The sequence below is a fragment of the Falco rusticolus genome, chromosome 6, assembly GCF_015220075.1.
Source record: "Falco rusticolus isolate bFalRus1 chromosome 6, bFalRus1.pri, whole genome shotgun sequence".
Lineage (NCBI taxonomy): Eukaryota > Metazoa > Chordata > Aves > Falconiformes > Falconidae > Falco > Falco rusticolus.
Genome location: NC_051192.1, coordinates 11002970 through 11060594, shown reverse-complemented (window position 1 = coordinate 11060594; position 57625 = coordinate 11002970). Strand labels below are relative to the sequence as shown.

General features: G+C 42.0%; 2 protein-coding genes across 4 annotated transcripts; both read left to right on the top strand.

Annotated features, from left to right (window-relative positions):
• Positions 1–2552: 2552 nt before the first annotated feature.
• On the top strand, positions 2553–40268 carry NUP133 (nucleoporin 133). 2 transcript variants are annotated; one of them, XM_037391839.1, is made up of 26 exons: positions 2553–2792; positions 5530–5648; positions 6437–6540; positions 7855–7962; positions 9710–9841; positions 12120–12290; positions 12890–13045; positions 13138–13208; positions 13778–13925; positions 14792–14939; positions 15659–15816; positions 16964–17055; positions 19386–19549; positions 22442–22536; positions 22671–22895; positions 23845–23967; positions 24397–24496; positions 25473–25715; positions 26932–27065; positions 28666–28824; positions 30767–30902; positions 32729–32847; positions 34354–34434; positions 36346–36410; positions 38793–38881; positions 39911–40268. In XM_037391839.1, exons 1-26 carry the CDS (start codon positions 2608–2610, stop codon positions 40045–40047), a joined length of 3462 nt encoding a protein of 1153 aa, XP_037247736.1. In that variant the 5' UTR covers positions 2553–2607; the 3' UTR covers positions 40048–40268. The 2 variants fall into 2 exon arrangements, with proteins under 2 accessions (XP_037247736.1, XP_037247737.1); XM_037391840.1 differs by lacking the exon at positions 2553–2792 and adding an exon at positions 3764–3816.
• Positions 40269–44037: 3769 nt separating this feature from the next.
• Positions 44038–46630, top strand: ACTA1 (actin alpha 1, skeletal muscle). Of its 2 annotated transcripts, XM_037392890.1 has the most exons (7): positions 44038–44349; positions 44426–44566; positions 44716–45040; positions 45183–45344; positions 45569–45760; positions 45884–46065; positions 46215–46623. In XM_037392890.1, exons 2-7 carry the CDS (start codon positions 44438–44440, stop codon positions 46356–46358), a joined length of 1134 nt encoding a protein of 377 aa, XP_037248787.1. In that variant the 5' UTR covers positions 44038–44349; positions 44426–44437; the 3' UTR covers positions 46359–46623. The 2 variants fall into 2 exon arrangements, with proteins under 2 accessions (XP_037248787.1, XP_037248788.1); XM_037392891.1 differs by lacking the exon at positions 44038–44349 and having other exon boundaries at positions 44438–44566; positions 46215–46630.
• The last annotated feature ends 10995 nt before the right edge of the window (positions 46631–57625 follow it).

Sequence of the window (57625 nt, the reverse complement as noted above, 5' to 3'; positions counted from 1 at the left end):
GGGTCACCTCTCAATGTACACTTAATCCTTTTACCATATTCCCAATTAGTTTTCTGATTCTTGACAGCATGAATGTTTTCCTGAGAGGTCAGACACTGAAAATAAAGGGTCTTGAGTAATTTTATTACTTCAACTACTTACTAAACTATTTAATGTTTAAATAAGAGTACTGATCACAGCATCATCGCTGCAAGTGAATGGTATCTCTGAAAGAGTTCAAGTTCTTTCAGCTTGGGTTTCAAGTAGTTAATGCAACTTTTTGCTCTGATCTTCTGATACAGAGAGCCTCTTTTCTGTCAGTACTTTAACCTTTGAAAAAGGGAGTGGATTTCAGTTAGGGGGGTAACAGAGGAGAATATCCTGCCTTTGTGATCTCCACCAATTCTGTCTCCACATTTCCACTGCTTGACATTTTCAGCTCTCTTGAATGGGGAGGATTGTTTCCAGTTGCTTAAGGGGTCTTAAACTCATGATGCAGTGATCCAAGACATTAATACTCTGACCTGTGAGGAGACTGTATTCTGATGAGCAAGGCATTAGGTATCTTATGAAGAAGAAAATGGCCCTGAACTTCTATACACATCTTTGTTTAAACATCCACATAGTCCCATAAGGCATATTCAGTTAACCAATTCATGAGAAATTTGTTTGCTCTGCAGATGATGGGGTTTGCTGCTATCCTTTCAAACTAATTTTCTTCCTAAGTAGGTAGGCAGCTATCTGCAGCTAGTCTACCCAAGCAGTATTTTCTGCACTGTTTTTCAATCCATCAATCAATAAATAAAAAAAAACAAACACAAGAAGTAAAGAGATTAGCAATTCCATGTATTTTGAAGTTGTGGCTCTAGTATAAGTCCACTATTTCCATTCTCCTAGTTCAAGCCCCCACTAGGTCACTATTGTCAGAATTGCTTGCTGGACATTCAGCTTTTTATGTGAAAAACAAACACTACGTGAGTCCCAGCTCAAGAACTGGTGAAGTCTCTAACTGGTGTCAGCATAAGCTATTTCTGTATTGAAAATGAAATGTAAAGGTTGAGTTGTGTCCTCTCTTCTTAAGATGGATCTCTTAGCACAAGGCTGGGAGAGCAAAAGGAAGCGAAGTAATTCCCTGAGGAAGTGTAGCAAAGTGTATACAGTATTAATTTGGCAAAAACTGACTGTTTGCACTGCATCAGCTTAAATATTGTAGAATGAGATGTTAAGAGGACCTTTCAGTTTTTAAATTAATTTGAATGTCACTGTTCATGGATATTGGGAAACGGAGATGGCAGCTTGAATTTTACTCAGGTTTTCCCCATTTGCTTCTTTGTGTGTGTATTTTCCGGTTTGTTTTGTTTTTCTTGATGAAACAACACTAACATGATCCAGCATCGCTGCATGGAGTCTAATAGAGGTGACTATATAGAAGGGCATTACCTTAATGTAGCAGTATAGTGAAGTTCCACTAAATGTTCATATTTTGCTTTTCCCATAAAATGAAAGCAAAAGCAGATGGAGTGAAGTTAAAAGGCAAAGCACTGAAACAGACAGGTGCCTCGTACTTCAGTACTGCCAGATGAACCGTCTCAAGTTTCTCATCTGCGTTGCACATAGAAAGCTTAACAGCCATAGCTCTTTTTAATCAAAGAAGGTATTTTTGGAAAATGATGGGAAAATTTTGAATACTTTACTCTTAGTTAATTTTATCTTATTAGCTTCATTGATAATATACAATTTAACTTCTTCCACAAGTGGATGGTACCTTCTGAAAGCTTTTTAGTACAAACCAATAGAGTGTTTTCTTTCAGTAAGAAAATTTAGTTCCCCCGTAAGACTGAAGTCTGATTCTCTATCATTGAATAGCTGTAGTTCATGATTGTTATCTACCAGAGATGTGAAACATACCAAGATTTGCATGGAATATTTTTTTTGTGGGTTTTTTTTTTTTTAGTTTCTATTAGAAATGTGGAGACAAACAGAAGTTACAGCACTATGTTAAAGATCAGGCAACTATTAGTGGAAAACATGCCTTTCCAAAGATGCCAGACAGCGGTTTGCAGGCATCTTTCAACAGCAGGTTTTTCTGGCACATCCAGCCACCTTTCTCTGCTTGAGCTGGTTAGTCCTAGACCTGTACTGAATTCAGTGAAAAATGGTTCCCAAATCGAGCCCAAATCCAGCCTTGTGAATCCCTCCGGGAGCGTCCTGATGGACCGAGCATATTCCGCCTTGTTCAGCAAGAACGAGGGGCCGAGGCGGCCCAATGCAGCTGGCAGCCTCAGGTGCCGAGGGAGGGCAGCGGCCGCTGGGGCTCCGAGCCCACGGCAGCTCGGCCACCCTCCGACGGGCACGGCGGGCCCAAAGCCGCTCTGTTCTCCCCCTCCGGGGAAGCACAACCCACTTCTGAGGCGCAGCGAGAGCCGGGGGCCGCCAAGGTACCGGCGGGGACGCCTCCGCGTTAGCGCTGGGCCTGTGAGAAGCCGGGCGCCCCGGCAGGCCGCTTTCCCGCCGCCCGGCCGCACCTGAGCCCCCAGCCACCGCGGGGCCGCACCCCGCCCCGCCGTGACGTAGTCAGCCGGCGCCCGGCGGGAACGCAGGCTCGGGGCTGCGCCGCTCGCCCCAGCCATGTTCCCTTCGGCTCCCGCCTCCCCGCGGACCCCTGGCGGCTCTGCCCGCAGGAACCTCGGCAGCGCCGTCCCCAGCCCCCTCTCCCGCCCGGGCGGCAGGAAGAACTTGGCTATCGCGGCGGCAGCCAGCTCCCCGGTGCTGTTTTCCCCGGTGGCGTGGAGGAGCGGCTCCCTCTCGGCCCGGTGAGTGCCTCCGCTGGGGGCGGGGCGAGGCGAGGGGGCGCCACCCGCCTTTTCCCGCTGGGCTGCCGCCTCCGGCCGGCTCCCGGCTGCCTCGGTCTTCCCCTCTCGCCTCCTTTCCGTGTCTGGAATAAACCCCGCGCCTTCCGCTGCCCGCAGCGCCGCCGCCTCCCGGCCCGCTGAGGGGAAGGGGCGGCAGCTCCCGCCGCCGGGGCCTCCCGCTGCCGCCCCCCCGCCGCGGCGGAGCCGGCGCTACCTCTGGCCGCAGGAGCGTGGCGGGGGTGGGCTGCGGTTCTGTCACCGGCCTCCCGGTTCGGGGGGCTCGGGGCTGTGCTGTGAGGAGGGAGCCCGGGGGGGACGCAGGCGGGTTACGATGGCTGAGGGCCGAACAGACCTGCGCTCTGCTGGCTAAAGTAGCAGTAACTGTTGAGAGCGCTAATAGGAAGTTGGGCTGTTGATTAAAAAAATGAAAAGTATCATAATTAAAGAAAAAAAGCCAAGTAATCCAAGTGCTTGCCATCTGAATCCCTTCCTTGATCCTTACAAACAAACCCCAAACCCAAATGCAGACACAGAGGCTTTTCATTAGGTAAAATCATACGACCTTACAGTGTAAAAGAAGGGGAAATGGTGTCGTTTGGCCATGTGTAATAGTTGGCAATTAGATTATATTGGTCCTGTGCATCAGTAAGTGGATGGAGGCATACTTCTAAATGAGCCTAATGGCAGGGCTCAGCCGGAAAGCTCTTGCTTTCAACTGTCTATACAAGAAGGTTCAACAAAATATTTCATCTCTCTTTGCAAACCCTGCCTCATTGTTACATGCTCTAAAATGTTAGGTTTACATAAGCTAACATTGTAGGTTACAACATGGCTGTTTCACACGTGCCGTTTTACCATTTGATGTTCTGATGGAATTGTAAGATACTCAATATCCCTGATCATCCTTAAATCGCTTTTCAGTAACTTTTCTGCGGTATCCCTTCGAGATGTGTGCATGCCAGGTCATCCTAGTACTGAAGAAGCTGTATGTGGAGTTGTCATGATGTTTCCTGTTGTGCCTTTTATTCTGTATCTGGTCACTCAGATATTCTTTTTGCTGTTTGACTGTCTTAAATGGTACTGTACTGTCAAGACATTGTCACTCTGGTAGTTGGTTTATTTTACAGCTGTGCTGAAGCTTTTCAACACCTGTACAGATTGATAGAATGGAAACTTCCCTGCAGTGTATAAATTAGCCCTTCATTCATCTATTATTTTTGCTTATTGCTTTCATTTATACAGAGTCTGGTCTACAGTGAGACTTTCCCCCGTATCTCCTAGCTTGATTTCTTTAGGAATCTTTGATAAGGGATCTTTTTGAAAGACTTTAGGAAATCTTAAGTACTTAATATTGCCTAGATTGTATTCTCTGACATTTTTTCCCGAAAATTCTGATAGAACTGTTGGGCATGACTTTTCTGTATGAAGAGGAAAGAAAGAAAAAAAAAAAGTATGAGAGTTACTAGTCCATGTTTACTTGTTTTTTGCTCATTTAGTTGCCTACAGAAGTAGCAAGACTTCATTAGTGTGTGGTTTCTCAGGTGTTCTCAGATTCTTTGTAGGATATTTGATATACTCACGATAACAAATTCTGACTGAAAACGTTTATAGCTGAATAGTTCTAAGGTTCTTTAAAAGTAGCATTTTACATTAAAACTTTAAATATACAATACTGCACGTTCAGTATTATAAATATCTCTTATTAGCATTTGAATTTGAGGGCTCCTCAGGTGTATCCCTGGTATAGGAAAAATACGAAAATAGTAAGAACCTCTGTATTTAAAAACAAGATAAAATAGTCAAAGTTTAGGCATTCTCCTCCTCCCCCTGCCACCTTTCCCCCTTCTCCCTTCCATATGAATCAAAACTGAGATTTAACAAGAGCCCCAGATCAGTTTCAGGGATTTAGAATCTCTTTTCTCAGGAGGAGCTGTTTGTTGTTGAGATAAACAAGATTGCCTTGGTTCAGTTTTGGAGAACTTCTACTTCAGGTCTGTTTAATATGGCATTTTTCCAACCCAGTGTCAGGCTGTCTAATAGCAGTGTTACCATCACCTTCTGGCATTTCACACTGGGAAGTTCCCAAAAGCAGAGAAATTTACCCATTTAATCATGTTCAAAAGACAAGACAGACCTATGCTGTTCCAGAGAGAGAAGGCTGGGAAAGATGCAAGGCAGCTTTTATAAATTATATATTGTGAAACAAATCAAGACTGAAACGGGTAAGAGCTGCAGCCTCCACAGTAAAACAAGAGCAGTAGAAGTGCTAGCAGATACAAGCTGCCACAGGTGTTCAGTGTTGCACAGCATGTACAGCCCAGCAGTGTCGGAACTAGGGATGAAAATAGACCCTGCAGTCAGGGAATAACTTCTGGTGAGCTTCTCCTGGCATTGTGAAGAGCTTTATTCTATAGATAACCGGAATGTAGAGAAGCTGAATGGTGATTTTCTTGCTGGTGAAGGAATGCATATTCAAAATCAGTTCTTAAAAAAAATAGAGGAATTTGATGACAGCTAACAGCTTGCAAGCAGGCCACCAAATTACTGCTTTAGATGGTACTCCAAGAGGGAGCATGTGTATTTTGCATAAAGTGTTTCATCACATCTATTTCTAAACAGATACTGATGAAGTAAATGTCTGTTGAAACTGATGAGGAAACAATAAAAAACTGAACTATAACTTTTTGTCTTGTTTAAGTGCAACTCCTACCAGAGTTATCCAGCATCCGTCAGCAAGTGAGACTATTAACTATGATGTTAAGGGGTTTGGATCCTCTCTGCCTGTTAAGGTTATGGAAGCCCTGAAGAAGGCTGATGGTAAGAATTGATTTTATCTGTTATTTTTCTGATGATGATTGAAAGGTGAGAGAAGTGTTAACACATTGTTGATGCCATTTGAATACTGCCTTTTACAGTGGAAGCTGAAATATATGTACCTTGGTTTTAGTCCAGCTTGGTTAACTATGTAGCTATAATTGTAGTAACACCTGTGTGGGTATGGATGCATGTAAATATCCTTCAGGTGCTGGCCTAACCAATATATTGTAAAATCCAAGGTTATAAAGAAAGCCAATAATATTTTTTTAGTAACTTCCTTATTGGTCCTCCCTCACCTTTTTCATTTGTTTTGATTCTGTTGTGTCCTAGAGTGGATGCTCTCTTTTATTTTTTACTTTATTTTTAATCCCCGTTTGTGGTAATTTCTAAAAGTGCCAGCGATACAAACCTTTTCCTAAGTTCAAGAAATAGGTGTCCTAAGCAATTTTTCCCTGTGCATAACTTTTCTTTTTATAGTAGATATAAACGAAACAAAAAAATGTGTATCTTAAAAATAATCTTAAAAATTGCTGAGCAATTTATGAAGCTATTGTAATCTGCTGTAAATTGATGGAAATAGCTTCTAGGATTGTCTTGCTTTTCTCTCTCAAAAGTTGAGCGTTTATCAAATGAATTTGTAAACTAGTAATTTGGTATCTTGCTCAAATACATGGAAATTCTAACATGAAATTTAATTTAGTAGAAAATTATGAGAATGAAAGTTTATGTAAGATTATTCTGCAGTGTTTAAAAATCTGAATGCTTTAAAAAAATTACTTTTTATGTAGCTGATGACCAGCTAAGCGTTCAAGTGGATGACAGTGGATGGGCCTGGCTAGTCCATAAAGAGAGGCTGATTATTTGGAAGATTGGTCAGTCTCCAGTAGCTAAGGTAACTGAAAGCTCAAGATGCAGAAAGGTGGAGCTTGAGTGACTCTAGCCGCATCTATTTTTGTTACTGGTTGTTATCACATGCCCAGTGAGGTGTGGTAGTACCTTGGGGGTGGGTAGCTTTGAGATGGAGGTGTGCATTAGTATTACAATGAGATCATCTCATCTGAGGAAAGCAATTTTGCCACAATTGTTGGCTCGGCAGTGGACATCTCATTTTATCAGCTGTGTGGCACCATCAAGTTCCCATTACTGCAGGGAGTACAACACAGCCTGGCTTCAGTTTCTTGGCTCCATCCTCCATTACTTCTGTCAGCGTATGCTAAGATGGTAGGGGGCATCGTTTAAGGAGCCATGGTAAAGTAGATTTCGCGCATGTCAACAGCCATCCTGAAAATGATAACTGTATTTTACCCTAAAAAGCTTCCTCTAATACTGTGCTTCTATTAGGTCCCAGTTTTTTCTAATTCCCTGCCAAAGTAATTTTTCCACAGCATTTTAACAGGTGTGTTTGTTATGTTAGTTAGTCTTCATAAAGCTTATTTTGATAGTTAAAAACTAGTTGTTTTGTTACAGATTGGTTTAGATTATTCTGGGACTGATTTTCAACTTGTCAGAAAAAAAGGGTTAGTTTCAGCTATGCTGAATATATTTCATCTAGGTTTCTTATGTCAATATTTTATTTTTTTTTTTAGCTCTGGGCAGCATTTCTTTCAGCATCATTTCAGTGAATAGCAAGTATGGTTGGAGGAAACCTGTAGTTACAAAATCAGTATCTTCAGTGCAATATATGTTAATTATACAGATTCTGCACTTAACAGTGGAGTGTCAGGTATATGTGTTCTAGTACTCGCAGAGATTTTTCAAGAGATTGTCATTTTTCTGATTGTTTAACTTTGGTGGCACGTGGAGGAGGGAGGGAGGGAGGGAGCGTGTCCCCTCTCTTTAGTACATAGTGAGCTTTCTCAAACACTTAAAGATTAGTTTTATTTTGCTGCCTTGTTAGTATATTGAATTAAGGAATGGTCAGATAATTGCACCTCTGAAAGAAATAATTCAAGATTGCAATGTTGTGAGAAACACTCAGAAATAACAGTGATGTTTGAAAATTAACAAGTAGGTGTTTTTTAGCTGTTTGCTGGTTGTAACAACTTTGCTGAAAATGTCTTGTTGACATTCTTTTGGTTCTCTTACACAGTGTCTGGACTAGTTGAAAATTAATTTTTAGCAGAGTCAGAAAGTCTATAGACTTTGTCACAGAGGAGTATGTTCTTCCAGTCTTATATTTATTATGGCATCTCATTCTTTCTTACAGTTATCTCTGTGCAAGGAACTACAGCTGCCACCCAGTGACTTCCAGTGGAGTTCTAATTTAGCAGCTATATCTTGTCTCAGTTCTTCGGGTGAAGCATCTTCTCTGCAGGTGATAAACATTTAAATTTTAGTGTTTAAAATACTTTGAGTAACTGAATACATCCTATTTTATCAAGTACTTCTTTGAAAACTGCATTTGGTGGTGTACTATGTATTCAAAAGGTCAGGACTGATAGTTCGCAATAAGTATGTTTGAAATAAAAAAAATTCTGCTGTCTTTTCAGATTACACTGTTTACATGTTATAGAATCAGATTAAATAATAGTTTTCATATGAATTATTTGGCATGTTTTCATAACCAAACAAGCATACAGTAAATTAAGAAGTACTGTGTCAGCAAACACTAGGGCAATCAAATATTCAGTCTAAGCAAGTGCAATTTAAATGCATTCTGGCTGAAAAAGTTGCTCAGCAGTAATTTAATTTTGAGCGCACAGGGATGAGAAGCAAACACCAGCACCCTCCCTTGGCTGGTCTTTATGAGGAAGCTGGCACTGGGAGGACAGGTGATTTAATCTGTCTTGACTGATTACTTTCCTAAGTGCCTTCTTGTAACATACTGTGCTAGAGGATGAGGGTTGAAGATCAGTTAAGTTTTTTGAAAGTGTGTTAATGTGTCTGTTACTGTCATTCGTGAGAAAAAGGGTTCTTATTTTCAGCTTGGGTGTAGTTTTCAGTTAATGTATGTGGTGCTCTAACAAAACTGGATAAGAAATTGTCTTTGGAAGGAAGAAGCAGCACAGAATATGTAATAGGATCTTTTCTTTTGACTTGTTGTTACGCTTCCAGATGATGGAAAGCAATCTTAATATCTTGTGATTGGCTCATAAAACTTTAAATGCTTTATGACAATCATACACAAAGAAGTTTAAGAGGAAGTAATACACCTAAACCATGATTGTTAATTATTTAATTTCATCGTTCTTCAGCTTGTGAGTTACATATGTGTACTATGATTTTATAGAGTGATATAGAAATATTAGTCATAGAAAATATTTCACTAAAATGAAAATTATTAAATAGTGGGCAGGAATCCCAAAGGACAACAGATTCTGGGGGGGCATTTAAATTGTTACAATGTTCATTAGCCAACTGCTTTCCTTTGTGAAGGTCTGTCTAGTCAAAAATCAGAAAACTCTAAGGAGCTCAATAATAATTTTCAGATACAGTTCTATTATTCTGATACTTTTTTTCAACAACCAGTATATTGGGTATAATGCTTTCTGTCTGAATCTCTACTCGAACACAGTCTCTTGCTACATGCTTTGGATTTGGTATTTGGGTGGTTTCCCGAGTCAGAAGCCCTTAATGCCAGCACACTGTGGGCTTATGTCTCTGTGAAGAGAAGAACCACTGTGTGACTTGATACTTAATGACACTAGAGCAGTTTTTGTTTAATTATAGTCTACATTTTAAGTCTTCCATAGTAGCTTATAACTCGGGATCTGGAGTTCTCTACAGGCTTTTCTCTGTGTTTCCACTGTAAGTTTTGTTTCATTTCAATAGCAGACCCTGAATTATCGGAATCAAGATCCAGTAGAAAATACTATGGTTAGCAAAATAAGAGAGTATAATATTCCCTGCACATACTGTGTTATGCTACAGAATAATTTTGCAATTCAGTTCCAGATTTGTCAGTGTGCATCCATATTTATTTACTATTTATTTGTGCATTTGTCATGCACAATCTTGGTACGTAAAACAACACATTTCAGTTAAAGCTGCAGTCTAATTATTATGATGTTTCATGCTCTGTTAATTATTTTCTCATCTGTTAATTTTTTTCTCATTTCAAGTCTCTGGCAATAATGGTTGCTACCAGTGAAGGAACTGTGCGCTACTGGCCCAATCTTGCACATGAAGGTTCCTATGTGGAGACTTTTACAGACTTTGGAGGCTCTCTGTGCAGTTTCCTAACATCAGTAAAGGTACAGTACAGTATGATTTATATTAAAATACTGCTTTAATTCCTAATTTAAAAATAAAAAAGAATGCTCCACACTATCAGTCCTAAATCTCCAATAAATATTGCAAAGCAAACTGCCAAACATTCTTGGGGAGTAATTTCAGAGATTATTGATGACTGTGATGATCAACAAAATAGCCATAAATAGTAACATTAAAGTCGGGGAAGCATGTAGAATTCAACCACAAGGTTAACAGGACCGGTTTGGTACTTCAGGCATGTCAGTATTACTACTGTGATTACTTCCAGTAGTAGAAAACCTGCTATCACAGAGAACTACTTCATCTGAATCTGCAAACCACACACTCAATGTCTTGTGGTATAGCTCACTAGCGACTGAATTGGAGAAACTTCTGCGTGAGGGTAATGAACAAGTATATTATGAATTATTCTTAGAAATTCCATTTTCTGCTGTTGATGTGCCTATAGGGGGAAAACTCTCAAAATGGAATATATCCAAAAATCTAATGTGTTACGGTATGTGTTATCTTCAAAACCAGTTATTATAAATTAAATTACATCTTTTCTCATGACTTCTTCAACATCTACTGTTCATGTCCTGTATTATAAATACTATTTTAGGACATCAGCATGTCACGAACATTTGTAAAACTCATCAGAAGACAGCAATCTTAATGATGGATTTCTCAAGAGTGTTAAGAAACACTAATATGTATCTGCCCTCCTAGAACTGAATTGTGCGCAAGTTTCAGACATCGAGATGAGGGAAGCAAGGTCTTATCACACCTGTAGTTGAAACACTGGTGTCCATGTGAATTTAGAGATAGAGGAACTTTTTTTTTTTTGAGCAGCATCCTCTTATTAGTGTTCTAAAGCTGTGTTATTATGTATATGACAACTGTACTTAATGAGTCATCCTGTCACTGGGCAGATCTCACCTTTAACATAATTTTTGTATGGTATGATGATGAAAATTTATGCCAAGATTTTTTAAATTTTCTTTTTAATGTTGTTCTGTGAACACTGCTTGTACAGGTAAACAGTTCATTCGTTCAGCAACCTCCAGGCCCTTAACATTAATTTTCTGGAAAATTGTTGTACATCTACAGGCTTTGTTCGTTCCCTGTAACATACAAACTTTGGTCGGTTTTGAATTGAAGGCACCTTTTTCGTTTTATGCCTTGGTGGTAGGGGAATGAAGGCTGTTTCTAAGTTAGCAAGTAGTGAAAGGCAATAGTTGAGAATCTGTAAAGTAAAAAGATTACCACGATCTACACAGGTTATTTTGGAGTGAGGGTTGTTATTTTAAACTAGTTCAGCCTAGCTGCATGACATGAACATCTGCTACGGTCAGAGCCTATCTTTCAATTTAGTTTCTTTCAAAGGGTGTACAGCTGGTACACTGAGAGTGCTCTGCGATATGATCCAGCATGTAGTATGCGGGGACTCAAAAAAGGTCACTTAGACTCCTGATGCTAATTGAAGTGCTGATGTGGATGCAGCTGTTAGGACAGGCAAAAGATGCACTTTCAGTCTCTGCTTCCTAAAAGAGGTATATAAGCACCTACAACAGAGTGCACATTGTACATAATGCACAAGACTCTTCACATTTTCCTAGTGCAAATGTAATGTTGTTTTTCATCAGATTCCAAGCATTACATCATATGTTAGTTCTCTTGTTAAACTGAAACGGAGTTTCATGGATAAAAATGTCATGCAATGCCAAGAAAATGAGTCTGTCAGTGCTAAGTACCAGTCAGATTTTGACTTTTTTTTTGACGTAACTGGATGGAAGATTTATTATGCAGTTTGTTTAGATTAGTGTCCTGTAGGATAGGGTGCTACTTGAAGGAAAAATGAGTTAGTGTGTTTAATAGCACATCAAGTTTTAAATGCACACATGGAAGCTGAATGTTACTTAATTTTTAATTCAACATAAGAATGTTAAATGTAGTAGTGCCTGTAGAAATTGATACAATATATTTTCATATTTTTCAAAAATATGGTTTTAAATTAGAAAAAGTATACTGATAGCTGTATGCTGCACTGATTCAAGCATAGATAATAATGTGGAAAATTTGTTTATGAGCAATCCTTTTATGTGATAAATGCTTTCTTTTTTATTTTTGCTAGTGCTCAGGTACTATGGCTGCCTTGTGTCTTGTTCTGGTTTAACATTTACTTCTATGAAATGACATAAAGAATTTTATCTGACAATAGACTTGCTTCAGCGATGTGATTTTTATTTTTTTAACATAGCTGCTTTTTCTTTTTGTTAGGGAGGAAGCTTCATTTTATCATCTTCCAGAGGCCAGCTAGTTCGATTGATACCAGATAGTTCTGGCAAGATTCATCAGCATGCCCTGCCACAGGGTCAGGGCATGTTTTCTGGAATTGGTAGAAAGGTTTCTTCTCTTCTGGGTATATTGTCTCCTGGAAATGATGCTGTGGTAAGCTTGAAAAATATTCATATAGTAATCTGCTTTAGTTTCTTTCTGTTATTTCTAGCTTCAGTGTTTAAGGAAAAAGAAAAGACTGTGCTGATATATAATGACAAAAAAAGGCAAGACTCAACTCATTTATGTTACTTATATTTCTTTGAAATGTGAGAGAAAGAAACCAAATAAATCTGTATGCTTTGTAAAGGAGAATGCTGACTTGCTCTTTAGATCCAAATAAAAGGAAAATATGCAGTGATTCAAAGTCCTGCCTCATTCTAGTGATGGCCTCATTACTGCTTGAAGAAACTAACAGTAACCTCTACTTTTACTTTCCTAAATTAGGGTTGTCCAGGGTTGGGGATTGGCTTGAGCTTTGTCATTGAACTCCACAGAAACTGGAAGAAAGTATGAGAATCATTTATTGTAGATGTTATATCTATAAAGTGAGACTTCTCTTGGAAATTATTATAAAACTCTCTTCTTGTAATGTAACTTGTGTAGGTTGCCCAAGGGAATGATTTTTTTGTGGACTGAGTGTGTTGTAGATTGTTGTATTCAAATATTAAGGCTGTGCTTTAACCTTTCTACTTTTTTTTTTTTTAATGCAGATTTCTAGTGTTCTTTGGGATAAAGAAAGATCAAGCTTTTACATGCTAACAAGTTCAAATCTAAACAAATGGGAGGTTGATGATTCATCAGAACGTTATATTCTCAGCTGGGATATCAACAGGATCCTGAAAGAACATATTACAGATGCGATTTGGGTAAGAGCGAGCTCGCCTGGAAAGGCTTTGTGTGTTTGTTTGTTTAATGGCCTATTTGTATACAGTTATAAGTCAGTTGTATTCTGTTTCAGGGTTCTGAGAGTAACTATGAAGATATTAAAGGAGGAGTAAATATACAATACATGGATTTGCAGCAGAATTGGTAAGGAAGTACACTTGAATCTGGTAAGACTTAACGTCAATGAGGTAAATGTGTTCTGTTTTCTTGCAAATACTTTATGTAAGTAATAGTAATTTAATTTTACTTGAGTGCCACTGTTGATAAAATAAGCATGTTGTATTAGACAACTGGGTTATCCTATTCTTCATGCTATCATTATCTGTAGCATTACAAATTCTTTAAGAATAATTCCTTTCACTTTTTTAGTGTCATTTTATCAGGTTTGGTTATTTGTCTTTATATTACAAAGACAGCAAGTAAGCAATTGTAACTTGCTCCAGTAAATGCAGAGAATTCAGTATCTCTGTATTCAATTTATATAAAATCACAACTGTCTGGGTTCAGTTTTGTACTGCAGTACGAATACTGTTAATAAAACAGCTTGAAAGAAGAAATAGTATAGCCTTTCTTTAAAAAAAACAAACAAAAATAACTAATATTGGAAAATATTTATTTGTGATTGTACTTAGGTATGTGTTTTTGTGAGTGGTAGATTTTGAGCAAGTAAAATATGTAATAATCGTATCTCAATAATCTCAAATATCTGATAGTGATGGACTGGTGATACTTGCTGCAGCATGGCATCCTGGAGATCGTCCATGTCTTGTCTACTATACCCTGATAACAGTAGAAGATAAAGGCTACCACATGTCTGATGACGTTGTTGTGGAAGTCACACAGTATAATCCGTCTTTTCAGGTATGCAAATGAAGGGTCTGAAACAGAGTGAAGGAAGCACCATGTTTCAGAATAATCCTGAATATTCTGGACACAAATCAGCTGTCAGATTCTTGTCTAAAGGAAAATCAGGTTCTCTGTCTTAAGGTTGTTCTTGGAATATGTGTTCGTAGTATTCTGAAGAAAGTGCATACTAACATCTTTTAATAGTAACTGTATGTAAAGATCATGCTTTACGTTTTAAAGTGTAAGGTAAAAAAGACTCATGAATAGAACTCTAAATATCTAATTATTACTGATACCTTTTAGTTTTTGTCCTGTCTGTGAAAGTTTCTACAGTGTAATTCTATGGTGTAACTCTTAACTTATGCAACCCATTTAGAACAGATATCAGACTCTGTTGAGACTCTTGTAGCAGGACAAGGAATTATAAGACGTGTATTTTGGTCCTTGCTGGACAACTGGCTCGCTGGGAGGGGAGGACACATTGGTTGTCCTTGGTGTACCTTGTTCGTGCTATCTCTTCTGGAAGCAGAAATTTGGGCATTAACTTTCTTTGGTAAACTTCTTTGACTCTTCTCTCTTTCCCTGCTGCCTGTAATAGTATCTTAAAATTGAATCTTAAGATGGAAGGAGAGTGTGAAAACTGTAGAATAATCGATCTGTTTACTTACCTCTCCATGTGAAATTAGAAAGAATTTAATATATATGGAAGAAAAAAAACCCAGGATCTTAAGTTTCAGGGCAAATTAAAAATGCTTATGAAGTTATATCCATGTTTTCTTGTTAAAAATTAAAACAAATTCAAGCAACTCAAATCAGCCTTTGAAATGTTTGTTTCAAGTTTTGATTATATATGTGATAATGTTCATGTGTAACGCTTTCAGTCAGAAGAGGAGGTGTTGTGCTGTCTGGTAGTCCCAGATTACTTTAGCCATGCTGCTTACCTTTATAAGGAAGATGAAGTATTTGCTTGTTCCACTGGAACTGGAAGAATTTCTTTACCACAGGAGAAAATCGTATTTGGCATACAAGGTAACAGGCAGGAAATAAAAATAAATCACATTTTGTTGATACTTCTAATTGAATGTTTTTACAGTATTTAGAGTTCTCAGAGATAATCGTATTTACGCTCCTTTTTCTCTTTAAGTCTTTCAAATTGGGAGTTTCTCATGAATGTATAGAGAAACCACTGATGTGACGTCCAGTATTTTTACTTACTCTACAATGTTTCAAATGAAGATGGAGTAGATCCCTGCTCTTGATGTATGAAAGCATGGGGGTGGTGTTTTGAAGGAGATGTTGCCTTTTTTTTTTTTTTTTTTTTTTTTTTTTTTTTCCCCCCACTCCAGCATTCACTGTGGACTTTTCTTTTTTCTTGAAGTTAACTTTGTGTTGAGGCTCAGCCTAAAATTCATACTAGGTGCCTGTGTCAGATATCTCTCAAGTATGTCATCCTTGACCTTCAGAGGTGTTCTCAAGGAGGATGCGCACATTGGTCATTAGGTAGAATTTGAACCACTGGAACCTTGATTCCACACACACCCCCATTTTTTTCTTTTCTTTTCTTTTTAAACTGGAAATCTGCATCTTGAGTAGCAAATAGTAAAATAGTATCCACAGTTTCTGTAAGTCAGGTGCAGTTGTCAGTTACTGTTCATAGGTTCATGACAATTTAATAATTGTCCAAAACTGTTCACGTTTGTTCTTAAAGTGGCATTTATGTGCTTTTTGCTTTTTTCTCCTCATCTTAGGAGACAGCATTTTAGGAGCAGGTTCCTGTACTAGCCTTCCCATCTTCTTTGCCAAAAAAAGTGGACTTATCACCATCTTGTCCAGGGAAAACATTTCTGTGCTTCCTGAAGACCTTGAAGATTCCCTGTCCTCTTCTGTTGCTGGACCAAGAAGTGAGGTAATCGTTGTTTGCTTTACTGGTTGAAAACTGACAGTAGAAGTAAAATGTTTTTCTGGCAGTTTTGAATTTTCACTGTGGAAATCCTGGCTTGTTTGAATTTTAAAAGTGGTTGTTTATTTTTTTAAATAGCGACTCAAAGACTTGTAATGAAGGCAGGTTTCAAAATCTAAAAAATCTTGCAGCATCTGCTAGTTTGAGTAACTTTTTTGGTTTTCTTTTTTTTGAAGTTGAGATTTCTATGAATTTTTTTTTTCCACATAGGTGTATTACTATGTATCACTAGGCCTGATGTAACACTACTGCAGACACCCAGACTTTGTTTTTGATCAGGATGGTTTTTTCAGTCTTTTGTGTCTGTTCCTATGTATATGAGACACTTTTTAATCAGCTGTGAAAAGCTTGGAGGCTAGGCTGAGAAGGGCTATATAGTGGCTGAATATTGTTTCTGCCCTATTATATATTTTAATATAATCTCATTAGAAGTATGTGAAAGTATTTTTGTTAATACTTTGTACGGTGTGCGTTTATTAAGCTCTTACTTACACCAAACATATTTTGTTTAAAAAGTATGTGGAATTTATTGCTAAGATGTCCCTGGAGTAGAAGGAAAGAATAGAAAAGTTGTTACAATATAAATTAGACAATATTTCAATGGGGTAATAGTGAGTTTCAATCCTTATTCCAATTAAATCACCTTTAAAATCAGTTATTATTAACTGGCATTCTAGTGGAAGACCTTTCTGGTGATACTCAGGTGGAACTGTATTTTTCTCATTAAACTACTATCTAGTTAGATTTGTCTGCACTCTGATTGTTTTTGTGGTAGTCCTCACGAATACCTTTTAAATTCTGTCAAAAATGTCGGGTTTGAATGTTAAAATAATTATCATAAAAACTTTAGTGAAATAAGTTGGCATAAGTTCCTTTGCAGATTGTGTCAGTTTTATTAAAATGCTTGGGGTCAAACGACTGTGAGACTTTCACTGTAATGAATCTTATGGGCTTATGTTTGACTTAATAAACACAACAGCTTCCAGGTGGTATTTTTGTTTTAAATCTATGTTCTTGCTACTTAGGAAAATGGTTCTCATTTCATAATGAAAGCTGGTATTTGTCAGCTGAACTTTTTACTTCGCATTTTCAGAGTCCTGTGTTTGACGCAACCAGCAAGCTGGAAATTATAGCTCAAGAAGATAAGACTAAATTACTGAAAGCTGCTTTTCTGCAGTTCTGCAGGTAGAAATTGCACTTTATTTTTGAGGATTTGTTTGTTTGCCCTTCTTGAAGGCACACTGATATTTGAGGAAGAGGTTGTCTTGGTAAAGATACTCTTGTGCTGTTTTAATTAAAGCTATTTTAATGACATATGCAAATATTAGGAAAGCATTAGATATGTCTTGGGCTAGTGAAGAAGTGCTAGAAAGGAGTGGACTTCTATAATCTCAATGACTCTTTGCTTATTCTGTGTAAATTCTGTTTAAATTCTGTAAATATGGTTACATTACTGCCAGTGGAACAAATTTGAACTTTGTTATTTTGTCTTTATTCTTTAGTAAGTAGTGTTTTGTTGTTAAGAAGCATTCTTTTCCTCATTTTTATTTGCATAGCTGTTTTCAGTAATACTTTCAAATATGTTTAATTACTGTTTATGCGGCCATGAAGATAACTAGCGTGGCAGATTTTGTGGAAGGATGCTTTCTTTTTTAGATTGACTGATATGGGGGAATGGGAGTGGAAAAATACATTGTTCATCAAACTCCTGATTCAAGTAACTTGACTTTAGGAGGCGTGCAATGCCTCTGGAAGGTTTGATGTTGAGATGGATGATGTAAACAAAGGAGGAAGAGGAGATAATCTAAGCCTACATTAATTATATTTAGAGGGGATTGTTTTTGATGTATATTTATTAAAAAATCAAGCCACAAACCCTCTTAGGACTAATCTCCTTAAAGAGTTAAAGCTTGGAAAGAACAGATTTAAGGTAGCAGGAAGCAGGAGTGCTTTTGACATAGAGCTGCGTGTGAGACAGAAGATTGTAAAGGGTATTAGGCACATACAGTAAAGGATATCAAGAGAAGATCTGTAAACATGCACAGGATTTAGAAAGAAAATCTGTATGTATTCAGAAGCGGACAGGTCAGTAAACAGAACTGCTGCTGAAGATGGCTGTACTCCCGAGGTGACTGGAATAGCTAAGGTCTGACAGCGCAAATAACGTATGGAAGTTGGTATCACAGAGGATGTGGACAAGGGGGTTGGAAACAGGGTCAGATGAAAGTAGGAGGTAGTAAGGAAAAAATGTGAAAAAGTATGGAAGCTTAATGTTATTTTCATTAAAAGTTGGGTTATATTTATGAAACTAGAAGAAACTAATAATTTGGTGTGTTTAGTATTGATTCAGATTTTTTCCAGGAAATGGTATGCTAAAATGACTGGAACAGTCTTCCACAGAACAGATGCAGCAATGGCCTGTCCAGATGGACAAGCAGTTGATGCAGAGCAAATAATGGAAGGTTGCGTAGCCAGTGGAAATCCAAAGTCCACCGGCTGTGCAGTGAGCACAGTCAGCTTTACAGACCTGGTGATCTGTACAGGGGATGGGGTGTTCTGGGGAAAGATAGAGTGGACCCTTTTTGATGTAGTGACTAATGGGTTGAAGGAGGTAAGAAAGTCCTATATAAATCCCTTAGAAACACATGTCCTGCAGAGTAGTAAAGATGAAGACTTTCTTGTTTAATACGAGATTCAGTATATTCCAGTTTTTAAAAGTATTCTTTGCATTAGTAAACCTTTGTGCAATTTCTGGGTGCACTGTTGGTTTTTATTTCAAGACATCTTGGTCATGTAAATATTCAGACTGAAAGCTTCATGAAAAATACAAGCATTTCCAAAATCAGATAATATATTGGAATCACAGTATCCATTCTCAGTCAGAATACTGTAACTTTTTAGTCACAAAGTCAAATCAGTGCTTTTTGTGAATATTGCATGCTTCTTAAATAGAATTCTTTAGTATAACTTCATACCTTGGAGCTTTGAGTATTTGGATGCTTCTTGCTCATTTACTTACTGACCTGAATAGAACAGGATTCTTTGAAGTTATAGCAAATAAGAATAATACATTATATTTGCTGAAGCATTTTCCTGAAAATTTTCACTTTGTTACCATTTATGGGAGCGATTACATTTCTTGAGAGGATTTTAAAGCAAGCAATAGAAATTTGGTGACTTGGCAGAGGCATCCAGACTTAGTTCTATATGATGGATCTTTTCTTTTGAATAATAATAATAATGATGATAGGGGTAATAAAATAAATAGTGACTTGAAACACTTCCTGGCTTGTGCTTTTTTTTGTTTTATAAATTGTGCAGTCTTCTTGCTTTAAATGAATTGGGATACCTTTTATCCATAATTAGTTTAAAGAGAGTCCAAACAATGCTTGATGTTTATAATCTGAAGCACTTCACAAAAAGCATATCAGAAAATCCTAATAATTGAGTGGTTCTTCTTCCTATAATCCTATCTATTGTTTTTATTTCGTAAACTTTGTGTTTCTTTTATACAGGAAAGATATAGTCAATGCACAAAGCATGATAGTTGAGCTCTTCCCAAGTAATGCAGATCTGGATCCTGATGCTGAACTGGATAGGGCAGTGACTCAGATCAGTGTGGACTTAATGGATGATTACCCTGCCTCTGATCCAAGATGGGCTGAATCTGTACCTGAAGGTAAACATAACGTGTTGTTTGTAAAGTTTTGTTTTGTTTTGGGTTTTTTTTTGTGAAAAACTGTCTGTATTACTCTAGATAAAATTATAATTTAAGCTTGCAAGGAAGGCATAGGTGTCCCCGTCCTTCACCACCACTAGATACATTTTGAGAAAGGCTAAAAGGAGCATCTTACGAGACTACCAGATAAACTTGCAGTCTACTGCAGTTATTCTTGACTTCATATAGTGAACACTAACAGCAAGGAAAACATACTTCTGAGAAGGGTACATTGTGCAAGGAACAGATGGTGTCACTTTGGTGTTTCCATGATTCCTTGGATAGTTCTCAATTATTTTCCACAAATAGATATGTTAAGAGAAAGAATTTATTTGCTCATGCTTAGCTCTTTGTCAGCAGCTGCACAGCTTCTTGGTAGACTTGGATCCTGGTGGGGCATTGTTATTTATGTCTGCCTAAAAAAGGACTAGAGACATTTATTTTGGAGTACTTGTATGTAAAGGATTAAAGCAGACATGTTTTCAGCAAGAAACTTTTGTCCATGCTTCCCTGTCTCTTACGAGCAGTGTTAATTTGAAACTGTATCCAGGACCTCTAGGCAGCAGTTGCTAGTTACTGAGCAGAGACTTAATTTGAAAGTTCATGTAATAAATAGTTGGATGATGCTTTCTGCTGCTGTTTCTGCGTGGCAGACAGTTAGAAACTGTCAGGCATCAGATCCTTAGTATTTTCTGAATCAACTTTATTTTTAATTTGGCAGCTTATCTGCATTTGTTCTTGGCTAAAGCAAGAAGTGAAAATTCAGATCCTTAGTATTTTCTGAATCAACTTTATTTTTAATTCAGCAGCTTATCTGCATTTGTTCTTGGCGAAAGCAAGAAGTGAAAATTGATAGCTTCTTGGAAATAGTCTTGCTAATTTTGCTCATAGTGATAGTTCTGAGTTTTTGTGTCTTGGTAGTCTTTTGGTTTAAAGTGCACAGAATATACAAAAATTCTGGAATAGGAAGATAACTTGGGCTCTGGAGAACTCTGCTGAGGTGAAATACTTTTGAGAATACTCATGAAATCATAGAATACCAGGTTGGAAGGGACCTCAAGGATCACCTGGTCCAACCTTTCTTGGCAAAAGCACGGTCTAGACAAGATGGCCCAGCACCCCGTCCAGCCAGATCTTAGAAGTGTCCAATGTTGGGGAATCCACCGCTTCCCTGGGGAGATTCATTCCAAAGGCTGATTGCTCTCATTGTGAAAAGTTTTCCTCTTGTGTCCAATTGGAATCTCCCCAGGAAGACTTGTACCCATTACCTCTCGTCTTTTCCATGGGACTCCTTGTGAAAAGGGGGTCTCCATCTTCTTTGTAGCCACCCTTTAAATACTGGAACACGGGGATAAGGGCTCCCCTGAGCCGCCTTTTCTCAAGGCTGAACGAACCCCGTTCTGTCAGCCTTTCCTCTCACGGCAGGCTTCCCAGGCCTTTGGCCATCTTTGTGGCTCTTCTCTGGACTCGGTGCAGCCTGTCCACATCTGTTTTGTATAGCGGGGACCAAAACTGAACACAGTATTCCAGGTGTGGCTGACGAGTGCCGAGTAGAGTGGGATAATGGCTTCTTTCTCTCTGCTGGTGATGCCCTTGGTGCTGCAGCCCAGCGTCCTGACGGCTTGCTTTGCCGCAGCAGCGCACTGCTTGCTCATATTGAGCTTGCTGTCCACCAGGACCCCCAGGTCCCTGCCCACAGAGCTGCTCCCCAGACAGGTGGATCCCAGGCTGTGCTGCGCTCCTGGATTATGTTTTCCCAGGTGCAAGACCTTACCCTTGTCCTTGTTGAACTTCATGAGGTTTTTATTAGCCTGTTCTTCCAGGCCATCCAGGTCTTCCTGCAGGGTAGCTCTCCCTTCCGAAGCATCCACTTCCCCACTCAGTTTGGCATTATTGGCAAACTTCATCAGGGCACACTTGATCCCATCATCCAGATCACTTATGAAGATATTGAAGTGTTGGGCCCAATACTGATCCCTGGGGGACCCCACTTCTGTCAGGTTGCCAGTTTGAAAAGAAGCTATTTGCCACCACCCTCTGAGTGCAGCCTGTCGGCCAGCTCCCCACTCGGGCCACTTTTTAGATCACAAAGCATCAGTTTCTCTAGGAGGAGGCTGTGAGAAACCATATCAAAAGCCTTGGAGAAATCCAGGTAGACAATGTCCGTTGCTTGCCCCACATCAACTGAGCAGGTTACTTTGTCACAGAAGGCAGTCAAGTTTGTCAAGCATGATTTGCCCTTGGCGAATCCATGCCGGTTTTTCCCAATCGTGTGCTTCATGAGGAAGCTTCCACCATCCTTACTGACACCTTTAAGGTCCCGGTTGCCTGGACAGAAATGTTGGCTGGTTTTTCAAATGCAAGCTCGTTTGAGAAAGACGAAAAATAGGGCCATGCTGGGCAACCAGTTTTGTGCAGACAGCGCAGAATCAATTAGGTCTGAATGTGTGTTAACGCCTTATTCTGTAGTAGCTGTGGTCTAGAGTATAATAGATTTAGCAATAGCTAGTCCACAATGAAGATAAAAATTTGAATCTGAATCTTACTACGACTTGAATAAGCTGGTGAGCTGCTATTTTAGCAGCAAAATAATTGACCACTTCAGAATAGTTGTACTGAACTAAAGATACTCGATTTCTTCTAAATGCTTTACTTCAGATATGGAAGAGTTCAAAACCCACATTAAAAATAGTTGGTAAGCAATATATAAATGTGTGTACATATATTTTACAAAAGTACCAGTGCAGGAACACTGCAGAAATTTATAGAAATATGTTTACCTCGGCGGCAAAAAATTGGTTACCCAGAAATAAAGTTATCAAGGGCTCTGATCTAAGATATTTCTGTTTTTAGAAGCAGCAGGTTTCAGCAACACATCTCTCATTCTTCTTCATCAGCTAGAGGATAAGACAAAAGCACATTCCTTCTTCATTGAGTTTCTTCATCAGGTAAAATTCTACTGTTCCTTTGGTATCAGCATACACCGTAGATTATATTGCCTTCAAGTAATTCTTCTAGAACAGTGTTTACAGTGCATGTGGTGATGTTCTGTTTTGTTTTTTGTTTTGTTTTTTTGTAAAAGGTTGGTGTATTTGAACGCCTGGGCAGTTTTCCAGTCCGAGGGGTGCCGATGGCAACTCGATTGTTGCTCTGTGAGCACGCAGAGAAACTAGCAGCAGCTATTGTGCTCAAGAATCACCACTCCAGGCTGCCTGATCTGGTGAATGCTGCTATACTCATCGCGTTAAACAAAAGGGAGTGTGATATTCCACCGAGTCTTACCCCTGCAGATGTGTTCTTTCGAGAGGTAAGAAACCTGTTATTTCTGAATTATTGTGTAGCCTCACATATAGTAAAAGTTGCAATGCTTTAATATATTCTTTGAAAATAATTTGACTTTACAGAATTTCCCTTTAAATAGGGGTGGTATGGTAGTATTTTCCACTCTTTAGTGTACGTATTTCTTTATGTCTGCAGCTGGAACGTGAATTCTGAGAAATCTCATGTAGCAGAAGTAAAGCTGTTACGGTTTCCAACTAACCAACATGGATAAGCAATGAAAAAGACAAGTGAAATTCTCTGGCCCATCAGAAGATGTGTGCTAAATTGGCACTTTTAAGGGGTGAACTGAAGAGTATGAAACTTTGCAGATAGGGGAACTGCTTTGAGCTGTCCTGGATGGAATTTTATCAATTCAGTCTCATAATTTTTTGGTTTTTCGAACATTAGTAAATCTAAGCTAGTTCTCAGTTTGTGCCGCTTTCCAGTCAAGCACCCAGTCTTTCTTTCTTCCTTTTTGAGAAGAGCTGTACACAAAACATATTCTTAGGAAGTTTTTTCCTGTAGAGGACAGTAGTTGCTAATGGAGAAAAATAAACAATTGTCAGCTATTTTAAAGCAAATATGTTATCCACTATACTTTTTCTAATGAAGATTCTACTGACCAATTGTTTCAGAAGATGGAGGAATATCCTTAATAAAACTTTACGGAGTTGCCTTCAAGAAAAGAGGATTTTTTTTTTTTTTTTTTTTTTTTTTTTCCATCCAGAAAGAAAGCAATAGTATTCTGAGTATTGTATGAAATACAAGCTGGTGATTTCATTATCCGTTTGAGTCGATATCTTTTAATATTTTTGGCTGTTGATGTGGGTTTCTACTAATATTTGTTTTTCTGTACAGCTCATAACTTGGTTTTCAGGTATCAGCTGGTAGTGGATATGTTTGTGTTCAGTGCAGTTTTTCTTTGTATCTTGAAGGTGTCCCAGATAGATTCCATCTTTGAATGCTTACTAGAAGAAGAGGAACAAATCCTGAAAGATACGCCTATCGAATCAATTGAGTGGGCCCAGATAGTTGTCAATGTGAACAACATCATTAAGGTAGAGAACTGCATTAACTAAGATGTTTGTGGAGGGGAAGGTAAATACCAAAGAGCACTGAACATGTTGAATGCAGCAGATCTGAGTTACTGACATGAGAAGAAAAGTGAATGCAATTTTCACATGTCCAAACACATTAGGAAGGAAGAGGTGGTCTTGTGCAGAATTAGGGATGTTCCTTTTCTTCCTGAGCCACTGCTGAAGAGAGTTTGAGAAGTTGCTGCATTGTTGGCAGTTGTGAAAAACCTGTTCTTGACCACTGAGGTTTCTTGCTCAGTCAGTGTATGCTCTTCTATACAACAGGGAAAGTGGTGTAGAAAGAAGGGGGGATATTAAAAGAACATTTCAGAATTAGGAAAGACAACATCTTTTACGGTCTGTGTGTATGCAAGTGGACTTTAAAATACTTACATCCTTGCCTTTAAATAGGACGTGCTGCAAGCTGCCTGTCAGTATCGTCAGTCTAGAGCCTCTTTATATAAAACAGGAGAGCTTCCAGAAAGAGAACCTGAATATATTCCATGGACAGGTGAGAACTTATTATTACTACTTTATTAATTATCTGTCCTAAACAAAAAGTACTTTTCATGAGTTTCAGAACACGTGAATTTCCATCTGAATGTTAAAATTCCTGTTAAAAGCTGCTACAAGGTTTGTCAGTAGGAATAGGAGAAGCTAAAAGCTTCATTTGGGGAGTGAAATGGAATTAATCAATGAACACTGATTTTGTCCAGTATTGATGATAAATCTTTACAACTGGCATTGCAGATTATTTTTTTTTGTATGCACTGGTTCTGGTTAGCAGACCTATTGGGTACATAACATTAAAATGAATCATAAAATATGATCGATCTATGAATGTTTTAAAAGGACTGATGATTCTCTGCTTCTTTAAGTGTGTTCTGCTTTGATGATTTAATAACGTGAAAAACTATCAGAACAAACGTTTGCAGAAGCAAGCACTTTCCAGCTGGTGTTTAAGCTTCTTGTGGCCTTTATGGCCACAAAGGCCACACTCGTTTCGTACTCCCAAGATAAAAATCTTTTGAAAAGCAGGACCCATGCAAGCTGTTTTGGTGTCTTAAATCATCTTGATGACTACATCCAAGTATTTCAATCAGGTTAACATAAGTTGCCTTTTTCCTTTTGTATATTCTCTACTTTGCTTACAGATTGTGCAAGTGATTCTTTTCTTCTGAAAAACAGCTGATATTGATAGTTGACTGTGTACATCTGTGTAGTTCGGGGGATGGTTTTGTTTCTGGTCCTTTCAGTTAACTACATTTTGGCCAAATTAAATATGTAAAGGTGGATGGGAGTATGTGTTTGGGTTTCGGGGTTTTTGTTTGCTTGTTTTTTAATAGTATTGCTTTGATTTTTAAAATTAAAATATTTACTTGCTTTCTTCTAATTTTTTTAATTATATGTAGTAACGTTATACATCAGCATAGGTTCCTGTCACGATAGGATTATTGTTTTAATGTTCACTGTATTGTTTTCCCAAGCGTCTAGTGTCCTTCGTGCAACGGTAATACGTCAGCATGGAATCATTCTGAAGATGGTGTATCCCCAGGTGGACAGCAACCTCCGCAGCATTGTGGCTGAACAGTTGGTGGCACTGCTGGATTGTTTTCTAGATGGCTATGTTTCTCAGCTGAAATCTGTGGACCGTCCTGCTGATCAAGAGCGATACAGCAGTCTGGAAATGGAGTATGTGCAGAAAAGATCAGAACTCTTGTCTCCTCTCCGTAAGTAGTCTGTTTTCCTTAATGCAAGGGCTAGATGTTCCATTTGATGAGGAAATTACACGTATCTGATCGAGTAAATGGCATCTGTGTGTGAATTCTATTTGTTCTACATGTTTGCCTTCAGAGTATAAATGATTGGTTTTATGATTTAATGAGATACTTTCAAAGTAAAAACAGATAGAGAATCGCATCCATGACTGCTTCCATGCTAAGAAGACACATTGCTGCTTCAATGTTTTTCTTCTGCTTGTTACATTTTTCTGGCAGGAATTTATCTTGTGCTACTTGGCTGAAAATAGTCTATAAATGGATTCCTGAACGTTTATATTGTTGCAAGTTGACAAACTTATATGCCTGAAAGCTTTCTTAGTGTGTATCAGGAAAAAGTTACTTTTTGAATCTGGACTGTTTAATAATCAAACCTGTTGTTTAACATGTCACATGTGGTCCAGTCTTCAATGAGTAATTGACAGTAAAGTCCCCTTAAGTGGAAGTAACTTGGAGTAAATACGTTTTAGTTACTTAATAAAATTTAAATTTTTTAGACTGAAAATAACTAGTATAGATAGAATAATCTGATCACTGCCTCCTAACATTCTTAACCATTAAGAAAAATCTCTTTAAACTGTCATTCTCAGTTTTACTGACGTTTGTGGGCTCTGCTAGTTTGTAAATACATTTTATATCATTATGTTAAATCTAAAGCTCATATTTCCTTACAAACAAAATTGAGTATTCTAACTGTCACGGATTAACTGAACCAAAAAGAAAGAGTTTAATATATTTTTAGTAAAAACCCATTCTCTTTACATGTTTTGTTTTATATCAAAAGCATTTGCCTTCTGCTTTTTCACTTTGTGTCATTAAGTGGCTTTTAGTACAGATACTAAGTCAGGGGTTGAATTTTCCCCCCTGCCCTCCAGCACAAATAGCAGATGATGCTAACTTTCAGTGAAAATAGGATATTTACAGGCCATTTAGTATTCTAAACTTCTCTTCTTCCCTCTTGTAGTGGGGGACAGAGATAGTAGGTATGTGAGCTTGTACGTGCACAGGGTGTGTGCGCAGTCGGTTAATGTCTCTCTTGCTGTATATAAGTAATCTCCATGACCCGAACATTTGAAACGTTTTATTTTTTCTGATCTCCGTCCTTGGTCACCTTCTTACGGTCAAAGATGAGCTTGTTTGATGTAACTTTTTTTTCTTGGTTACTTAGTTTCCCTGGGGCAGTATCAGATGGCAGCTGCTTTAGCAGAGAGGTACTGTGACTTTGATATCCTGGTGCAGATGTGTGAGCAAACAGACAACCAGGCCAGATTGCAACGTTACATGAGCCAGTTTGCAGATCAGGTAACTCTTTCTTTATTTCCTTTAGATAGTGTTTTATAATAAGTTTGCACCTGAGATGTTGCGGAAGCTATTATTACTTTGGGATTTTGTTTTGTTTTGGGGTTTTATGTATCTGTATTTACATATACATACAGGGGAAATGTGGAAAATTGAAGTCAATGTTCACTGTGCAGAACTCGGTGGAGTATTTTACCCTGAGGCTGTAAAGCAAGTCAGCAGAAATATGGGTGCTAACTGTATGGGCAGCGGCTTTTCATGGAACTTTGGGTTTTGTCTCACTCTTAAGGTCTTTCAGCATTTTGTGACTTATTCACTGAGGTGCTGTGGTCAGTGTACTATTGTTTTATTAAACTAATGTAATAATAAATATAATCATAATTTCCAAAAGAGAAGGTGCCATTGTTAAACATGTAAGTAGAGAAGTAGTTAACAGTAGGAATGTATGGGTGTTGCTGTAGTCTTATTTTATTGTCCTGCTGAGTACTTGTTGGACATTTTTTCCAGTGTTTGTTAAGATCTGGTGTAAAAACTTCAAGGTGCGCTGAAAAACTGGGAAGTTTAAGGAAAAGGCAGTAGAGACTACTTGAAGTGAGGGAGACTGGGACAAAATTTTCCTAATTGGAGAGTTGGTGAGATCAATTTGTTTAGCTTTCCACATGAACCATAGAAAGAGAAATCCTGCAGTCTACACTATAAAGAGGGTACAGAAAGGTTGTTACAGTAAGAAAAAGCAAAAATATCAGTAATGGACAGAAATTATAGTGAACATTTTTAATATTGAGGCTTAAATACTCACACTTCCAAAGAAGGGGATGCATTCTCTATTTCTTTTCTCTTGGAGTCCTTTGTTTTAAAGGAAAAAAAGACTTTCTGAAGAGAAGTCACTGTGGCAAATGTAGAGCTGAATAGATCAAGTGTAATGGATAGAGTATCAGACTGATGGCCTCTTCAAATTTAATTTTTTTAAATTGTTAATGTAATTAAGATTTAGCATAGTTCTAAAATTACTCTGAAAAGACTTTCTCAAACATAAATCCTGATTAGTTATTTCACATTGAAGTTTCTGAGGATAAAATAGTGTGGGGTTTTTTTTTTTAAAAAAAGGCCACTTTTTAACGATGACTGAGAGAAGTTGTAGGTTCACTTGGAGATAGGAGGGAATGTTTCAAAAATAGTGGCAGCAGAAGTAAACTTACATGTGAAAGGAAACAGTAAGCACAGAGTTCTGAGAGGGGCAAAGGAACAGGTAAAAAACTGAAGTAGAATTGTGATTTATGTGATAATCTGTTTCCATTCTTATGTGTTAACATGAAGAATTTGTATCTGGCGCTTCCTTCACTGCCATTGAAGGTTCACTCCCATTGAAGGGTGCCCTGTGTATCAACATCTGTTGCAGAGTAGCTCATAAATTCTTTAAACGCTGTTTCTATCAGGACTCTTTTTCATCAACATCGTATTTTTGTGTGTGTGTGTTCTTGTTTTGTTAAGCAGGTTCTTACCATGTTCTTACCAACTGTGTTCTATGAAGCATTTTGCCTTAGAAGAAAAAAGATATTTAAATGTGACTTTTAAAATGTGTTTGTATTCCTGTTATCTTCAGAATTTCTCAGATTTCCTGTTTCGGTGGTATCTAGAAAAAGGAAAGCGAGGGAAGCTGTTATCTCAGCCTATTGCTCAGCACGGACAGCTGGCCAGTTTCTTGCAAGCTCATGAGCATCTGAGCTGGTTACATGAAATCAACAGTCAGGATCTGCAAAAGGTAGGATTTCTTAAATACAACCAAGCTGAAATAGCACATATTAAAAAGGTCAAGTATATATTCAGGTAGGCAAATTATCTAGTTATGACTCTTCATCATCAAAAGACCAGTTATCTAAATGAGTTAGGGGAGAGATGACACAGATTATTAATGGAGTACCAGAATCTTCCCTCCAGGCAGCATCTGCACCATGTAATGGAAGTTAGGGCTGCTTTTCATCCCTGGTTGGTGACTGATACGTTTTATCAAGGAAGTTTTGTTTGGCTGTGTGATCGCTACTTTGATGGAATTGGGGGCTTACAGTGAATATCAGTAGCATTATCAGATTATCCAGCAAAGGAAAAACTGAAGCTTGTCTTTCAAGACTTTGAAGCAAAGAAATTTGGAGGTATCACAAAAGAAAAAAAAAAACCCACAGAACTTTTAAACTATGCATGTAAGAGATTAAAGTAATCAACACCTTTTTTTAAAGTAGCAAATGTGCATGTGGATAGATTTATGTGACATTGTTTTTAAACTTGATCCATTGTTGCCTTGTAGGCTGCCCAGTTATTCTCTCCCTGCTTCCTGCTGGTCAGTCTTTCCTTCCTTCTGCTAGACTTGTGAATGTATTTCACATTAGAAATAAACTGTTTCTAAACAAAAATAGCTTCTTTCAATCCACGTGCACATTATTTAACTGTGTGCAGAGCATGGCAATGTTTATCCTACTGCAAATTATAGGCTGATAATACTATATGCCCTTAAAAAAACCCCAAACAAACCAACCCACCCAAAACCAAACCAAAAACAAAATCCCAAACAAAATAAAACAAAAAAACTCACCCTGAGAATATTGTAATATTCCATTGGTGTCAGCTGAGATTTTTCCTGTTATAGCAAAGCACTATTGATACAAGAATTATTTACTTTAAAAAAATAAAAAGAGGGAAAAAATGTGAATATCTAGTGAAAAACAAGAACTTGAAAAACGGAGGATGTTAGTTAATCCTTACAGTTAACTAAACATGGCCTTGGGAGAAGGAATAGACACCATAAATATGTCAGGCTGGGGCATAAAATAAGCTCAAGGAGAACCAAATGGTTAACGAGACTAAACAGAAAATCACAATCCACTCTCGATTAAAGAAAGCTCCATGCTAACAAAGCCGTCTTCCCACTGGATATGCATGTGAAAAAAAAAGGATGCTGTACCTTTAAATGGAGACGAGGCTGTAGGAACCGGTGAGAATGAAGTGTGACTAAACTTAATTGTAAACAATTCTTCAAAGTGTATAAAGTGTTTTACCACGTGTTAAGGTGTACGCTAGCTTTGTGGATAACTACCTAGCACCCACCTCTGTGCAGACATGCATTAAACAAGTATCTGGACTTGGCTCTTGCACACCAAGCGAAGAACACAGGTTTGGGATAACGCTATGAAGAGGGGGCAAGGATTCTAAAATGGACAAGTAGTTCGGTTTATTTCTGAGTAAGTGCTCAGAAACGTGCTGTTCCATTGTTGGATAGACAAAATCTTGCCTATATATTTGGTTACTTTAGCAGTTTATAATTTTGTTTTTTCAAATTCCTGAATGAACAAGTAAATCAATCTACATGCAAAATTGTTCTGTCAAATCATATTTGTCTGGCTTTTCTGCCACAGCCTTGAAGAAGATCCTAGAGGTATAATATGTGAAGTCGCAATTTGTCCTTTAATCATAAGATAGTTTTTCCCTGGTTAGTACTGAAAAGATTTTTTGATATAATTGCAGTAGAGACCTGTGTCCCTTTCTGAAGGGTGTAGTGCAGAGTTTTAATGTGCAAGTTGTATGACTTCTTAAAATAAGGATTATAGTATTACAAATGATAAACAGCTATGAGACTTAAGAGCAAATCCTTATCAGCTAACCTTCTGGTGCTAACTTATAAAACTGATTTCTAACGTCTTCATTAATTTCAGGCTCACAGAACATTGCAGACTTTAGCAAATATGGAGACACGGTATTTTGCAAAGAAGAAAACACTTCTTGGCTTGAGCAAATTAGCTGCACTGGCGTCTGACTTCTCGGAAGACATACTTCAAGAAAAAATAGAAGGTTAGAAATAAAACCAGAGCAAAGTGAAGAGTAGACTAATGAAGTTATTGGATTAGAATCACGTTAATTTTGCAGATTGATAATCGAGGGCTCTAACTCAGTGTGGTAAGGATGAATGGACTGGTGATCATGCTCATTGCAGGAAGGATAAGTAAGACAGAATGAGGCAGTAACCTCAGTATTCGGTTTCACCTCCGAGTTAGGCCTATGAGCATGGGAAATGTGTACCGTTTCACTTGTTCTAATAACACACAAAATACTGGTGTAAATAACAAGCTGCACAGTATCTTGAGAAGTCATTAGTTCTGAAGTGGCTGAAACTTGTGAACCATTCACAGTGAATGTGTTTTCATGACGCTCCATTTTGTATTTCCAGATGCAAGGTAAAAATTATTTAATTTCTTAAAGCCTGTTCATTGAATGGCTCTCAATTTGGAATTCTTCTCAAATCCTGAGACTCTTAGGCTATACAAGGCAATCCAGTGACTGTGTTGTATTGTAATAATGTACCTGGAAATACATACATTTGTGATCAAGCAGCGCTTTCTCAGCACCTTACTCTTTCTGTATCTGGAAAGGTTACAGTGACAGTGTTTCATTATACTCGTAACTGAAAGGATGCTAACAGGAAAACCAGGAATACCTGTTCTGCTTCATTATCAAATGCAAAGATTCCACTGCTCTGCCATTCCTTTCACTTTGGAAAATACCCTGTTCCCGATGCTGTTTGTGCAGCACACGGTGCTGTGAGTTATCGTTAAGCTGATACTGGCCGCCAGGGGAAGTGTGGAAACACTACTCGAGGTTACTACTCAAGCTTGCTTCTGTTTATCTGCATCTTTATCCATGTATATGACATACAGTTCTTAAAAAAAGAATCCTGAAGGCCCGGGGATAATTATGATAACTAAGTAGCCTTTACAAATTCGTTTTAGCTTGTAATAATACTACATTATCTGCCTTTTAAATTATAGACCTTTTAATGAAATCTTAAATTTTAAATTTGTTTTTCTTACTGCTCTGGAAAAAAACCAACAAACCTATGTTGATGTGAAGACTCTCATCTTTAAATAGGAAAACCGTAGAAAACTGAGGAAACCAAAGCTGTATTTCAGTAGACTAATGGACTCTTAAAATTTGGTCTGGACTTTACTCTGCTACACATTTTTATATGATACAGCTTTTAAAATTTACACTCTTCGTGTATCAGTTTCCTATTGATAAAGAAAATAATTATTTTTGCCACATTTTGCTTATTCATTTAAACTGATAAAATGCTCCTTAAAATTAGTTTCCTTTTTCTACCATGCGATGGAACTGGGCAGGAAGGGCAGGGTTCACAGTACGGCTGAAACTATTCCATTTTGATTGTTTCAGCCTAATAAGTTTCTGACCCTGAGGCAGATCATACTGGAAAATAAAACAATCAAAAAATGAGTAATTCATGAGGTGGAGCACATCCATGGCACAGGTCTTCAGCCAAAAGGTAGCTCCTAAAAATTGCAGACAGCTTACTGTCCTGCACAGTGCAAAAGCTTCCCTCCAATCCTATGTATTCATTTTGTGGGTTTGAGGAAATAAAGAAGAGTTACCAGTCTGCATTATGCTGGGAACCTGAGTGGAAAGTAAGAACTAGGTCACCAGGATGACAACATTGAAGTGGACGTATTTCTGTGCTTCAGGAACATAGAGATGAGTGTCCAAATAAATGCTTCGTAACAAATACTTGTAGACCTGAGTAATATTGTGACTTGCCAGTTATTACTGTGCCATAGAATTTATTATTACATTTTAGTAACGTGACATATTCATTTCCTTAAATACAGAAATAGCAGAACAGGAACGCTTTCTGTTGCATCAGGAGACCCTTCCTGAACAGTTACTGGCAGAGAAACAGTTGAACCTCAATGATATGCCAGTGTTGTCTGTATCTCAGCTCATTGATGTAAGTATTTCATGTTTACTTGGTTACACAGGTAAAGTTCCAGTATGTTTTCTGCCTCTGTGTGATCAAATAAAGGAGAAGATCCCAGCAGTCTTTATCCCTTATATGGCTTGCTAAGCACCCAAAGATCAGATACATGATTTGGTTTATCTTTGCTTAGTTTACGCCCGCACCAAACTTCAGAATGCTGGTTTTAGTTCAAATTTCTTCTTGTTGAATGTGTGCTTTAGAGTGCTGCTAGAAGAAAAAACAAATCAAATCAGTTTCAGAAGTTGATTTACTGGTCTAAGCCAGTTTTTGGATATGAGACAATTTTTACCTTCTGTTACATTCTCAGTGGGGCAGAACTTAAAAGGCAGAAGGAACAAAGAAATCCACCTTAGTGGAGAAAGATGCTGCAATGTATAGAAGGAAGGGGCTTCTGCAGGAAAAGGTTTTTGTTCACCTGTTGCAAAGAGGCACCCAAAGTCTTTCTACTTTCTTTTTTTCTTTTTCAAAACCAAACAAAACCCCAACCCATAGAGAAACAAAACCATGAACTGCTCCAGTACTGGGATTGCTACTAACTCTGACTCCTTTTCCCACACCCATTTCTGGTGGTAGCCAGGAACCAGTAGCCTTATGGTTTCTGCCTGTTGTCAGCATATTTTTACCATCCAGTGACACACACAAAAAATACACCATTAGTAACAACAACACCTTGTAAAACGAATGGGGCCCTTTCTGGGTGTCAGTTTTGGAACTCCTTACTTTTCTGTAATCCTGTGGAAAATCAAAAGCTGATAGCATGCTTGTTTACATTCTTCTCATTTTCTTAGAACAATGCTAATAGCAGATTCTGAAGTTATTACCTGTATCTTTTAAGTGACTCTATGTGTGTGATAGAGAAGGGTAAGAAGTGTCACTCATGACTTGGCAAGTGCTGGTATCGTGACAGTTTTCCTTCTGAGTTCTCTCTATCGTCAAACCAATGTTCGTATTTGCTGCTCGTGATGTGAGAATGAAATTTGAAAAGCGTCAATAAAAGGAGCATTAATGTTGATTTTCCTTTGAAGTACTAATTTAGAATTTTGTTGCAGAGGGGGGATGAAAGAGCGATAGCAAACTTGTACTGCCTTTTACCTTTTAAAACCAACGTGTGCTTAACTACTGCTTTGAGCTTAATTACCGAAATAATTCCTAGAGCTTATTTGTGGAGCTGAGCTCTGGCTACAATAGTCCAGGAATGTTACAGCCTTAAATGGCATTTAAATTTGAAACCTAGCAGCCTTATATCCAGTATCATTTGTCCACGGACCATTGTCATGTAGGTGGAATGCTGCTTTAAAACCTTAAGTATATTCATTACTATAAAAATACTTGCAGTTGAATCAAGACATATTTTCGTGAGAAGGTCATGTAAGTGGAAAATACATGGTGGTCTTCCCACAATGAGTTGTCCTTGATATCAGTTACATTAGTTTGTAGGCTAAAAATAATTCTCTACGTTATTCTCTCATATCGTAGATGTACATATGTGATGAGAACAGAAGGGCCAATGAGTATGACTTCAAGAAAGCACTTGATCTTCTGGAATATATTGATGAGGTAGGAAAAGTTTTTTAAGGATTTCTAACCCAGAGTCTTATTTTTTTTATCTATTATTATTTAAGCTAGGATGGTGCATGTGGGTTAACGTATTAGCTTAGTGTATGGTAATTAAAAAAAACCCTGATGTGTTTTCTTCAGTTTGTTTTTAATTCACTGGAGACTTCATGCCAAATATGGTTTAGATCATTTTAAAAAAATGACACTCCTCATCTTCACTTCCCATTTATAGTCTATAGTTTCTTTTTTAGAGCCTTGCCTTCCTTACAGGCTTTCTCCAAACAGGACAAAGATCATCTGTTTTCAGTAGTTTAGTTCTTACATCTTCCCTATTGGCAGTTTCTCTGATTGTTATGAGATAATGTGGGATAGGTGCCAGCTTTTTAACATGTAAAGAGCATTGAACCACAGATTTGCTATCTGCTTTCTCACTGCATCTTGCATGATCAAATATCTTGTCAGAGTAATTTTCCAGGAACCACAAACAGATCAACTTTTGAGGAGCATCAAACCTGAATTAACAACAGTCTTTCCTAAAAACCTGAAGTTGTATTATTTTTAGCAAAAGTATTCCTTACCAATTGAAAATGAGACCTCTTTACTGATTATCCTAGTCCCTGTAGTCTGGGTAGGGCTCCAAGTTAAAATCTTTTCTGTAGTAGTGCTTTGTAAACACCATTGTGCCATTTTGTTGGTCTTCAATAACTTTCGTTTGATAATTATAAATACATTTAAATTGTTCTTAAAATTTATTTTAAATTGGTTTTAATTGAATTTCTTGTATCAATTTTTCTTTTGAATAACTTTACTGTTGTTAACTAGTATTTTTTTGCTTTATATATGAATATGTTTGCTTGTCCTGTGTTTAGTACTGTATTACATTTTGTGTACTGAGGGGAGAGTGTTACTACTAAGAGTAGCATGTTACTCTGAGTTATTTCTCTGTAGCTTAAAAAGAAAATTCAGTGCCTTTTTTTCTAACTCGCCCCCTTCGTTTTTACAACATAGTCCAAATTACAATATTTTGCAGTAAAATAAATGAGCAAACTCATTTGGTTCTCTCAAGTTAGTTTTCCTCTTAAATTTTGTCAAGACAATTCATGAACACTGAGACAACTTTATTATTCCTTTACATCTAAATAAAATAAATACCACACTAAACCCATGAGATTTCAAAATTATTTTTTTCTCAGATATTTGAGTCTCTAACAACTTACGTAGAACATTCAGCACAAATTAGAGATGGTGGTCAAGACCAGAGTTTAAAAACTAGCTGTTCCCTAGTTTTCCCTGATTTTCTCTTGCAGAAGCAGTGTAAAGTCAAGACACATCATCTTGCTTTCAGGCTTCTAAATTCAAGTATTCATGGTTTCTGTTATCTCATACGAGGGGAATTTAAAGTAGGTGTGATGTTTCAGGATATTGAGAGGTGGAAAAAAATATATGGTCTTTTTTCTGACATTACATTTTAAAAGGGGCTCTGACACCAATTACCTCAGCGTTTCTGTGCAGCGAAGAGATTGCCCTTTCCAAGGCAAATGTGTTTCTTTGAAGAGATTTACTAATATATTCATAAAACATACAGCCTGATGTGGACCCTAATGCATGCTAGTTAGCTTGGCCACGCTGAAAAAAGAGCCTTGACTTTAGTCACCATTTAGTGTGTTAAAATAAAACTTGCTTAGAATACAGTGTTTTATAAATTCGTATTTGTTCAATTTCCTTTAAAACACCCTTTTTCAAATTGATGTAGTTGGTCTTCAGCAGTCGTGTGGTGATGTAGAAAGTCTGAGCCATGTTTTCAAATGGAAATTAATAGTCTTTGGTGTTTCAGCAGGTGTTATTTTTTTAATTTAAAAAAATAAATTAAAATTTTAACCTACCTGTCTTTTCTCCTTATGTGAATTGAAGGAAGAGGAAGTGGATGTAAATGATCTTAAACTTAAAATTCTCTGTAAGGCTCTCCAGAGAGATGGGTAAGTCCAATATGAATATAAATTACTGAGAGTATTTGTGACATAGCTTTTCCAGTATTACATTTTAGTATACTATTCTCTAGCTCACTGAAAAGGTTGAATTTCGCAGTATAAGGTTAGTAAAGTATAAAGTATCTGTCCAGAATATGCCTTTTTATTTATAAAGTGAAACTCCAGCCAAAAAAATCGGTATTACTTTGTTGGCTTAGCTCACTGGCCACCTACTGTGCATTCTCAGCACCTGAGACAGAAATGTACCCATGCGGCTCTCATTCTTGAACTCTTTGCTAAGGTAAAAGAAATGACTGATGCCAAAACTTTTTTTTTCTTTCCTTTGAAGCGTTTCAAATAGAAGCTTTTTAAGAGCAATGCATGCAGAGGTCACTCCAGCCAACTTTTATTTCACTTATTTTTGGCCACTGAACCACATTGACAAGTTCATGACCTTTTTGAGTTAAAGCTGCATTCTTGACTGCAAGAGATCAAATCCTTAAATACTGCTTAAGAGAGCCACTTTTACAGAATTGCAACACCAAATACAATCTGAATCCAGTTGATCTGAAGAATCTTCTCATTAAACAGTACTACTTTTCTCTCCCAGGTCACATAACTCAAATGGCATATACTCCTTTTCCTTTCTAATTTTCAGAAGTTATCCAGCTTTTCTAGCTCCCATGTATGTTCCAAGAGGACCTAAGGAAGAAAAGAGGAAAGAATACATTCCAAATGCACTGTGCCGTTTGTGATTTAAAAAGGAAGTAGGCAGCGTTTGGATTCATGCTTATGCATAGGATAGATTCCAAAGGGCAGTGGTCTGCAGAAAATAAATTCCTAGTTGCATGACTAATAAGTTATTGTCACATATGATGCAAATAATATGCAGAAACAGGTTCACACTATTCCAAGTGTTTTCTTCCCTGCCTATTATTTTCAAGACGGAAGAATCCACAATTCCTACATAGGACTAGTCCAGTGATTGGTTTATGACCTGCCTACCCTGGGCCAAGAACAGAGTTCTGGACATAATACTTAAACCATTCAATTCGTATGTAATGCTGACAAGATTTTGCCCACTCCTGCTAGCTAACCAGATGCCATTTGAGATCACTTTACTGAATAGTGCGTTTAGAAAACCTGATGTCCCTGTTGAGTTTCCAGTCCAGCAAGGCTCACAAAGAGGTTGATTACTATTTCAAAAAGAGGTAGTGTTAACTTTCATCTGTGTGCAAAAATATGCATTTGATGTGTTACAGTACCTACTTTTAAGGAAGGTGACTGTTTTCTGGCTCAATAGCTACAGATGGTGGAAAGGTTTTCGGGTAGAATGGAGAGCCTTGCTGGGCGTGCTCCTGATGTTCTGGTAGGGTTCTCACTGTCTTCCTCTGTGCTCAAGAGGAGGAAATCCCTCTACCCCCTTCCTTCACATTCTTCCCAGTAGAATTAAAGATGAAATCCTAGACGTTTGGGCGTTTGTGTGACATCCAGGGCTTCAGTGAAGTACAGAGGATTTGTCAGTACTATCTTCTGGGAGCCTGGTCCAGATCTGTTGCATTGGCCCGAGGAGGTGCACGTTAGTTTAGGGAGTGGTAGGAGAACTGGGTTTTGTCTGGCCATTTAACATACGGAACAGGAAATTTTAACAACTGAAAGGTTAGAACCACAGCAAAACAAATTAGGTTGGTGTTGACTTAAAACTGCTACATATAAAGCCCTGCAAAGATGATAAATTGTCATTTTAAATAATCTTTCTCTAAGAAAAACCTGTTTGGATTTTTTTTATCGCAGATGAGACTTGCATTCACGAGTCTTCGCCTTCAGGTTGTCTCATTTGTGATGAAACGTGTATTTGTTTTGTACCTGTGTGTGCTGTTACAGGCCAGCAACTTAAATTCTACAGTTTCTTCCTCCTTCTTCTGTTTCTTGGTGTTTGCTTTTTTGTTTTGTTTCATTTTTTTCATATGTTAGAAAATCACTGCTCTTGCTTCATTCTACCAAAAAATAAATCTATAGTTTCATCATCTCAATTGTAAAATATAATTACTGAGAATAGGTAGGTCTTGTCTTGATAAATAATATTTTTTATTTTATCAAAGACATAATTTTTCTTTTACAGTTTAGAAGACAGGAAGCATTTCTGTTGTCCTTCTAAGTAGACTACGTTACAGTAGTGTAATTTATTACAGTTTTACTCGGCATAAATAATAACTAACAGAAGATAGAAAAAAATCCGTTTGCTTTGAGCTATAGCCGATCAGATAACACTTCTGTGTGAACATGTATTAGCCACTTCTGATAACTTATGAAATTATTCTGCTTATTGTTTCTTGTTAATTTTCATTTCATCTGTGCAATTCTTTCCACAAATTATTCTTTCGTTTGCAGATGGTCCGGTTCAGAGGGTAAAGATGATCCAATTGAAGCATCTAAAGACAGTATATTTGTGAAAATACTACAAAAACTATTGAAAGAAGGTAAAGTGAACTTAAATATTATTGAACTTCTTGAAATGTTTAGTTGTTTCAAAACTTGCTTAAGATGAACACTAACATGTAAGAAGTAGTGTTCATAAATTCTCAGAGTAATAAAAACTTCCATATGCATTCCACTAGATAATTACAATCATATGGAGCTAATTCTATCTCTGTAAAATGTAGGGGGGGTGAGATGAGCAGATTTCTTGGTTATAATCTTAGTACCCTCAGATTACTTGCTCAGTAGGGCAGCCATCAGATTTTTAGCAGTTTCTTACTGTAAAGTATGTCTTGTGGAGTTAAATACTTACATCTTCTGTAAGATTCAGGATTAATAACTAATTGACTGTCACTCAGAGGAGCTTAATCTATTTTAGCTTAAACTGTTTTTTGCTTTTGTCTTCCCACTCCAAAAGCAAAAATACAATCACACACACAGAGGGTTAAAACTGACCATGGGAAGTTATGGCCATCGAAGTTACAGCTGGAGGGGGGAGGGAGAGGAGGGAAACAATTTAGAGTCAAAGTCCATTTTAAATATTACTGCATCTGAACGTTTTCCAGAACAGAGAAGGCTCCACGTCAAAAATACAGAAGTTATGTTCTTCAGAACAGTTCTGGTTTTCTGTGTTCAGTCCTGTCAATTTCTTTCCTTTTGTAAGACTCTCACACCGGAGACTGAAATGTTGTGACTGATCATAGAAGTATTTATCAGATGACTGATCTTACTTTTAACATTTCACCAAGAAAAAAGAAAAAGTAAATACTTGAATTTTAGGCTTAAGGATTTTACGTTTAATCATGAATTCAAGAAGCAGCCCTGTTTGGGTAGGACTATTTTTTTTAACTCAGTTTTACAGGCTACTTAAGCGTTATTGCATGTCTTGATGTATATAGTAATATTAGATCTTCTCAATTCAAAAGAGTAATTTAACTCTGAGGCAGGTACAGATGTTTACTTAAAAATTATCTTAACTGCTAATGCAAAGTACTTTTATCAGTGCTGTAATAAAAGGTTTTGTGTTGCAGGAGTTCAGTTAAGTGAATATTTACCAGAGGTGAAGGACTTGCTGCAAGCAGATGAACTTGGCAACTTGAGAACTAGTGCTTACTTCGAATTTGTGTTAAAGGCAAACTATGAACTCTACGTTCAGGGACAAGTATGATTCTCTCTATTTTTTTAAAATATTTTTTCTAAAGACCTGTTAAATTAATGGATACTTTTTTATGTTCTGTTTGTTTTTTTGCTAAAACTTTGTAATAAAATCAATATGAGTAATATACTTGGTTTTAAATTTATAGACATTGGCGCTTTAGTCAGGAGAGGCAGAGTTGTGTTTTCGGGCAAAAGAAGAATAAAGTTTTCATTTTCTGTGCCTTTCATAAACTTGTGGTTTCATTTTATATCTTCATCAGTATGAGTCCTGCCTGAGGCTCAAAGATACACAGACACACAGGGTGAAATGTGGGACCCACTGCAGAAGGTGGGGAAACTTTTGTTCTCACTTTGTTGGGGATGTGACTTCAATTCAGAAACATAGTGAAAACATTAATGCTGGGAGACTATGTAGCTTACCCAAGAAACAAATAATTATTCTGTAAGATAACCCTACTCTCTCTTTTTACAACACTTTTTGCTGTAGAAACTAGGTAATTTCAATTTTTGCTTTAAAGATTACTGGCACAAACTGGCTTCTCAGTCGTCACTTAGCATTTCTGTGACAGAAAGGAATAAAGCACAGTTCTCAGAGTCTTCTGGTCCAGTAAATATACCATTCTTTCAGTTTATGTCTGTAAGATTAAACTTTTTAAAAATGTGTTAATATTTTATCTAACTTTCATTTAAGCTATATCCTGATTTCTAGAATACATGTAAAAATGAGATTAACAGCTCACCATGCCGTCATTCACAGCAACTGCTTGAACCTAGGCTCAGAAGAAACCTAGAAAGCAGTTATGAAAGTGTGGGAGGTCCAGCATGATCTTCCTTATGCGTTGACTTGTTCTCTACTGGTTGATGCTAAATTTTCTTCTTTTTTTTTAAAAAAAAAAACTGCCCCAGTTAGTTGCCTCTGACACAGGAATAAAAAAAATCCATTTAACTTTTCAATTTTAATTATTCTGACTGGCAGCAGATTTTCATCTTTAAATAAAAGTTACTTCAATCTGATGTGTTTCACCTTTCTTTTGCAAGTAGCTCGGCAGCCAGAGTGAATGCAGAGCAACTTGCATGCCCTTATGTTTTACTTGTCTGGCTCCATGCCTGCTGCTACAACTTGATCCAACAGCTGAGAAGGTCAGAAGTTAAATTGGTTGAAGAGAATCCAGTTTCTAGTTTTAAAAGCACAACTCCCCTTCCGTGGCTTCCCCTCCTCTCTGTACTAATACAGTAAGCTGGGCTGAGAGTCTGAACATGTTTGGAAGAATAGATTTATCTAGAGAGGTTCTAACTAATATGGAAAAGAAATGCACTAGCAGTCATCTTCTAAGATTGTTTGAAGAAGCGAACTTTGCTCTTCTGCAGCCTTGCATGGCTGAGAGACAAAGGAGCGGGTATGACTCCCAGCTGCAGCTTCAAAGGAGTGGGTCATTTAATGCCTTAGAAGAATTCCCCGTGCTTGCTTAAATGTCACTTTAAAGGTGATTTCACATCATTGATAAACTCGGTGTTTTAGGAGGAAGGGAATAATCAAACAAATGATTGCCACCCCCTGCTGAAATGTGTTCTACCTGAACTTTTACTGGACTGTTAAATCTTGCTTGAAATCTCTTTTAATTGACTGTCATCCACCATAAAACACTGCAGGGATATCTCATATCTTCCCAGACTGTCTACTGTATTCTGTCAGGAGCAGCAGGGTGAGCCCCAGAAAGCTTGCTCCAGAAGCAGGCGTTCCTGTTCATCTTTCGCTATCCATCTGTTCCAAGGCGCCTGGCTTCCCCACTGGGATGGGTTTAGTCCAGTTGGTGCAAAAGCGTTCTCCAGGGTCTCGGGAAACTTATTAGCCATGTAGGCTTCACAACTAATGTTTATTCCGCTGCTGGGTTGAGAGGTGTTTGGCATTTGTGCAACAGCTTTCCATTTGACTATTGCCAAAACAGAAGGCTATGGGCAAGGAGATCAGTTAAATAAAGCCTCGTTAAAATAACTTCCACGTCTAAACTGAAGTTTAATGGTCTTGTATAAGGAACGTTGAGCTGGTTCGCTATTCTGTTGGAAAGCTTCAAGAGGCTGGGATCTGGGGCTCTTTCTCTTCTCTGCCCTCCATTTCATTATGTAATAAGCTGTTCTGGTGCAGAACTCCTGTCTCAGATTACTGTATGGGGAAGATGCCTTCGTTTACCACTGCACATCAAAGGTCATGCCAGAGCTCTAGGTTGTTTCCAAGCATAATAAATACAAACTTGGGACAGAGAGATTCCTGTTTTGGTTAAAATGGCTTAAGGAGTATGGGTAACTCCTTTTGAGTAAGGAAGTATATGTTGCTTCTTAAATAGTTTTCTCAGAAACAGAAAATACACGGTACAGAATGTCCACGCTTCTATCTTCTGTTGTCACCAGAGCAGCAGGAAAGCTTGTCTGTTGTCATTTGTGATCAATTTCAGAAGCTACACATTGTGGATAGTGATCTTCTTTGTGCCCAGCTCTGTTCTGGAAACTAACTTCAAACGTTTTCTGACTTGGCACCAAAGCCAAATTTACTTAGAGTCCAGTTAAGTATCTGACCTACCCATGGAAAATGATCTTTTATGCAGAACTGTAAGAATGTTAACACTGCCATTGGGCATTTTGTTGTAAACTAGATTGGGGTGGAGAGAAAATTAAGGGAAACAGAAGGGATGAAGTGGGGTTTATGCTTGCATCGGGTTTCATTGTAGGATTAAGAATGTTTATCTTTCAGTGACGTTGGGCTTTCCGTTACTTGATTTCTGATTCAACACAACTGACTGTATTTTGGAAACTGTGATGGAGCATTACAGTTCTGTAAATAGATTCAATGGCCGTGATGCCTTTAAGTGCTTTCAGGCTTCCGATTTTTGTACTACCAGTTGTCGATGACAGAACTGAAGAATAACATGACAAGTTGCAGAGCAGTATGAGAGAATAGCATGTTTTATCCCTCGCGTACTTCAATACAATAACTTGACAAGAACTGAAAATCTATAGGAGAATGAAATAGAGCGCTGCCAGAGGTAAAGAGAAATGCTGCCAAGCTGGAAGATGCAGAAATCAAATGAAGGAGGAGAAAAGCCTGCTTCTCTGTTGACCCGTCTGCTCTGCCTTGCAGCAGAGGAAATCAGCTGCAGAAATGCCTTCACTTGCGGGAGACTCCTTGCAGCTTGAGTATTTCTGGCTTACTGTTTCTTCTTCCTCCTCTCCCGACTCCCTAAGTTTTAAAAGGATTTACCCTTGGGCCAGTTGTGCCCTCACAGGTCTTGAAGGTTGATTTGCGTCGGCTCATTGGCAGGGCTGCTCGTGTGACTGCGTCTTCTTTTTATCGGTAACCAGAATGTCTAACGTCTTCCAAGCGTCCCAGGTGGACCCTCTGCTTTGGTATCCATAGCTGAAGGAGACGAGCTGTTCCTCCTCCTTGCATAGCACCCTCAGCTCGTCAGAGATGCCTTGCCCATGAGCCCACACTCTGGTCGGAGAGGGTGAGCCGCAGCGATGGCTGGTGGGCTCCTGCCTCGCAGCCGCCACTTGGTGACGGCACCAGCATTCACGGCCGCGTCAGGCAGAGCTCTGGGATCAGCTGGTCACCAGGATTAACGCTTCGCCAGGCTTCGCTGCAGGCGTTTGTCTGACAGATGCTACCCCACGCATTTATTTTCCATTTGTAAACCACCGCAAAGGAAGAATGGCGCGGCTTAGCTCGGCGCGTAACGCCGTGGCTTTTGCACCCACCGTGGCACGATGTGCAGACCCGGCTCTGCCTCGTCGCTTCGCCGGCCCCCGCAGCTCCCCGTCCCCACCTCACCGGCGGGGAAGGCCCCTCCGCGGCCCCCGAAGGCCCGGCCTGCCCCGGCCTCCCCCGGCCCCCGCCGCCGCGGGCAGGGCCGCGGCCCGCTCCGCCCTCACGCCCCGGCGGGCCCGGGCCCGCTCCCCCGCCCTGCCCCGGCGGCGCCGCCGCGCCGGCCCCCACCTGCTCTGCCCTTAGCGGGCCCGGCGGTGCCGCGGGATTATTTCGGCCGCGGCGGGGGGGCCCGGCAGACGCGCCTTATACGGCCGGGCCCGGCTCACCTGGGCCGCCGCCAGCAGCGCCTTCTTTGGGCAGCGCCGGGCCGGGGCCGCGCCGGGCCCGACGCCCAAATATGGCGACGGCCGGGGCCGCATTCCTGGGGGCCGGCCGGGGCCGCCGCCCGCCGCGATAAAAGGCCGGCGGCCGGCGCGGCCCACGAGCTGCCCGGCGAGGAGCGGGAGGCCTCTCTGCCAGCGGCCCGACGCGCGGAGCCCGCAGCCAGCCCAGGTAAGCCCCGGCCCCGCCGCCCCCGTGTGCGGCCGCCGCCGGCCGCCAGGCTCAGCCCGCACCCTGTGCCCCGCAGACAGCCGACGCCATGTGCGACGAGGACGAGACCACCGCGCTCGTGTGCGACAACGGCTCCGGCCTGGTGAAGGCCGGCTTCGCCGGGGATGATGCCCCCAGGGCCGTGTTCCCCTCCATCGTGGGCCGCCCCCGCCACCAGGTATGGCGACGTCCCCCTCCGAGCCCCCCGCCGGGCCCCGCCACCGCCTCCCAGCCCTCGGCCTGCAGGGAGGACGCCCGGCCCGCCAGGGAGCCCCGCGCTGCCGCCCGTGGACAGGTCGCCGAGCCCCCCCCTTTCCTCCCCCACAGGGCGTCATGGTGGGTATGGGTCAGAAAGACTCCTACGTAGGAGATGAAGCCCAGAGCAAGAGAGGCATCCTGACCCTGAAGTACCCCATTGAACACGGCATCATCACAAACTGGGACGACATGGAGAAGATCTGGCACCACACCTTCTACAACGAGCTGCGCGTCGCCCCTGAGGAGCACCCCACCCTGCTCACTGAGGCCCCCCTTAACCCCAAAGCCAACCGTGAAAAGATGACCCAGATCATGTTCGAGACCTTCAACGTCCCTGCCATGTATGTGGCCATCCAGGCTGTGCTGTCCCTGTACGCCTCTGGCCGTACCACTGGTGAGTGCGAGTGTCCCGCCGGCCCCCCTTCCCCGAGCGAGGGTGCCCGGCACTGGTCCCCTACAGCTGGCAAGTGCTCAGCCCCCCCAGGGCAGGACCCTCTGTGGGCTACATCTCAGGTGGCTGCTTTTTGTTCCCTCAGGTATCGTGCTGGACTCCGGTGATGGTGTGACACACAATGTCCCCATCTATGAAGGGTACGCCCTGCCCCATGCCATCATGCGCTTGGATCTGGCCGGCCGGGACCTCACCGACTACCTGATGAAGATCTTGACTGAGCGTGGCTATTCCTTCGTCACCACAGGTAAGCACTATTCCCTCCTGTAAAACATCCCCCGTTGCTTCTAGCCCTTGCAGCTCCAGGGATGCCATAGCCTCATGTCCCGTTGCAAGTCCTGTGAGCGCTCCCTCCCTGTCGGGAGCTTGTCTGTGCTTGGGGGTACAGAGTCCTGGCGGACCTGTGGAGGAGATGCAAGCGTTCACTGTTCCTCCTTTGCAAGCACTGATGCCTTTGCTTCCCCCCAACAGCTGAGCGTGAGATTGTCCGTGACATCAAGGAGAAGCTGTGCTACGTGGCGCTGGACTTTGAGAACGAGATGGCCACCGCTGCCTCTTCCTCCTCCCTTGAAAAGAGCTACGAGCTGCCTGATGGGCAGGTCATCACCATCGGCAATGAACGTTTCCGCTGCCCAGAAACACTCTTCCAGCCTTCCTTCATTGGTGCGTGTGCCCCCTCTCCCTCTCTCCTCCCCTACCAGCTCTCCCTTTTCTCCAGAGTCCTCCTGTAGAGCTCTCACTTTGCGCTGAACTTGTGCCTGCGTTTCTCTCCTTCTCTGCCCCCAGGTATGGAGTCTGCAGGGATCCATGAGACCACCTACAACAGCATCATGAAGTGCGACATTGACATCAGGAAGGACCTGTACGCCAACAATGTCATGTCTGGGGGTACCACCATGTACCCAGGTATTGCTGACCGCATGCAAAAGGAGATCACGGCCCTGGCCCCCAGCACAATGAAGATCAAGGTAAGGCTGGACCACGAAGGACCCAGGCGCAGGAGCAGCCTTCTCTTGCCCTCCCGCAAACAGCATGCGGGTTACCTGTGCGTGCCCCCATGTGGGCCACCCACAGCGGTTGCTTGTTTCCTGATCTCTGTATTCTTGGCTTTTTCTAGATCATCGCCCCACCTGAGCGTAAGTACTCTGTCTGGATCGGTGGCTCTATCCTGGCCTCCCTGTCCACCTTCCAGCAGATGTGGATCACAAAGCAGGAATACGATGAGGCTGGCCCATCCATTGTCCACCGTAAATGCTTCTAAACATGTTTACATGATCACTTTGCCAGCCACGCTCAGGATGACAACCTTCTAGGTTGCAGGTTGCCGAGGACCTGCAACAGCCATGTAACTTTCTATTTTGTAACGATTTCTGGTTACTGTTGCTGCAAAGCTCCACGTGACACAGTGTATGTAAAGTGTACATAAATTAATTTATTTTACCTCGTTTTGTTTGTTTTTAAAACCAACGCCCTGTGGAAGGAAACAAAAAACTTCAAGAAGCATTAAATCATCAGTCATTCTGTCACACCCCTCATGTGGTTCATGTCTTCATTTGTGGGGGTTCTTCCATCACTCGCTGACGTAGCGTGTCGTCTAATGGTGAGGGCAGGGGGTGGTGGGGCTGGACCTCCCCAGGCGGGAGGAGGGCTGTGGAGGGGAGGGGACCCCAGCTACAGGAGCCAGCTCTGTGGGACTTGCTTGGGTTGCAGAGAGCCCAGCGGGGCTGAGAGCAGCCTGGTGGTGGCTGTGCCTTGCATCATGCCGCTACAAGGTGGGTGCCCGCTGCTCTGCAACGTGCTTCCCCCTAGACCCAGGGTGGGAAAGGGTTACCTGGAGTCTTGGCTTGCAAAAGATTTTATTTGGTTCCACTTGCCAAAAAAGTAGCCCTGGCATGCTTGTGCAGCTCCAAGGCATGATGGATGGAGGCATGGCTGGGGCTGAGGGCAGGTGGCATGTGCAGGTTAAATAAAGAGCTTTCCACTCCGCTTATGGGAAACCCTCCTGCCACCATGCTGTCCCTGGTGTGCCGAGGGCAGCCGGGGCCACTTCCTCACCCTGCCTGACACGTTTGCCCTTTGCAGTGGTCACACACGAGGGGCTGCCTGCAAAGGGACAACCCTCTCCTCCACCCTCCCAGGGCCAGATCCTTCACACAGGGACTCCCTGGGAACCCGAAGGAAAACCCCAGGGGCTTCCCCCTGCACGGTTGCCTAGAGGAGGCAGAGCAGGGCGGGCAGTGGGGAAGCTGCCCCTGCCTGCCTGTCTCATTTCTCTCTTACTGGGGCAGGGGGCTCTGGGGCCCCCCCTTTGCTTCTACTGTCCCCCCACCCCCACCAGGTACTTAGGTCCCTTGAGGAGCCACCCTAAAGCCTTGCTAGCCTTGGCACATCTCCCTGGGGGAGGGCACACATGCAGGAGCCGGCAGCCTTTGGAGGAGGACTCCTGGAGCAAAGGGTGCTGGCAGGAAAGCAGCGCTTGAGTTTTGGGGAGTCCCTTTGCTGTGGGAGCAGTGCTGGGTAAAAAAGATGACGATTTTCAGCTAAACTTCCAGCCCAGGAAGCTTTTTTGCTCTGCTGTGACTATGCTGAGGGTGCACTTGCTTCACATTTTGGCTGGGTTTACCTGCATTAAAGCGAGACCTGTAAGTGAGTACAATTTTTTTTAGCCCCATCCCAAAGGAAGAGCCTGCGGGAAGAGCTGGCCTGATCCTTCCCTGGTATCTGGGGGGCAGGGAGGCCTTGAGGCAGCCCTAGGAAGGAGCTCCTGAGCCAAGATCCCTCTTTGAGTGACTGGGGTTGGACCAGAAAGCAGGAACACTGTTGCTTCTTAAAAACAAAACACGAGCTTTTACTTGCTGTTTGTGCAAGTTGTTGGGTAGTGGCACGTGTTTCATCTGAATGCGGCTTCATAACGTTAAGCCCTCAGTACTTGACCCCTGATCTCAGGTTCAATTGTGGCTTAAGTGGTGTTATGAGATGGATTTTAGGACCTGCTTCTGTTATTTAATTAAAAAGCACAGATAAAAGTAAAGATAGAAAAGCAGCCTCGTGGATCAGACAACACTCACTGTGGGTACCAGCACAGATTCAGCTTTTCCACCTGCGTGATTAAAGTTAGGGTCTGAACCCACAACAGAAGGGGCTGATTTTTGGGGAAAGTGATGTTAAGCCAGACACCCCGACTCTCCAGCCTGATCAAAATCAGTGGGAGCAGGGGATGCTTGCTCCCTCTGAATGAAGACCTAGGTTTTGCAGTGCCAGACTTGGGTTCCGGACCGCTCCTGAGTGCAGCTGTGGGCAGAGGGCAGTCCTCCAGCAGCCCGGGCGTTACATGGACACTGCCTCGCACAAGGAGGCTGGTGCTGCCACTGGCATCTCGTTGTCTGCTAACAGCAGCATTTTGTCTCGTCCTGCTCTACAGCATCAGGTATTCTCGGTAGTCTTAGTGCCGATTTCATCCTGTTAAGTGTGAAAAAGTGCATTTTTACAGCTGAAAAAAATGACTGCTTTGTTGGTTTTGTTGTGCGATGAACTGAGGTGCAACAGATTTTTAAGCCTACGAAATCAAACCTATTCAGGGTTTAATTTTAAACCAAAACCTGTTTTTTAATCTGAAACCAGCCTTTTATTTGAGTTTAGGATTTTCAGCAATCGAAGACGCATATTTTTTAGAAACAGGCGAGCTGGATTTCCACATGGCTCACAAGCTCCAGCATTGGGAAGCTGTTCCAGGATATTTCACTTGTGCATAGCAGTCTGGGTTTGGTCTTCATTGTACAATGTAATTATCCTCCCTGTGCCTGTAACAGCGCTGTTGGTGGCAGGCAAGGACTGCCAGGACCAGCATCCTTTGTTTTGAGAGAGGCAAAGGAATAAATATGACCACAGAGGAGTAAAGGGAATAGACATAGGGATGCAGGACACCCATGTGCTGTGGCAGGGAGAGCGATGGCAGAATGGCTCCGGCTTGCACCGCAGCATCCTTTGGGGCTGTAGCTCACTGCTTGCTCCGCAGCCTGCATCCTCTGGGGCTGGACCAGCGCAGGACAGCCCACCGAAGCCTGGCTCCACAGCTACACCCAGTAGGCAACTCAAGGAGCTGCCCTGGATGCAAATATCACCAAGGGATAGAAAAAATGGAGAAAGAAAGCATCCTCGAGGGGACAAAAAATATGTGGGGCTGCTTAAATGAGCTCGGGAGGCACAGTCATGACTGGATTTTGGTGTCAGCTTCTTCAGGGTCTGCAGGTGCCGTCAGCAAAACTATTGAAGAAGCCAAGTAACAGGGAAAACCTGTATTCTGAGGGACGGGTTTGAGGGAGCCTCTGAGCAGAGCAAAGGGAATCCTGGAGAAGATGAGTGTAGCAGCTTACGACGTGTCCAAACCTCAGCGCAGCACCTGAGGGACCATCAGCACTCAGGTTCTCATGGAGAGGAAGGCAAAATGGCAGTTTATTGAAAGACACAGGCACTTAGATGCTAGTAGCAGAGCCAGCCCTTCGTGGGTGGTTTTCTACTTAGTTCCTACGTTTCCGTCACAACACGTGATCTTCTGCATCGCCACATCCCTATGCTACTACAGATGAGGGCACCAAAGGTACTTCATAATTTCATTTCAATAGAGATTTTGCTAACGTGATAATCTGCATTGCACAGGGAGCAGAATGTGGTCCAGCATGGGCTACCTCCCACAGAATGTCATGGCTCTGCTCCCCGTTTGGGAAAGGGAGCTGGCACCCTGACACATTTCTCCCCTTGGGCTCCAAAACCACAGAAACAAAAAGCACTTTGACTGGGTTTGGCTTTGCTGAGAGGCCCCGAACACCCCCCCCGTGCCGACACCAGTGCAGCACCACTGTGTACCTGGCTGACTGGGAATCTCCCATGGACATTTGGCCAGTAATATTTGTTCAATGTGATTTAGTAAAATGACAAAATAGAGGCCACTTGACAATTACCATTAGTTTTCACAGGAAACTCCTAAACAACAAATTCTGTGGCAACCTTTATTTTTGGAAGTGAATCAGGAAAACAAAGCCATTCAAAGCACAGCCCTTCAAAACTTCAGTGCTTTTATTTTATAGAAATAAATTTTGCTGTTTCTCTTTCATTAATCCACAGAAAAAAATTAATCAAGTGGGACATTACCTGTTAGGGTTTCTTTCTTTCTTTTTGAACCGAACAGGTATTTTACCTTAAAAAATGGTTAAAAGAGCTGCTCAGATGTATAGATTTCCATGGTGCACCTTTGGGGGCTGGAGAAAGGAGCACATGAGGGTGACTGTAGCCTGTTGATCAGCTGATGGGTAACTGCAGGCAGTGCTGGTGTGGAGGGCTCCCACGTGGACAGACGCCGGGCAAGGTGGCCAGCTTTAGCGACAGGGCCCTTCGGAGCATCCCCCGGCCTCACGCTCTTTCCTGGGAACTGCTGGCAGCTTTGGGGATCCTCTTCAGTCCCTCAGGGGGAGAACAGCCTTTGAGGGGACCAAAAGGGTCCAGCTTGAAGCCTGGGGAACCGATTGCAATTGCAGCTGGCAAAGGCTCTGTTTTTCAGTTGCTTAGGGCCTGAAAAATAAAGCAGCTTCTGATGATTGCTGTGCAGCCAGGAAAGCCGGGAGCGCTGCTGGCTCCCGCTGGGGACATGCGCTATGTGTTACGGAGATGAGCAGATGATGGAGAAACCTTTTACTGCCCAGGGGGTCTCCTCTTCCCCCTCCCCCAGGGCATCCTGTCAGCCTTGAAGCTACAGTGCCCAGTGCAGAACTGGGGCCAGCAGCGTGCAAACCTCCAGCGCTGCAGCCACCCTGGGCAACTTGTCCTCTTGTGCCTGCAGGGACCACAGCCGAACCCCATCTGGAATCAGCCGCCCAAGGCCATGCTCTGAAAATAAAGCGTGTGGTGCAGAGGCAGCTCTGGCCGCCGCTGTTCAGGGAGTGCCGCAGGCAGCCTGGGAATGAGCCTCTCGGTAACCCCACCTCGGGGACCTGCATATATATAGATCCCTGGAAGCAGCGCTCTTCCTTGGCACATCCCTCCCATCCGCAATACCCTCTAAACATGCTCTCCCTGCCCCTCCGTGCCCTCGCTACTTGGCTTCCAGCAGCTTCTCTCCCTTCCAGGGAAAACAAGGCTTTAAAGCTGAGAAACCTCACTGCTGGAGGGAAAAGGGGGAGGACTACCTTATAGAGGGGCTCCCAAATGTGCTCAGAGATGAGCAGCCTCAAGCCACTGGCTACAGGCATCAGGCCTTGACCCCAGCTCACCCAGGTGTGTGGACCTGCCTTGTTTGCCAAGGAGGTTGTGCCTCATAGCTCTGCTCGTTAGGTTGTCCTCTTTCACCAAAGCAGGAGCGCTGTGAGTAGGGGTTCAGGTCCAGGGGTGTAATGGACCTCCCTATGGATGCAGGTCTTTCCTTTTCCCAGGGGAAGAGCTGCCCCGGTGCCTGGCACACGCAGGCAGGGACAAGGGTGCTCCCACAGGCACCTCTGCTCTGGTTACGGGAGACAGTGGCCCTTCCATCTCACACCTACTGGTCCCTCAGACACAGACCTGATCTATCTGAGTGCGAACTAAAATGAGTTTACATTGCCAGTAGCGGTGGCCGGTGCTGAGCTGAGGCTGCTGGTGTTGCGTTGGCCAGGTCAGCACTGGGAAGGGGATGCCCAGAGAGCGCAGGAAGGGCTGGTCACTGGCACGGTGCAGGACCCACAGCGCTGCCAGCCGTGCTGGGGGAGCAGGCAATGACAGGACAGTCCTGCCCTTCCCAAACCTCCCTGTGGCTGCAGGGAGATGCCTGTCTGCAGAGGGAGGGGAGGGATGGGGTGGGAGGCCACACAAGTCGGGGGAGGTCTGAAGCAGATCAACCCAAAAGAAGGCAACAAGATTTCCCAGAGCAGCTGTACCTGCTTCTGTAAGAAATTTTTTTTTACTCCCTTTAGCAACCATAATCACAAAGAATGGTTACAATAACAGAGACATGAGGGTCTAAACCGGTTTGAGTGTGCTGGTGATGGACAACGCTGTCACTGGGCTATCGCTTGTGGGGTGCAGCCAAAGGGTGCAGCAGGGAGCTCTGCGTGCTCTGCACAGCACCCCATGCTGAAAATGAAGTGTGGTCCAGGTGCTGAGGCCATCCGCTTTCTTGCCATGAGTTATTCAGAGTGGTTGTGTGAGGATTGAGGCAATTTTCAAAAGGCTGTAGAACAGGCTATTTCCTCCAAAAGTTTGTTTTTTTTTTGTCCTGGAAACCTTTATCCCCCCCAAAAAAAAACCCAACAGAGAGCTACCAAAGCTCCCTAACCACAACCATTTTGAAGCAGTGATGGTGGTGCTCCTACATGATCCCAGCAGCACTGCTGCAGGTGGTATGCCGTGTCTCTGTGACTGCAGGAACTGAGCAGTTTACATTGGGAGGCTGGTTTTCTTTCCCTTTTCTCCTTTCCCATACCAACCTCATCATGGCTTTCCTCTGCGATCATGAGCAAGTCAACACTTGTGGTTCTGTTTGTTGCCAGCAAAGCAGCTTTTCTGTTTTCTGTCTCGAAGGAAGATAAGGAGGAATAGCTAATGTTCATGAAGGGGTTTGAGATGTTGTCATAGAAGGTGTTTGGGGAATGTGAAATACTTGCAATCCTAAAATTAGCTCTGAAAGTCATGCAGCCCAGTTTCCTGGTACAAATACCAGAGAAAGTCTTGAAATCTGAACCTTTTCCAGCTGTGGCCACAAGCCGGAGGCTGCAGTAGCTGCCAGCGATGCCAGAGATCTCCGGTGGTGCCTCTGGAGAGTCCATTGACTTGCTGGCAGCCCGGACCTGCAGCTTTCCCCCCAAACTGTCCACACCAGAACCCAAAACACCAGCAGCTTCTGTCCCTGCTTTAGGTGTGATGCCTCCGTGCTTGGCCTGCAAGAGCCCTGTGGGATGAGATTGTTCTTCAGACCTAACAAAAGTGGCAAATTTAGGACGACTGCAGTATTCAATCGGGTCAACTTGGAGAGAATATGAGAAATCTCTCTTGGGATAAATGTTTTAGGAAAAAACATGGCAATTGATTTCAGACCTACTACTCTGAGATTTACTCCCTCTTCCCTTTATTTTTGTTAGCCCGCTGAAGCCAGCCCGCCCCGGGCTGCGTGGTCAAGGAGTTACAACGCCCTCGTTCACGTGTGAGGGGTTAAATGCCGAACAGGTTGATAAAGATTGACCTGCTTAGGCAGGAAAATATGGCATTAAGTGGAACTTGGTGCTAAAATCCACAGTCCAAGTTAAAAAGGGTGTCATTTAATGCTTGAGGTGCTTAACCTCTGCTGACACTTTGCTTTATTTTTTCTTAGTGTCTGCTGCCTATGTTCCTGTGTGGAGAATTAACTGACGTAACTCCTGTCACATCTTGACTGGGATCCAGAAACCAGGTGTAGCTCTGCCCGGACTGGAGGTGCTTGGTGTCTCCATCAGCTGCAGCTTCCCGTGGCAAAGGCTGCAGCAGGACTCCGGGCAGCCCGGGGAGCACACCTGCTGCACGTGCATCATTGTTTAAAAATAAAAAGGGGAGAGCAAAGAATAACACGGAAAATATTGCAAGGTCAGCAGACGGCATGGGGAGGGCTCATGCCTGGGCAGGGGGGTCTGGGCAAGGACAGGATGGGAGCTGTGGACGTGGAGCTGCGACCACGTAAGGAGAAGGCATCTGGGATGATCTGCAGCGCAGGAATGGTGGAGGAGGCTCCCAGGGGTCTTGTACTGACATTACACTGAGTATTAATTTCTATTATTTCTGCAGGTCAGATTTGGCCTGTTTCAGCACTGCAGCAAAGTTTCAGCCCATTTAACCAGTCTCAGATGCCCTCTGCTGGGTTAGACCAACCCTTGATTTAATGATTTGCAAACGTGCTGGACTTGATTCATGCGAGTAATCCTCTTGCCGCTGAGAGGACAACGGATTTGGTTAGTGTTTAAGTGCTTGCATGATCAGGTCCCAGATTAAGAAACAAAGCCACAGCAATAAAAGCAATCAGATGAGGAAGCCGAAGGTAGGAAGAGGAAATCATTAATTTTATTGTTGTACATCCAGAACCTGGCATGGCTTAAGGCCATGAAATGATCAGCTGGAAGAAAAAGATTAAAAAAAAAAATTATTTTCCTGAAACGCGTAAGATGTATGCCTTTATTGCCTGTTCTGTACAGATTTTACTGCTGATTTCATAATTCCTATCTATTTTTCTCCATTTTCTATGGAAGAATCAGTCTGAATTAAGGACCAGTTGAGAAAATGAGGGTTTAGAAGAAAACTGAAAAGCAGTAAGTCCCAAGTCTAGACCACGGGTATTCTGTAGGAGTAGTGGCTTTGACAAATAAGATACATGGGTGGAAAAAGAAGCATTTACGGAGAAAATGTTTTATGATATAACCGTCTTCCCATCAGCTTTGTGCTGGGAAAGAGTGCTGAGCTGCAGAGCTGGAAGTGAGGGCAGGCTTAAGCTCCGAGGAGGTATTTTCCTTTCCAACCCTGGTTTATCTCTGACCAGCAAGGCGGTAAGTGGCTTCTGAGTCATTTTGGAGAAATTACCATAAATATACTAACTGCATATGGGAACAATATTTTTATATGGTAAGTGTAACTGTGAGCAGGGTTTGGTATTGCTAAATGAATATTTAAAGCAAATGTCTGATAAGTTCTTCACTGCCAGTTTGACTTGTGAGTCACGTTGCACAGTCCCCAACCATGCCCCACTCTATTTATAAAGTCATGCCTTGCTATATCTGACTTGCTAAATAAGCCTTCCAAATTGCGGAGGGGATTCTGATGGCGTATTATGGGACGCAGGGAATAATTTAGAAGAGTAAGGGAAGTCAGAAAGGGCACAGCAAATCTCCGCGTGCCTGCCGCCTTCTGAAGAGCAGAGCTAATGTGCCATTTGGCTTTTTCACCGTGAAAAAGTCCGGGAGGCAGCGGTCAACTTCAGTCTGCTGGGCACAGGGTGGGGAACGGTGAGCAGAGCGAGGGCTTGCCTGAGCCGAGCTGTGTTTTGGGCCGCGTGGAGGAGCAGGGTGAGGTTTCCCCAGGGAAGCATGCCCACCAACCCACCTGCAGTCACGCTGGCGGTTCGCTCCCCACGCACAGTGCCTGGAGGGAGGCCGTGGAGCTGCTGGAGCCGGTCCATACCCCTGCTGGTGGTGAGGAGCAGAGTCTCAGTGGGGGTCCCCGCTGGCATCTGCCCAGGGCCACGCCACACACGAGAGCTCTTTCCGGGTCGCTGCCCACCGACCGGCTGCCCGCCATGGGGTGCCTCGGTGCTGACAGGGATTAGACACGCAGGAGGGCAAGCAGACACATCTCTAGAGCTGCGTCCTCCTTCCCCGGGCTCCAGCTGAAGCCAGGGAAAAGGGGGTGTTACCAGATGCTGGGCTGCCGAAGCCCTCCCGGACACTGCATCGGTTTCCACCTCCGGCACATGGTCTCTGCCCTTGTGTTGCTCCCTGCAACAAGGAGGAAAAAGCTCCTTGTGCCCCCGCTGCTACTGCCTTGAGTGGGGCAGAGATGGGCCCCCCCCACCTCAACAAGGACCCAGCCAGACCCCTCGTGCACAGCTGCTGGGTCACGCAGGGAGTCCTGCTTGGTGTTTCCTTCAAATGCCCAGATCTGTGACTCGTGCAGAGCGGTGCACAGCTCCCCATCGAGCAGGCGGAGGGCAGGGGTGAGGAGGCAAAGGGACATGGGGTACACGGTGGAAATTGTACTGGGGAGCCCAGCAGCAGTGCCACCAAAGGCAGAAGGAAGAGTCCTGACCTGTTTTGCCCATCTCCTCCCCACAGACAACAGGCAAAGAGGGACAAAGACATGTAAAGTGGTTTTAAAGGGTGGTTTGGGTGAATGCATGATCATCTTTTTCCCTGTCAGCCGTTTTTCTGTGGTGGTCGTCTGCAAATGACTGGGACACGCGTTCATCCTCATCTTTGGAGCTACCTTGGGGCCGAAGGGTCATGTCTGCCTTCACCAAAGGCGGGGTGGTGCAGTCGGTGGTGCTTCAGGAGCAGCCCGTAGCCCCAAAGATCTTTCATAAAACACAGTTTGGTGGCATACACAGACATACACAAAGTTCCTTACATGTAAATCAGTATTCAGGCTCAATGGGACAGGCAAAGGTGTCTAGAATGACTGTGCAAACCCCCAGGTAATCAGAAGTCCGCTTCAAGAAACCAGATCGGCTGAGGCCTTTCTATTTCACTGTCTGGTGACGCTGAAGTAGCCAGGCACGGTGTCCTTCTGCCTCTGCTGGCCATGGAGCCCTGTGCCGGCACAGCTGCTGTATCTTGGGAAGTTAGATTGCTCATTATTTACTGTATTTAATGAAGCCTCTTTCTACTTGTATCTCTTGGCCAGGCTTGTCCCCTGAGCAACGTCCAGGGAGAATCTCCGGTTCATGTGGCCTTGCTCCTCTCGATGAAGTTTGATAGAGGAGGGATGGAGGGCTATTTCTACAGGAGATCTACTTCTCTGTCTTCCTTGGAGCCTTAGGGGATAGCTGTAAAATTATGAATATCGAGGTAGGCATGTCCAGCACGTTCATAATATTCCTTGGAAAGCTAATCGGTGGGGTTGCAGAGGTGCCCATTTCTGAGACTTCAGTGACTGAAGGTACTGGTTTTGCTCCTGCTTGCCTCTTTCTGTGTGCCTCCTAACCGCTTTCTGGTGGAAATTGTCTGACTCTGAAGGACGGCATAGGCAAGCAATTTCTTTCCTGCCCAGCTCCGCAAGGCTGGGATGCCATAGCATTTATTTGACTTTGCTGAGCCCCTCCCTCCGCAGAGGTCTCGGGGCAGGCGGTCAGCCTGAGCAGCATGGGGACAGTGTACCAAAGCTGTCACGCAGGGCTGTTCGGACAGTGGTACAGCAATAAATTAGTTGGCATTTCACAGCCACAGGAAGATGCTGCTCTGCCTTTGCACGGGTGGGCAAGCCGGAGCGTGGGGACAGCAGGGATGCCCACAACGTTGTGGGAGTGCCAGGAGCACAACCCAGCATCCCAACCTCCCAGTCTCCTCTCCCTCAGGAGTAAAGCCATCTGCCTCATCAGTCACTGCTACCAAAATGCAGAGCTCAGGTTTGCTCGTCGATAACTCTTGTGTTGCCTCTCAGCAGGCACGAACTGGTACTGAGCTTTTCTGATGAGCTCGGCTCAGCACAGCTTTTTTAGTTCCGTATCCCTCAAATTCCCTCACGTTGTCCATCACCCCTGATCCAGGGTGAGCAGCGGGTGCAGCAGGAATCATTTCTTTCTTGTCGGGGCAGCGAGTGAGTGTCAGTGCTGGGGCAGGAGTCTGCAAGCTGCACAGCCAGCTCCTTTGCTGTCCTGAAACCAGCACCCCACAGCGCCCTTGGCCCCCTCAGAGGGGAAACCGGCACGCAACGCTCCACCTGCAGCCTAGCTGACACGTACAGCAGTGTTTCTGGAGACCAATGGCTCATTTTGCGTGGGGTGGCGGGGAGAAGGGGGTCCCAGCCCCAGCTGCCTTGGTGCCACTGAGGGCT

Bases quoted from the DNA above. Each gene is read 5' to 3' on its own strand.
- ACTA1 (XM_037392891.1), top strand. From the start codon at position 44,438: ATGTGCGACGAGGACGAGACCACCGCGCTCGTGTGCGACAACGGCTCC. The intron at 45,041-45,182 runs GTGAGTGCGAGT...TTGTTCCCTCAG, and splicing joins CGCCTCTGGCCGTACCACTG to GTATCGTGCTGGACTCCGGT. The intron at 45,345-45,568 runs GTAAGCACTATT...TCCCCCCAACAG, and splicing joins CTATTCCTTCGTCACCACAG to CTGAGCGTGAGATTGTCCGT.
- NUP133 (XM_037391839.1), top strand. From the start codon at position 2,608: ATGTTCCCTTCGGCTCCCGCCTCCCCGCGGACCCCTGGCGGCTCTGCC. The intron at 17,056-19,385 runs GTAGAAATTGCA...TCTTTTATACAG, and splicing joins GCTTTTCTGCAGTTCTGCAG to GAAAGATATAGTCAATGCAC. The intron at 27,066-28,665 runs GTAACTCTTTCT...TGTTATCTTCAG, and splicing joins TGAGCCAGTTTGCAGATCAG to AATTTCTCAGATTTCCTGTT.